Source organism: Labeo rohita, chromosome 9 (genome assembly GCF_022985175.1).
Source record: "Labeo rohita strain BAU-BD-2019 chromosome 9, IGBB_LRoh.1.0, whole genome shotgun sequence".
Classification (NCBI taxonomy): Eukaryota; Metazoa; Chordata; class Actinopteri; order Cypriniformes; family Cyprinidae; genus Labeo; species Labeo rohita.
The window spans coordinates 6794923-6867011 of NC_066877.1; the positions used below are offsets into that span (position 1 = coordinate 6794923).

A 72089-nucleotide genomic window follows, 5' to 3' on the forward strand; every position below is an offset into this window, starting at 1 on the left:
CAGGGATGTAAGTTAGACAAGAATTGAGCGATTGAGGTGTTGTGTTGCTGGATGTAATAATGAACATAGTGGTCGTCATTTACTCCCGACATCTGAGCAGCTGAAGATGCAGCGGATTACGTTTGTTTGTGAAGGGAATGCGCCTCCCGATCTACATATATCCGTATATTGTCACGGGGGCGGAGCAAAGCGACAGACACAGTGGGTGTGACGTCAGGCCTCGGAGAGGCTTTTATTAAACAATAAAACAGAAAGTGTCCAAAAAGGGGGAAAAAGTGTCCAAAAGAAAAAGGGGGATCTGGTGTCCTCGATGTGACGGGGTTCCGTGAAGGAGGGGTAGTGTTCCGAAGGGAAGGGTCCAGGTAAGGGGCGGAGTCCGGCGGCCGCACGCGCTCCCCACTCAGGTCCGGGGTGCGAGGGGCGGCGGCTTCTCTAGCGGCATCGTCCTTCTCCACCTACGTGGCGCTTCTGGGGGATATCACGGCCCGGCATCTTGGCCCGTCAGCCGTCACGGGTGCGGTCCTCATCCGAACCCACGGGGTCCGGCAACTCGTCCTGCGGCGCTGGTTCCCTCTTCACCCCTTCCTGGACCCACGAGGACACCAGCGTGCATGCACGGGGAAGAGACCGGTCTCCTGAGGAGAGGCGCGCTCGGCATTTTAACAGCGGCGGTGATGAGGCTTCATTCACATCAGGTGTGCCCCATCACACGCCGCCAGACCTGGATGTTTCAGCGCCCCTCCTCCTCCCACACGCCCACTCCCGTCGGGAGCCTGGTGAAGGGCGGCGATTACCGACGGGGTGCAGCTGACAATAAGGGGGGGAGGCAGCCGACTCGTCACATTATGTTCGCGCGAATCATTCATGATCCAGCTTCACTTACAGCAGAAGTGAGTATAAGGGTTTTTTATGAATCTTTGCGATCACCTTTCCTAATAATGTGCTAGTTAGCAAGTTTAGTGGCTAAATGCGGCTAAAGTAAACAGGCTCGTCACTCCACAGAGAGAAGAGAGGGGCGGGGCGAGCAGAGCTCATTAACATTTAAAGCAGCCTCGACCAGAATGAGATGATTTTTGCAGAGCTGATTTTGACAAGGTAAAAAGGGTGTTGTTTTACACTACCATTGAGAATTTTTAACCAAAGTATATTATAGACTTTTCATTAAGACCCTAAAGAATCATATCAACTTGTGGAAAATGAGCATCCGATGAACCCTTTAAAATGCATATCAATGATTTGGAGAAAAAACAACAGGAAACAGTTATTTTTTGCACCTGACCTTATTGAATATGCATTTGTAGGAGTTTCCCTTTAAAATAAATAATTTAAAATAAATCAAGCAATGCAAATTACTCACATTTGTGCTCGTCAAATGACTGGTATTTGCACTATTATTCACCGGCCAAAAAAAAGCATGTCTTAAAGCAGGTGGTAATTTGCGCTGGTCTTGGCAGATTGCACTGGTCATTATGGAAATGTGCAAACAAATAGTATTTCCTACTGAATTTTTGATTTTAATAGGTGATTTGTAGATAGAAGTCAGCTCTCCTCAAGTTCAGGTGATCTTTAAGATCATCATAATTGTTTGACAACCACAAAGTGTTACAATACTATTCGTCCTCATTTTAAACAGTATTGTTTTAATTCAAATTTTTAGATTTCTGTTTAATTAGATTTTTGTTTAAGTTAGGTTAGACCCTGTCCTGTATCTGTGGACTGGTTTGTAAGTGGCTGTAACATCTCGGAGGGGTGCCGTGGAGAGCTGACAGGAATTAGCATAGAAGTGTATCCCATGCTAATGTGAGGGCTCTGTCTGATGCTCCTGCAGGCAGGGGCTCCGTCTCTCCAATGGACGGTTTCCTGAAGGAGGGGCAGAGCCTGTGGAGCAGCCCATGAACAAACTCTGCTTCCCCAAACACTGCTGAGACAGCAAGAGCCAGCTTCACCTCTCAGTACCGAGCACAGAAACCCATCTGAGAAGGTGCTGATTACTTTCCAAGTTTTAGCTGACATAGATTATGTTGTTGATCACTCATGACATATGGTTAAATGAATAAAGATCAGTCAGTAAATGGTGTTTTTAACAGTGTTTATTTTCCAATTTAATGTAAATTTTGTTAATGTATCTTTTAACCATGTCAAACCTGCACATCATTAGTATATTAAAAGTCAAAAGTAACTAATAAAACAGAGAGATAAAAATATTTTAGAAATGGCTCAACAATAAGAATGAGCAGATACAATAACAGACATGTGACATTGTGTTCTCACTATATTTAACCTTTGCTGGGCTTGTACTTATTTTTATGAAAATAAAATAAAATAAAATAAAATAGCATATTACAAACAAATATATTTCATATGACACATAAAATATTTTGCTATTTTTATATTTTATTAAATCTTTTTTTTCAGTGGTGGGACAGTGAAAATTCTGCACAGTTAAAATGTATTTTTCAGAGTTATAAACAAAACTGATTATTGGAGTACGTTTTATAAGAAAATAAATAAAAATAATAATAAAAAAAATATATATTATAATATACTATTTTTATATTTTATTAATTAATATTTAGTTTTTATATTTTTTGTTCAGAGGATAAACAAACGTCTGCACTGTAAAAACATTTTTCAAAGTTGTAAATAAAACAGATTATTGGAGTATGTTTATAAGAAAATAAATAGATAAATAAATAGCACAAAAATGGAAATATATTTCATATGACATAATATTTTACAATTTTTGCATTTTATTCATATTTTGTTTATTATTTTTTTAGTGATGGGGACAGTGCAAATATATTTTATATATATATATATATATATATATATATATATATTTTAGTTTTGTTTGTTATTAGTTTTGTTTGTTATTACATACACACACATATATAACAGGTTATTGGAGTATGCTGTATAGCACAGTAAATAAATAAATACATAACTTGCGCATTAAAAATAAAAATTAATTATATTCATTAATATTTAGTTTTTATTATTTTATTTAGAAGCTAAGCAAAAGTCTGGACTGCAAAAACTTATTTCGTAAATAAAACAAGTCGTAAAACTTAAAACTTAAGTCGTAAATAAAACAGATTATTGGAGTATGTTTTATAAATAAATAAATAGTACATTAAAAATAGAAATGTATTTCATATGTCTGAATATTTTGAGGTTTAGATTTTATTAATCCATTTTTTGTTTTTATTATTTTTTTCAGATGTTAGAAGATAAGCAAAAAGTTGTGAACAAAACTTTGAACAAAATGTACAAGCAATTTCAGTGTGAAAATCATTTCAAAGTAAAAAAAAAAATCAATGTGAGCTACAGGTTTATTAGCAGAAAAAACGGTTGTTAAATTCTGACATTTTAAAGGTACTGATATAATTTTAAAAAGTGTAAACTACTGTAACATGCAAAGATAAATAGATTTTAGACATCATAAACACATTTACTGTATGTTTAGTCATTCAGCAGACGCTTTTATCCAAAGCGACTTACAAAGAAGGACAATAGAAGCAATCAAAACCAACCAACACAGTAAACGTAGCAAAACAAGTCAAAAGAATAGAAAAAGAATATAGAACGGGTCATTTTGTTATAATAAATAAAAAGAAATTAAGAAGATAGAACAGAAAAAATAAATAAAAAGAAAACGAGTAGGTGAAGTAGAAACAAAACACCACTGGTTTATTGTATGAGTTACCCTGTTGTCTTTCCATATTTTGAATGGTGTTTGTGGTTTAGTTCTGCAGTAAACACTCCCATATGGTGCAGTGCCACACACTGACCTGTCTTTGCCAGCTTCCGGCTCATAAGAGCGGCCGTGTGTTTTGTGCTGTTTATGTCACTCTTGTGAAGAGTGGCTGAATGTAGCTGGCAGGTCTCTTCCCCCCTCATTTATCTGCTGCTTGCGGTCTGTTAGGGCCACTTGAGGAGCTCTCCTACTGCTTATGATCACAGGGCCAGAGCAAAACTTATATAATCAAGTACAGCAATTAGCAAAGCAGAGCGATGGTGTACCCGTCTCATATGAACAAGCTTATTCATCCACTAGAGCAAGATAACAGCCATCATTCAAGTCCCATCATTTTATTTTAATGGTCATGGGCAAAAACATTGAAGAGTATGGATGAATCAAGGTATAATAATGACTGTTAGACAAAGGAGTGCAGAAGAAACTCTTGTTTTGAAGGATAAAATCAACGTCATTCATTATTTTCATATTAGTTGTTCTGTTACAACATTCTAATACTTATTATATATGTGGATTAGAACAGGTGTTCACATACTCTTGTACATAAAGAACAATTTACAGTTTAGCATTTAGCTTTTAAAAAGAGTATTAATGGGGATGTCTGTTACTCTATCAGACCATTTGGGAGAATCTAATGATATATTATTATTCACTTTGCTTTGAAAAATTATCTGGTATATAAAGCAATACTGTTTTTTTCTTTTATGTGTTTTTTTTGTATTTTCAGTAATTTCTCTATATGCAGTTCAGTATATACAGTTTTTTATATACATATACATTTTATACACTTTTTAAAATGTGTTTAGCAAAACTATAAAACCATAAATAAAATAATTTTAAAAAGTATACTTATTACAGAAATAATACACTTTAAGGAATAAGTGCAAACTGGATCTGTCAGACACTTAATTGCATGTAAATAAAATGTAATATAGTTTAAATTTATATCAAATTTATGTTAAATACCGTTAAAAATTAGAGTGCTTTTTAAACATATTTAAAGTAGATTAAAATATGGAAACAATTTTCACTCAGAAATTGCTAGAATTTTTTTTACAGTTTTACAATTTTATTGAAACTTGTACGTGTGTTAGGTCTGTGTTCAACAGAACCTTAAAACCATGAAATTGAAATTGTATTTTATTGTAACAAACTCCAATAATCAGTTTTATTTACTTTAAAAGTGTCATTTCATAATTTAGAATTGTAAATATCGTTAAAGTGAACCGCAAGGTTTATGTACACTAAAATATGTAATTTCACTGAAACTTGTATGCAGTTTAAATGCGGCTTCAAACGATCTCAAATGCGGTTATAAACAATCCCAGCTGAGTAAGAAAGGTCTTACCTAGCGAAACACTCGGTATTTTCATAAAAATAATACAATTTATATACTTTTTAATCTCAAATGCTCATCTTGTCTTACTTTGCCTGGACTGTTTTTGTTTCCGGTTCATGACAGTTAGGGTATGTCGAAAAACTCCCATCTCATGTTCTCCCTCAACTTCAAAATCGTCCTATATCGCGGTTTTACATTTTTTGTTAAGGGTGTTTGATCTTCTTTGCATGTTCACTTTGCAAAGACTGGGTCGGTACTTCTGTAGCGATGTAGGATGATTTTGAAATGATTTTTGAAGATGAGCGAAAATACTATTGGAGTTTTTTTACATAAACTAACTGTCTTGAGTCATAATACACAGGGTTCAGGGAGAGCAAGACAAGACGAGCGTTTGAGATTAAAAAGTATTTGAATTGTGCTTTTTTAAAATGAAAATAACTGATCTTTTCGCTGGATAAGACTCTTCTTACTCGACTGGGATCGTTTACAACCGCATTTGGGATGGTTTGAACCCGCATTTAAACTGCATTTTGTAAGTTCAAAATCGGAGCACCATATCAGTCCATTATATGGAGAAAAACGCAGAAATGTTTTCCTCAAAAAACAGAATTTCTTTATGACTGAAGAAAGAAAGACATGAACATCTTGGATGACAAGGGGGTGAGTACATTATCTGTAAATTTTGAAATGTAATAAAATATTAATGCAATATATTTTTAAATGTATATGAAATTTATGTTAAATACAGCTGAAATTTAGAGTGTTCTTTTGACATGTTTAAGGTAGATTTTAAAAAATGGAAACAATTTTTACTCAGAAACTGCTAGTAGATTTTTACAATATTTAGAAACAACATGTAACGTACTGAATTAAGAAAGACTAATTAAACTTTTTCAGTTTAACAAAACTTTAAAACCATAAATAAAATAAGTAAAAAAGTATTTTACAGAACTAAAAGTACTATTACAGAAATAATATGCTTTCTAAATTCAATGTAATGTAAAGTCCAAATTCGATGTAATGTTTACAGACATGTAAATGAAATTTAATCATTTAAATTTAGAAACAATTTATATTAAATACAATTGAAATATAAACTGCTTTTTGACATATTTAAAGTAGATTTTAAAAAAATAGTAAATTTTAGAAACGTAAAGTAACACACTGAATTAAAAAGTGGCCACTTAAATTGTATTTTATTGTAACATACTACAATAATCTGTTTTATTTACTTCATAAATGTACATTTAAAACATCTTAACTTTAAATATACACTAGCAACCAAAAGTTTTGGAACAGTAAGTAAACAGTATGTTTTTTTAAAGAAATATCTTCTGCTTACCATGCCTGCATTTATTTGGTCTAAAGTACAGCAGAAACAGTAAAATTGTGGAATATTTTTACTATTTAAAACAACTTTTTTATTTAAATATATATTAAAATGTAATTTATTTCTGTGATTTTAAAGCTAAATTTTTAGCATCATTACTCCAGTCACATGATCCTGATTTGCTGTTCAAAAAAAACATTTACTATTATTATTATTATTATGTTGAAAACACCTGAGTAGAGTTTTTTTTTTCAGGTTTCTTTGATGAATATAAAATTCAACACATCAGCATTTATCTGAAATAGAAATATTCTATTTATATTCAAATAGAAAACAGCTATTTTAAATAGCAAAAGTATTTCAAAGTTTTTGCTGTACTTTAAATCAAATAAATGAAAAAAAAAACATTAAAATCTTATGGTTCAAAAACTTTTGACTGGTAGTGTAATATCAAATAAGTAATCAAGTACTTCACGTGTGCTTTAGTATGTCAGTCAGTACACTAAAACAAGTGTACTTCTTTTTTACAAGTCAATGTAAAACAATATTAAATATGTGTTCTGAGTTTGTCACACCACAGAAAAAAATGTGTTTTTAACGACCCAGCCAAATTTAAATAATAAAAAACCCACCAAGTAAATAAGTTATCAATATCTTTAAAAAGAAATAAACAGTATTTTATGCTTTTAGACGCTGGGGGCGTGTCCGCTGTCGGCGCTGAAACCACGCCCACTCGCGGGAAAGCTGCCGCCAGTGTTGCCAAGTAAATTGGGCTACTTTAAGACTGTTGCCACAGGTTGTTTTTCATGTCCACGGGTTGAAGCGACCCCAATAACGTGATATTTAGCCTCCAGAGAATCCCGCCAAAAAACGTGTATTTTACCCCTCGGAACGCGTTTTTTACTGGGTGACCCCCCCTCGAAACGCCTTTGGGCTAGTTTTGAGTAGCAATTGGGTGGGTTTTGTTGTGAAAGCCTACATTCAAGTGCATTTCTCTTTTTAAAAGGGTATGTTTCAACATAATAGTCTTACTAGTGTAGAGTTTGAGAAATATGGTGTAGTTTCTAAATCTGCTTCAGTATGAGCAGCTGCTGATGTTCTGAGCACAGTGGCAGGAATGTGAGGGTCAGTGCCGCCACCTGGTCAGAGATCTCACTCTCGAATCCTACATTCACACTGCCTGAGCTTCTGCACTCACAGGACAAGCAGCCCAACAGCTGTCTTTTACAACAAATCTAATGCAATATCTGGCACTCCGCTTGTATGAAAATATTTAAAGCTGCAGCTCTCCAAAATAATGTTCGATTTCACACCAGAGTGCATACTCCACGATCTTCGCATTCTTCGTGTGGATTTGGGTCGAAGTTACACGGAGAGGGCGATCACCACATTCTTTTGCTTCATCGGGATCTCTATTAGGACGTATCTGAAGTAGATGAGAGGAGTCTGTTTTAACTGCAATTGTTCAAATCGTCTCAGATCGCCAGACAGGAAGCGCATACCGACTTTTGACTTTTAAGAGCGTTCACATAAACATTTTTGCAATATAACTCCATTTATGACACGTCCCAGATTTTGCAGCTTTGCGAGAGATGAAGTTAAATGTGAATGGAATGACACTATCCCTTCTGGGACTTTGCCTTCTCCGTATTTCCTTCCCAAAATTGGTCAAGAGCAGCATAAGTGGTGTGTTTTGGTGCCACTGACCTCTCAAATGCCTTACGTCTTATTGACGAAGAAAAGCAAACAGATTTAAAACAGATTTAAAATTATAAAGCACTTCCACTGACAACATTTAAAGAGACATTAATGATTTAATAAATCCATTCAAACAAAACAGAGTGTTTGCCAATAAAACTTAGCAGTTCATGTATAGCAATGACGTATTCCTCTAAGGCAAGACGATTTGACATCCAAAATGATCTAATAACACGTATTACAAACAGAAAACACCAATCAGTAAACTCACAAGACAAATATATTAAAGATTTTCTCAGACATTCAAACATTTCCGCCTGCCGTACTACTACGATCAGTTCTTTCAACAGAACCCGTGGTACGTACACGAACGCAGGTCTAAAGCATCAACCGTGTCGAGAAAACCTCCTTTGTGTGAAGAAAGACGCCTCATTTGGCGTCCTTTACGGCAGAGCTCTTTACAGAAGCGTCCTGAACTGGATCTCTGTTCATGAGCGGGCACAAACTGAGACAGGATGGTATGCTTTACAAAAACACTCGTTTTCCCTAAAGCTGTTTTTGTGCTTGTCTCACAGATAGAGACTGATGTTCCCCTGAATAGTTCCCAAGAAAGTCTCGTGAGGAAAGAATCCACACGCAGTGCTGTGGGCCTCAGCTGCAGAAGTGGTCCAGTCTCAGGCATGTAGTCCAGTGAATCTTTTCTGTCTCAGAACCAAACACTGGCCTTTGCTTTGTCTTGCTCCAGCGCTGTGGGTAAGCAAAGGAATTGTTAAAACACGTCTGCTTTACTCAGCAATGTAACATTAGAATGGGTTGTTTATAATAGCAGAAGATGTGTGACCTTGGACCACAAAATCAGTCATAATGGTCAATTTTTGGAAATTGAGATTTATTCATCATCTGAACACTAATAAATAAGCTTTCCACTGATGTATGGTTTGTTAGGATAGGACAATATTTGGCCGAGATACAACTATTTGAAAATCTGGAATCTGAGGGTGCAAAAAAAACAAAATATTGAGAATATCGCCTATAAAGTTGTCCAAATTCGCAATGCATAGTACTAATGAGAAATTAAGCTTTGATACATTTTTGGTTGCAAATTTACAAAATATCTTCATGGAACATGATCTTTACTTAACATTCTAATGTTTTTTGGCAAAAAAAAAAAAATTGATCATTTTGACCCATACAATGTATTTTTGGCTACTGCCATAAATATACCCGTGCTACTTATGGTATTACTTAAACCGACTGGTTTTGTGGTCCAGGGTCGCATATGAATATGAGTAGGAATACAACGGTATTCAAATTCTGGCTGGATAAGTTAAAAATAAACCAATAAAATCTTATGAAAAAACATCATACCATTATAAAATCTTGAGAATAAGCATCATACCATTATAAATGTATAGAATACTACAAATAATGTTTATTAAATTCTGACGATTACATTTAAAAGTGTTATTACATTCTATTTAAAAACATTTTATAAAATATTTTTATTAATTTTATTGTTGAGTATTAGAGGATGCCAAAAGTAATCTAAATTAGAAGGAAAAGGATTTACAATGAAGTATCCAACACTGAATCCAACACAGACTAAATTAAATTAATATATAAATAAATTATATATATATAATGTGGATATCAGTGGCAGGACTTGTTTACATTATTTGAAATATATGAAAGCAACAGCACATTATAGAATAAAAATAAGTGGCATGTGTTTCAAACTAGTCAAGAAACTAGTTATTAAAGAACATTATTATTGTGCAATATGAGTTACAACTATCCATTTTTTAGTGTTTTGAGTTTTTAAACCCATAATATGAATCAATTTGTGCAATAATAAATAAAAATGTATTTGTTAGACAGAAAATAATACTTTTATGCAGTGAAAATGTATTAAATTGATCAAAACTGACAGTAAAAAGATTTATAATGTTCCAAAAGATTTATATTTTTGAGCTTTCTATGTATCACAGAAACTTGAAAAAAGTATCCACAAAAATATTAAGCAGCACAACAGTTTTTAAACATTGATATTATAAATGTTTCTTGATCAAATCAGCATATTACATGTGACACTGAAGACTGGAGTAATGATACTGAAAATTCAGCTTTGCATCACAGAAATAAATCTCATTTTAACAGAAAACTGTTATTTTAAACTATAATAATATTTCACACTATTAAAATTTTACTAAAATGTATTTAAAATACATTTATTTTATGCTAAGTATACTACGAATACATTTACATTTTATGTACTTGATAAACATACCCTGCAATTGTACTTTCGCTATACTAAACTGGTATATTTAAAGTTAACCACTTAACGTACTTTAATTGTGCGGAAGTAGTGCTGAAGTCCAACTAAAGATATGCATAAATATATTTGATTGTGTTAAAAGTGGAACTATTGCTAGTTTACTTTAGGTACACTTTAAATATTTTGCATTTAAAGATCAATATTATTTAAAGATCATACAATCAACAATCCTTACCAATAGTGACATTAAAACACATTTTAGGCTTCATATTAAGAAATATGCATTGCACACAAGAAGTACTCCAAATAAAGTTTAATTACAATTTTGATATCAGTAAGTCGTATATCAGTAAATATGTTAATAGACTTAAACTATGAATGCATTTGAACTCTATTACTTTTTTACTAGGGAGTGTATGAGATTCAGTAGCTTTTGACTGTAAACTATATAATTCACTGAATCGTCCAATAACTCCATGGTTATTTCCAACTAAAATGACTATATCATGATCATTTACACAATCCACAACACTGTAAATAGTGTTTGGATTCATAAACTATTCCCTCCTCTTGTCTCACCTGTGTCATGATAGATGTCCACTGACCCATGGAAAGAAGCGGGCCAGCTCGGGGCTGGGATGTTACTCGCTTCCAGCTCTGTTTTGATTCCGTCTGTACATGACGTCGGGCTGCAAGATGCTCTTACACCAGGTAGCAGAAGGGGGCTGAAGCGTGGGTCCAGAGCGGGGCTGTGGGCGTGATGGAGCACGTGGTGTGCGTGGGAATGCGGATGTGGGTGACGGGGGTGCATATGAGGGTACATTTCATGTACATGAGGGTATCCCGCTCCACCCTGGGCTCCAAGGCCGTAGTGCCAAGAGTCAGTAAGAGCAGAAGGAGGGGGCAGGCCGGTCTGAGCGAGGCTGTGGCTGCTCCAAATGCCAGTGTCTGCAGGGTGGAAGGCAGCGGCGTGGGGGAAGTCAGGGTGAGAGGAGGGGACACACGGGCTGGTTTGGGATGGGTAGCCGCTACCCCACAGGGATGACGGTAAAGAGCCACACTGACCCTCGGAGTGGGAGTTTCCTTCTGAAACACAAGAAACAATTTGTTACTCAGTGCCACAATATCTGGATGTCTGATTTTAATGGTTTTGTAGTATCATGTCATATCACTTAAAATTAAAGTAAGTTCACACACACACACACACAAAAAATTAAATCATTAATTACACACCCTTATGTTTTTCCAAAACTGTAAGACCTTCGTTCATCATCGGAACACAAGATATTTTTGATGAAATCCAAGAGCTTTCTGACCCTGCATAGACAGCAACTGACACGTTCAAGGCCCAGAAAGGTAGTAAAGAAATCATTAAAATAGTCCATGTGACATTAATCAATGATTTTAAGAAGCATGTCAAGTGCAGTGGTACTCTAGTGAATGCGTGTCAAAGACTGACATGGAAGAGAAGAAACTGTGGAATAAAGCCATTAATTTTGTTTTCTTTGCACACCTTTCTGGGCCTGGGAACGTTTCAGTTGCATTGCTGTCTATGCAGGGTCAGAAAGCTCTCGGATTTCATCAAAAATATCTTAATTTGTGTTCTGAAGATGAACAAAGGTCTTATGGGTTTGGAACGACATGAGGGTGAGAAATAAATCACAGAATCTTCATTTTGGGGTGAACTATTACTTTAGAGTAACGGCTTCTAATTTTTTTACACTTTTTAATGAAGATTTATATAAATTTGGTGTTGACAAAAAAAGTTCACAAATTAACTAAGTTAGCTTAGCAGCAAAGCTGTATTGACCGATCAGAAGCCAGGACTTGAACTACCATGTCTATTTTTGAGTTGTCGAAAATACTGTTTAACATAATCTTTTTTTTTTTCTTGATATTTTTTCACTTTTAGATTTATGAACATGCATGCAAAGTTTCGACAACCTGATTTGTGGTGGAATGTGCATACAAAATTTTATTCTGATTATGATGTTCGTTTTCAGGTCAATTTGACCTGCAAATTTCATGGTTAAAAGCAGAAAGAAATTTATGTATTTTGTTATGTTAGTTTCCCAAACACACTCTATAGGTAATTACATTCACGCATTTGAAAGATGCTTTTATCTGAAAAAAATTGCACTGCGTTGATGTTTTTGGTGTACAATTTTAATGGGAATCAAACCCATAATCTTAGCTTTGCTATTGTCAAGATCTTTCTTTTTCTGAGCTTCAGAAAAGCACATAAAAACAAGTGCTTTTCTACACTTCTTTTAAAAAGATTTAGTGCTGGGCAATGATTAATCACATCCAAAATAAAAGTTTTTGTTTATATATGCGTGTGTACTGTGTATATTTATTATGTATATTTAAAAACACACACATACAGAATATATTTTTAAAATATTCACATATATATATATATTCATATAACTTATATATAAATATATTTAACATATAAACAACATAATTTCTTAAATATATACATGCATGTGTGTATTTATATATACTTAATAAATATACACAGTACACACACATATATTATGTACTCAAAAACTTATTTTGGATGCGATTAATCGCAATTAATCGTTGCACAAAAAGGTTTTAAAAATGTGAAAAAGATACTGTTTATAAAAAAAAAAATGTTTTAAAAATTAATCTTACATACCGTTTTGGTAATATGTGTGAACTATTCATGTTAATAGAATGATTTTCTGTGAATTAAATTGGGGTCAATTTGACCCGCACATTTATAATGTAATAAGGGTTATTAATAAACTGTACGAAGTGATTCCTTTTTAGCTTAAATGAGCTACATTTGTTTATTAGCACTATTACTGTATTTTAGGATTACAAATAAAGTATATTCCCATGTAACACTGTCTTGTACCTTTCCACGGTCCTCCAGATTGAAGTCTGCCGGCCTTGGCGTCATTGCTGAAGGCGCTGGGCTGGCTCAACGCACGTGAGAAATGTTCATCAACCACATCCCCGATGTCTCCACGGAAATAGGTGAACACCACACACCTGGCACTCAAGTACTCGGCCTCGGCAGGCTGCGTCTCCTTGCAGCGCTCCTCTTCCCCAACGTTCTGCTCCTCCTCTCGTGAAAGCTCAGGCTCAGGACGGGGCTTGAGCGCTCTAGGTTGCTTACTCTGACCACAGTGAGAGGGAAACTCCTCAGAATCCTGCATCCTGCTGTAGGCACTGAACTTCTTCTGCTTGAAGACATAGACCGTGTTAAATATGAAGAATAAAACTGGTCAGGGGTTAAACGCTGGAGCACACACATTCACCACCTGGTCTTCGACCAAAATAGATTGTTGAGGATTGTGTCTGAATTGATGGCCCTGTGCCCACACTTGGCACATTAGTGGTACGCTGATTTACGCCCATGAAGATTTCCGTACGAGAGACTGTATAAACACATTCAGCTGCAATTCACTCCATGGAATTTGAAGAATTCTATATCAAATGTCACGCAGTTTTATTTGATAACAGTAGCATTTAGATAATAAATCACTTTGGAGACATCTCAAATCAGTATTATAATTTTAATCTTTTTAGAGTAAAAATAAAATCAGCAAATCTTTAAAAATAAGTATGGGAATAACTAAAATGTTTTTAAAAATGCTTCAAGAACTGCATCCTGACTCTGAGATGTTTTTTAACACTTGTTGAACTCCAACTCCATTCAAAAGTATATTTTTTTATTATTATTTGCAGTTTAAAATATTGTCTGTGTGTAACAAAGCTACAAATAATATGTAGAGTTAACAAATAATGACCGCGGATGTAACATGTTTTACAGCTGATGCTGTAAGAGCGCTTCTCAGCAAAATATCGGAAGCAGAAGTTTCTTTTTTTAACTCTTCATGAGTTGTCTGTGTCAGCCCGAATTTATGACCTACCTGCTGCTGCTGCTGCTGCTGCTGCTGATGATGATGGTAGTATGCCGCTTTGTAAGCCGCTGCTGCCGCTGCTGCTGATGTCGCGGGCAAGTAGTGATGAGCTCCATAACTCTGATGATACATAACATCCAAACAACTCATGGCAGAGGCTTAGACGATCTCAAGAGGCTCTTCAGAAACACGGCAGCTTCCTCAACCGCAGATAAATGCTGTCATCATTCCCCCCAATATAAACCTGAGCGTTGACAAAAGCGCCGCAGTTTGTGAAAGAAAATATTAGCATAAAAACAAAAGTGTCCCCATCGAGGCTTCACCACCTACAGACAGACAGCGGATCAAAACACAGCGACAGACGCGAACTGCGAGTGAAAGTTACAGCGGCTTCTCTGATTGGTGGGAAGTTTGGAGCGCTGCGATCTGATTGGTGGAATCAGGGCTGCGCTGAATAAACCGAAACAAATGTTCATAACGCACTACTTTACTAGTAAGCGGATAATAGAAGAAAACTGCTTGGTAATGAGTCTTCCTCAAAACTAACATTTGAACTATACTTAACAGCTGCATAGCTGAGGTTGTCAAGAGCATTATGCCTTTATTTGCATTCTTGCTATGCATTTCTAATTTTCACTTATGTGTCTGTGGCGTATGGCCTAATATACATTTTGACGCTGGTAATGTGTTAAGCGCTTGAGGGGAATTTGTAATAACTGAGGTTTTGTTTTGATGTCCTGTCTTCATAATTAGCAGTGTTTTAGGTAGGTTTGCATTAGGCATGTGCTGCCACCTGCTGTAGACCAACTGAGTGTCCAAACCTGATGTTGCTGTTGTGATGAAAGGTGATTTAACAGCAGACATTTAAACATTCTTTCAGACAAAGAAATGCATCTTTTAGCTTTAATGCATTGGTTTTGTTTAGAATATTGTAATTTTAAAGCAAAATTAATACTGTTTTTTATAACAATTAATGTTAAATATTAAATTGTGATAGCTACAGCTAAAACAGGTTGACAGATTTTATATTTCTAGAAATATCCACTTATCAATAATTATTTGTTTACAGTGCAAAATAATGACAACAGGGTTGACTAAACAGATAAAGTGATGAAAAAGATGTTATGAATAAATGATGAGAATAAATTGTAATTTAGTAACAAAGTTTGGAACCAGATTAACACAAAACATGGGGACACAAACTGAGGTCTTTAAAATAAACCTGAATATTATTCAGGTTATTATATTATATATATATATATATATATATATATATATATATATATATATATATGTGTGTGTGTATATATATATATACACACACACACACACACACACACACACACATATTGGCCTACATTGCCATTCTCTTATGCGTATCAAAGTTACATTTATTACAGAAAAAATGTGGTATTATGAAATATTATTGCAATTTAAAATTTCTGTTTTAATATACCTTATTTCTGCCATGCAAAGCTGAATTTTCAGCATCATTACTACAGTCTTCAGTGTCACATGATCCTTCAGAAATCATTCCAATATGCTGATTTATTATCAGTGTTGGAAACAGTTTTACTGTTTTTTTTTTTTTTTTTTTTTTTTTTGGGATTCTTTGATAAACAAGAAGTTAAAAGAACAGCATTTATTCAAAATATTTTTTTTTAACAATATAAGCCTTTACTGTCACTTTTTATCAATTTAAAGAAAGAAGAACAAAGAGAAAGAAATAAGAAAGAAGAAAGGAAGAAATTTACTGACCCCAAACTACGAACAGTAGTGTATATTGCAACAAAAGATTTCTATTTTAAATAAATGCTACTCTTTTTTTAATGTTTTATTTATCAAAGAATCCTGGAAAAAGTATTACAGGTTCCAATAAATAAATAAAAAATTAAGCAGCACAACTCTTTCCAACACTGATAAAAAAATAAACATATCAGAATAATTTCTGAAGGATCATGTGCTACTGAAGACTGGATTAGTGACTGAAGAAAATTCAGCTTTGCATCACAGAAATAAATAATATTTTTAAGTATATTAAAGTAGAAAACCATTATTTTAAATTGCAATAATATTTCACAATATTACTGTTTTTTCTGTATTTTTAATCAAATAAATGCAGCATTGATGAGCAGAAGACTTCTTTAAAAACATTAAAAATTACATTATTGATCCCAAACTTTTGATAACAGTATATATATATATGAAGAGTTCCGATGCAAAACCAGCTAAATCCATCTGACGTATTTCTTTAAAATGAACATTTCTTTCTGGCTACTTTGTGTAGGTTTCTATGTAAGTACTGGTACTTCTGATTGGGCTGAGGCTGGAATTTAGCGAGTAAAAGTAAAAGTATTTGATGGACGTGTACTATGTGTCAGGTGCATTCACTCAGTATCATTATCTCATTTTTGACCGAGATGGCTTTTAGCTGGTTTTGCATCTGAACTCTTCATATATATATATATATATATATATATGGAAAAATGTGTGCTTATACAATGAAGAATGACTAAAATAACACAAAAGGCCCATAACCCATTTTCCATTTGCAGCAATGATCCATTATAAAGTGATGATCAACAGTTTGATCATTTTATGAAGAGTTTATTATCATATCAATGCACCAATATCACTTTTTAAAAATACCTTTCATAAATTTGTAGTCAGCATCAGAACAGAAAACCAGTGTCAGAGTACTTATCCACTGTAACACAGCCAAACTAATGCGATTGGGAGCTGTTTAGAAAAGACAAGATGGTTCATTATATTATTAATTTGCTCTGCCCAGCTCTGTTCCCAGTTGTTGTTTGATCTCATCTGCTCATGTAGACAGGGCTGAACTTGTCATGGCAAATGGTTTGTTCTCTCTGATGGTTAGACACAACGCAGAAAGAGATGTGAATAATTCAGTGGTGTTGTGATACTAAGTTTATCTAGGGCACAGTCTGAGTAGGGACTTACATCTACAACAGGACACACATACATGCTTTCAGTACAGTGCAGTACAGTCTTCTCTTGTCAATCCTAACTAAACCTAACTGAATGAATCCCACCACAGTGTTCCATTTTCTTCTAATATAACTCTTATGATAATTCTTATCATGTATATCAATTTTTTAATAAGCGTTCGAGCAGGAAACACAAAGGAGCTATAGTAGTGAATTAGTTCTTTCTCTGCCTCACAGCTCACAAAGGATGTTTCAAAGGCGAAAATTCCACTGGCACACATTTTGTCAAATCCCCCATGTGGTGGAGTGATTTTACTTGAGAACAAAGGAAATTAAAGTACACTAAAATAAAGTGTGATCATTATATTGTTTCCTTCTTTTTAAAATCTTTAGAGTAGAAATCCATTATGTTACACTTTTTAAATGTATAAATAGTCAGCCGCTTTCATATCACTTCCAGTGGTTTTTCAGTAGCCAGTACATGTAACTATAGAGTAAGGGAAAAAGTGATCTAAATAAAACCGAAAGTCTGGTGTGGATGAATGATATATTTTTTATTTTTAAAAAACAACATAGTTCAAGTGAATTGTAAATGCTGCTGTTTTTCTGTTGTAATCATCATTGCTCCCATAACCAAGTGGTTTTTACATTCCTTACAGGTTGAAGTTGTCACAGGTGTGGCACAAAAGACAAAGGTTGATGTATTGTACAATTTAAATACAATCACTCCAGACAAGATCTTTGCATTTGAGAATTTGCCTGCAGACAAGACTTCTGTCCAGAGGAACAGTGGCATTAACCCTCAATTAAATGCAAATTAGAGTAACACAGCAACTTTGTTAATGCTGCGATAGTGTACTGAAAATAGAGAATGGAGATCAACTGAGCGTGTTTGACATTTAAGATAAGATCTACACTCATTCATCTCAAATCCACCTGACAGTCTCACAATCTGCTTGTCTAGACATTTGTTATATGATATAATGTAAAGAGATATAAAAATAGAATATGCGTACAAATGTGTAACAAGTATTCATAGCTGTTTCCTTTGTGACACTAAAATAACATTTTGAGTACTGCATTAATAACATTTGTGACCCTGGATCACAAAATCAGTCATAAGGGTCAATGTTTTGAAATTGAGATTTATACATCATCTAAAAGCTGAATAAATGAGCTTTGATGTATGGTTCATTAGGATATGACAATATTTGGCCGAGATACAACTGTTTGAAAATCTGTAATCTTAAGGATGCAAAAATAAATAAATAAATAAATAAATAAAAAAATTGAGAAAGTCTGCCTTAAAGTTGTCTAAATGAAATCCTTAGCAATGCATATTACTGATCAAAAATTGAGTTTTGATATATTTATGGTAGGAAATTTACAAAATATCTTCATGGAACATGATCTTTACTTAATTTCCTAATGATTTTTAACAGAAAAGAAAAATCAATAATTTTGACCCATACAATGTTGGGTATTGTTGGTTATTGCTACAAATATACCTATGCTACTTATGACTGGGTTTGTGGTCCAGGGTCACATTTATGTAAAATCGTCTCTGCCTGATTCCATCTTGTGTTGTTTATGTTGATTTTGACCACCGAACATTGCTTCTTTGCATGGAGTTGGCTAGAACATGTCTGTCCTGTTGAACAAACAGACATAATCGTGTTAGGTTGAGCAAGTTAAATGAAGTGCTTCTTGGCGAGGGGTAAATGATTTAAAAAAAGATATAGTACGTATTATAAAATGGTTCCAGTCCTCAATTCTGATTGGTCAGCAGCTGTTTTATTCACTATAAAGCACAGCTATAACAGCTTCACCCAAAGGTTCTGTGTATCACCGAGCAACACCCTTAGCAACATAACCCTGATAGCGCACATACATCACGGAGATGTCTATTTGACGTCTACATTTACATCTGGAAGACATATTTTTTAGAGTGTTTGCTCATCTGCAATACGTCTATAGGACGTTTTCTATTAGATGTTAAATATTATGTCTTTAAGATGTTTATGATTTAGAATGTATGCAAAACTGACATCTTGCAGACGTCTGTCAGATGTTCATACACAGGAGATGCTTTCCAGATCAAGTGATCCTTAATGACATCTTGCAGATGTGCGTGTGCTATCTGGAAAACAATCAATAATATAGCGTCAAAACTGTTCCATGTATTACGCATTTCGGCCGAATTGACTGCTTGTTATTTATTTAATGAAGTGTGAGTGAACCCTACTGGCGTTATGTTGCGTCTTTTATCTTTAATTTTGAGACCACGCCCTCCCCAGTCAAATAAACTCTTCTCATGCGGAGATATGTTGATGTGTGTGCGTTCGTGATGGCATTTAACGAACTTGCATCAAAAAACTAACACAACAGTACATACATTTTTTATTTTAATATTTTGATTGTGTGGTAACGTGCCTATCAATGCCCTTTAGCCGTGACTTATTCACAATACAACATGGCCTCTAGTACCTTATTGTTAACTCATAGTATTGATAGCCTATAATCATGTGTATCCATGGCTGGATGTATCTGCATGAGGCTATGGTCCATTTTCAGCACAAGTTCTTCTTGAACATCCTCTCTTCCTCTCCAGATCGCTGTGCAGAAGTGTACCTTAGGAACGGATAAATCCCAAGATTCTCAGATAGGAAGGAGATTTGAAATGTTTATTCTTTGCTTTGCTTCTCTGCTTTGCTTTAATACTTACTGAAGCCCTCAATGGTGGAGAACTTGCTTGTCTCTTCAGCAATCTGTCAGATACAAAAACCAATTGTATTAGTAAGGGCATTTCAGTTCAGTTCACAAGGCCTAAGGGATAGTTCACCCAAAAATAAAAATTCTGTCATTAATTACTCACCCTCATGTCATTCCAGCCCCGTAAGACCTTTGTTCAACTTCAGAACACAAATTAAGATATTTTTAATGAAGTCCAAGAGCTTTCTGACCCTTGCATAGACAACAACACAACTAAGGTCGTCATGTGTCATGATACTCTTGTGAACGCATGTTGAAGACTGACACGAAAGAGAAGAAGTCCACTTCCAAAACAAAGATTCACATATAATGTACTCACCCCTTGTCATCTAAGATGTTTCTTTCTTTCCTCAGTCGTAAAGAAGTTTTTTAAGGAAAACATTACTGCATTTTTCTCCTTATAATGGACTGATATGGTGCCCTTATATCAGTCCATTATAAGGAGAAACTTCCAAATTGAACCTTTTCCAACAATGACTGTATGATTTCAAGATCCTTTTTTTTTTAAAAAAAATGCGAAAAACTTCCAAAATGCAGTTTAAATGCAGCTTCAAACGATCCCAAATGCGGTTGTAAACGATCCCAGCCGAGGAAGAAGGGTCTTATCTAGCATAACAATCGGTTATTTTTTTAGAAAAATAATACAATTTGAATACTTTTTAATCTCAAACGCTCGTCTTGCCTTTCTCTCCCTGAACTGTGTATTCTGACTCGAGACAGGGTATATCGAAAAACTTGCATTTTCTCCCTCAACTTCAAAAATCATTTCAACATCATACTACATCGCTGCAGAAGTACCGACACAGTCTTCACAAAGTGAACATGCAAAGAAGATCAAACACCCTTAACAAAAAAGGTAAAACAGCAATATAGGATGATTTTAAAGTTGAGGGAGAACATGAGATGGGAGTTTTTCGACATACCCTAACTGTCATGAACCGGAAACAAAAACAGTCCAGGCAGAGTAAGATGAGCATTTGGCATTAAAAAGTATATAAATTGTATTATTTTTATTAAAATAACCGATCGTTATGCAGGATAAGACCCTTCTTCTTTGGCTGGGATCTTTTACAACCGCATTTGGGATTGTTTGAAGCCATATTTAAGCTGCATCTTGGAAGTTCAAAATTGGGGCACCATATCAGTCCATTATATGGAGAACAATGCTGAAATGTTTTCCTCAAAAAACATAATTTCTTTACGACTGAAGAAAGAAAGACATGAACAACTTGGATGACAAGGGGGTGAGTACATTATATGTGAATCTTTGTTTTGGAAGTGGACTTCTCCTTTAAGTCGTTATTTTTGTTTTCTTTGCACACAAAAAGTATCTCGTAGCTTCATAAAATGAACCACTGATGTCACACGGACTACCTTTTAGGACCTTAAACATGGTAAGACTCTTGCTGTCTGTCGAGGGTCAGAGAACTCTTGGATTTGATCAGAAATATCTTAATTAGTGTTCTGAAGATGAACAAAGGTCTTAGGGGTTTGGAACGACATGAGGGTGAATAATTAATGACAGAATTTTCATTCAACTACCCCTTTAAACAGCAAAATTTTAATCACAGTCTCATAGACAATTCCACTTAAATCATTTTCATTATTTCTCTTTTTACTGTTTGAAACAGGTTCCTTGCTGTCCTGGATGGTGTTAGTGTAACAGCCTAGTTAAACAGTGATGTTATGGTCAATTGACGTGTTATAACAAGCTGACATGATTGTTAAATGAACGTTGAATGGATGTAGTTATGTTAGTTATGTTTTCTATCCACCTTGTGTTTATTTGTCTTCTTTAAACATAATGAGCCACAAATTGTATTAAATTAGAGGTTCATGTGAAATGTTGTATTCTCCAGAGTGCTATAATTCATAAGCTTCACTAGACACCGAGAACACAGCAATATCTCCAGCAGAACGAGGTAATCATGTGCATAACTATCCCATCGTGCCTTAAGGCAGTGTTAGCAGTTATCTCTCTGACATCAGCGAGGCGTAAGGTTTAATGGGGTTCAATTTGTGTCACGGGCAAAATCAAAGAACATCATTTCTTGGTGAAATTTACAATTCTACCCCAAGACAAATGGTGAAATATGTCACAGAGAGGTCTTAATGGGAACAGCAACAAGCATGTCCTAGAACACAAAGATCGTCTTCACATTTTTAATTGTTCAGAAACAATCCAGCTGGTTTAGAAATTACAGGGTCACACTTGTCCTGCATTGCAAATTTGAATGTTAATTGCATATGCGACTGTTGAAAGGCGCCTCATTCCTGCTGTGTGACCACCATGGAGCAGGTTCAGACGGAGGCTTTTCATGTTAATTGGTCACCTTCATTACTGTTCATTTAAATAAATGTACCACTCTATCAGAACCATCTTCAGCATTGATTGGCCTACGAGCGCCAGATAATTGGACGGTTTGTTTTTGTATTAAAATATTGTCTTATTGGCAAATTTGCTTTTTGAAAAAAAAAGAAGCAATTATTGTCGTGTTAAAATTTCAAGGACCTCATAGATTGAGACAATCACACTTATCTTTCCTTTCTGAATGCCACTGAATATATCAGATAATATACTTTTGCTATTAACTATTTCTGCTATTGCTATTACACAATGAATACCTCCCTCCATACCTCCCCAAAAACTAGAATATAAAAATAATTTTTAATGTACCTTCTGATCAAACTGCAAAAAAAGCTCAGAAAAAAATACATATTTGTTTGTTTGTTAATTGTTTTGCAATACATGCAACTTTTAATGCCTGAAGACACAGAAAAAAAACCCTGTTAAAACACTTTATGTCTTAAGTTTTCTGTCTGATCAAGTCTTTCCATTATGTTAATTGGATTTCATTGAAAATGGGCTTATTAGACACATTAAACGTTCCATTTAAGGAAAATTGTTCAGAACACAATGGCTTATCAAGCAAGCTATTGTTAGTAATAAACCTCAGATTCAGTCACAGGTCCTTCATTCTGCTGTGCCAGCGCTTTTAGTAATTAACAGAGAATGCGGTTAATTCCCATGCATCTCTGCCTGAATTGCTATAGTTACACAGCTTGTACTGAGACCTCAGTTAGACCACGAGCAATGCCGGCACACAAAGTCTGTCTAGACTTTCTATTTCTGAAGGACTGCGTTTCCCTCTATGAAGGACTCGTCCTCCTGATGCCCTTCTGCTTTTAATGATTCTAATTCCCCATGCAAATACCATTCATTTGCCTCAGTTGAATAATTCTGGCCTTGGTTTAACCCTAAGGCTGTAGTTACTACAGTGCAGAAGAAGACCTGCCACTGGGACCCCATTTTGTAGGTGCGCAGCACCTCACTTGATCATTTCAAAGGTTGAGTCTGTCATTGTGTGCCACTATCCATGCATCGGACTGATTAATTATGTGGTCATTAACGGTGGAGTATGTGACAAGCGCTCATGCGGAATATGTCACTGCACTTCTGCGTGTGTGTGTGTGTGTGTAAGGCAAACTCAACAGGGGTGATAATCTCTCATTACATGTAATCCCTGGTTGGTCCAGTGCAGTATGGCATGGGACACTCGGATGCTCCATTCTTCCCGGGGCAGATGGAGTGGAGTCAGTCACTCGATATATTAGCGCCCTGCCACCAGTCCAGAGCAGTCGTGCAAAACGCATTCATCAACATGAAGATGTGGCTACTAAATCAGCATGATGAGACCCAGATTCAACGCTCCTTGTTTGCATACATCTATAAGTCTGTCTTGTTAACAGTCATATCATTATATAGTGTCATAAAGATGATTTTGACAGTCTAAGGTGATTCATTTTACACTGAATAATTTATTACATGATGGTAACGTTATGTATTTATCGATATAGCCTTTTGTGCAATTTTAGGGTACGCAGTCCAATATTGCAGCCATCTTGGTGGTACGCTTTTTATTAGCGATGGTTTACCTTGGTAGTAAATACTATTCTAATGGTCATGCAATTTATTGTTAACAACATGAAAATTAGAGAAAATAACTGCAATTGTGTATCCACTTATTTTGTACATCTTTAAAAAAAAAAAAAAAAACACAGACAAAGGCCGTTTTGTGTGCAAGACTTCCGGTTCATTAGCCTTTGTAGCGAGAAGAATAACAAAGTGCAGTAAACGGTAAAACTGCTTGCACTACAAACCACTGTGTTCATAATTAACATAATATGTTAAAATAATATGGTAAGACACACAATTTTGCAATATTAAGCAGCAAAATAAGCTGTTTTGTACAGCTAAAAACAGCTGAAAAGGATTAGACCGCACATTTACAATTGGCCGCGCCCGTTCATACGGAAAAATAAGGTGTACAGATCATAGACTGTAAAAAATATGGACGTGGTGTCCGTGACGTCACCCGTAGGTTTCTGAAGAGCATTTTTGAAGCTCTTAGTGGGCGGGAGTCGGTCGTCGCCATCTTGGAATTGCGTCACTGCACGTCACTCCCGGATAATCGAAAATGGGCAAAGAGGCGGGACGTGGGTGGAGCTGGTTGATGAAACCACGCCCGCCTAGCGCGACGGTGGTGACAGCAGCGGCAAATCCACCTGTCACTCAAGTGACCACGCCCTAAATTATGCAGAACTTTAAGGCTTAATATAATTTAAAACGGAAGAGTTAAAAAAAATAGCTATACAGACCAAAACCACTTTTTGTACCAGGCTGTAAACATATTTTTTTTCTGCTGTAAAGTTGGCCATTTTAACATGGGGAGTCTATGGGATTGACTCCCTTTTGAAGCCAGTCTCTAGCGGCCAGTCGATGAATTGTAGTTTAAGTCACTTCCGTGTTGGTTTCAATAGAGAGTATAAACACGTTATAGATACGGACTTTACCCAAAAAATCCTGCCTAACAAAGACAATAAGCAAAACTGAGCAGCGACAACCATCTAAATAAAGTGTCAAAATCAACCTCCTACATTATTGTCCATGTACTTGTTATTTTTGTTGCTGCTTCGATAAGAAATAAATATAAGTATCTGTGCAGTTTACCTTTGTGATATGTAACGTATTCAACATAACTTCGTCCAATGAGGTAGCTGAATCACGTCACGTGATTTACTTGAGTCAAAATATAATGCTTATATTATTTGTTTATTGTTTTATTCATTCTTTTCAGATAACATAAATGAATTCTCATTCATTTTCTTTGTTTTTTTTATTGTTTTAATATATTTTATATTTTTTTGCTTGAGGGATTGCATTGCCAAAAGGGGGTGCTGCAGCACCGCTATCCCCTGCGATAAAATGGCAAAAATTTTCAAAGAGAAAATGTTACTGTTGTATCTCCTTATCTCTAAAAAGTGATGTTTTATATTAGAAATTTTTAAACTGATTTTTATGTTTTTATTTTAAAATGACCACCCTGATAGCACACATATATCACAGAGACGTCTATTTGACGTCTGCATTTACATCTGGAAGATGTATTTTTCACGTAGTTTGCTCATCTGCAATATATCTATTAGACGTTTCCTATCAGATGTCAAATAGACGTCTATTAGATGTCTTTAAGATGTTTATGATTTAGAAACTTATATCTTACAGACGTCTGTCAGATGTTTGTACATAGCAGATGCTTTTCAGATCAAGGGAGCTTTAATAGATATCTTGCAGACGTATGTGTGCTCTCTGGCTAACATTTGTTCTACATTTATAGTTGTTTCTCTCTTTTTTCTGTTTTATTTTTGTATGCATAATTGTATAATGTCCAATATTTGCATTTGAATGAAAATGCATGTATAGTGCCAATGTTTATTCAATTAAAAAATAGTAAAAATGCCAAATTTCCTCTTTTGTCCATTTTTATTAATGTAAATTTCAGTCAGTTCCTTGCACAAAGACTTGCCAAACATCTCCTTTTGTGAAATAGCTAAACATCTCCATTCCACTGAAAAAGTCATACAAATTTGGAATGACAGAAATATCATTTTTGAGTGAACTACTGTAGTCTACTGTATCTCTTAAAAAATGATAGCACATGAACATCAAAGTGGAAAGATTAGCAATAAATTCTGGATCAGTACACCTCCTCTAAACATCAATACTATAGTGAAAGTATCTAATTTCACAGATGAGATATCTTACTTTATATTACTGTCTGGAAACATAGTTAGCACATTAGCATTAAACGTCTGCCAGCCTCAGGCAAATCCACGAGCGGAGCAGATAGATAAATGTTTCAGAGGACTCTCTGTGGGACTTCTCCAAAAGCACAGAGAAAGACTCCCTCTAATATGAAATGGAGATTTTAATATACTTTAAAGACACCCTCAATAGCAAATAAAATTGTAGTTTTGTCTCATTATTGCAGGGTAGAATTGGTCTGTGTGCTTGGGGCAAGATGGATCACCAGTGGGCTTATTACCATTATTAGCACATTCAGTGCTAGTCCCTGTTGCCAACCTTGCTGATTGTAGGAAAACATCTCCTAATAACCTTAACGAGAATAATGCCCCAGGATGCGCCATGTCCTCCTTAGAGAGAGGGCATAATGTGCTGGGGGCCACACATCCGCTATCCCTCCCAAAGTCACCCGCACTGCTCCTCCTGTCTCATTGGCTCCGGTTTCTTTGCTGTGGGGCAGTAATCTCCTGTCTGCTCCACTTTACCACACCATGAGAGTTACACCCACAAGGAACCAAGCCACAAATTGTTCAGCTGGATGGAGCGTAAAATTGATAAGAATATTAAATTTGCCATAGACAATGCTGTGGCATCTATAACCTGCAGTGGAGTCCATTGGAGTGATGGATACTCCAGAAGAATTGGCTTTGTTTATATTGCGTGATTGTATCACATAAATGTCTTGGTATAGACTAAATTGCAGGAGAAAGGATTGTTTTGATAGTGGAACTACACTGTAAAAAAATGAAATAATTCAGGAATTACATATTTAGATTTGAGCCAGCATTTTAATCACATTTTGTCCTGACTACTTCATTTTAAAATTGTCCTGCGGTCGGTGTGACGAATTAATTTTTTAGCCTACAAAAACTCAATTACTGGGAGTTCATAAAAACTGCATGTATAATAATATAAAAGAAATTGTTTTAGATGAATTACAGCAAGTTACACTCCAGGACACTGCTGGAAACGTCAATCACCCACACTTGCGGTTTGCTAAATTGCTGAAAGTGACAAAAAAACTCATTTCCATCGTCTTAAGAGTGAAGAGCGTTTTGTGGAGTGACATAACGCCCCCTGCAGGACGCGAGAAGAACTGCACCGCAAACCCCTGGCCCGTGACGTCACGCTCTGCATGACTCAATGGGATCATGTGCTGGAAAGTCAGTTGCGCTTCCCAAACAAGGAAATCGGGACCTTTGAGTGGATCGATAGTCAGTTAGGCTCAGGCAGTTAGTCAGAGAAACTAGTTTTATACAGCATTAAAGAGAAAAACAAACTCTAAATTAAGTCATAATGGCATCTTTGTTTAAAAAGAAGACAGTTGACGGTAAGTCATTTTGTTCATTGTTTTATTATAGTTTTTCATAGTCAGTATCCCTGTTATAATCCACACCTGTCTGTCTGCTGCATCTTTTGAAACTTTATCAGCTTGTTTCCCTTGTTTTGCTATTTTTAAGTACGGAGGTCACAGTCATAAAAGCTGATTATTTGCTACATTAAGTGTTTATATGTTTTTGTTAATAATAACTGAATAAACAATACTTTATAATAACAGGTGTTTCATATACATTTATGTTATTATGACTCATGTGTCTGTACCAAATTCATGCACTGTCATCTAATTCATTAAAATCATGCTAATTCATAAAATCATTTACATAAGTTTTTTATTTAAAACATAGATTATTTTATCAACTGTACCAAAAGTAAAAAGTAACAGCCTGCCATCAAGATTGTTGCAAGCACTTTTAAAAAAATTATTTACATAATGTTTATTATATTGAGAGCTCAAAGCAATCATTCCCTCAATGACAGAATTGTGTAGATCAAATTAAGATGTGAATATCTGGCATTGTTTGCTGCTTAGATTAATAGGTTATGTCTCAATACTCAACTGACCTTTGTATCTTTCAAACACTTCCATTTAAACCTCTTTCAAATGATCTACAATAGAAACACTCATTCAAAACTCAATCATACAGCTTTGTTTTAGGCTGTTATTTTTATTTATTTATTTATTTGTATCCTCACCATCCTAATTTGAGAGAATTGAGAGATTTTCTTGCTTTTATCAGCTATAGAAGTAGCTATAGACAGACACATGCACATGGTATAGTCTGTAATAGATGACTGATGTTTATCAGTAAAGCAGAAGAGTTGGAGGTAAGCTGATATAAGATCATTTGAATCAATCGTTGTCTTTACTCACGTTCTGATGCTGTTCTCATGGTCAAGTTGAATTCCCATCATTCCTGAGCCTTTGTCCTCTTGACCTTTGTGCCAAGGTGAACCAAGCATCATCGTGCCAAAGTATCTTCTCAGATGGCAGAGTTGGTTTAGCTCAGCGAGTTTTGTGGACGATATCCCTCCCTCAATACTACGTTTTCGATACGTCACCTTTTGCGTAGACTTGTACGTGTACACAAACTCTCTCATTAAGGTTTAGGGATGGGCAAGTAACAAAATTATAATGATAATTATGTAACTTTTGGTGACTTTTTTTGTACTTGACCTATTTTTGTACAATACTAATGAAGTTTTTGGTTCACTTTTTATTGACATATATGAAGAATTCTATCTAAATTGTTTACTTTTTATACATTTAATACGTATTTCATTTTTTTCTTTTTGCTTATATTAGTTATTTGTACATTTATTTTCTTTTTCTTTTTGCTTGCTAATAACTGTTTAATCAATTTGCGTGTTTTTTCTTATTTTTAACATTTTGAATTAATTATTCAAAAAACTTTTTATCCTGTAATTTATTAATTCATTTACTTGTTGACTGCTACATCTTTTTCTGTCTTTTTTAATATAGTTACAACTATGAATTAGAACTACTTAGTAGTTTAGAACTTAGTCTAGAACTAATTATTTTTCTTTTTTTTTCTTTAACCCATTGTAATACACCCTCTGTTGCTTCTCATATTGACTGTTTAACCTCACGGGATGTTGTGTTATGATTGGCATTCATGAGGGCACATGTTTGGCTGATTGCTTGTGTAGGAGAGCGTATCTTCCCTATAGGCGTTGTGGCTGCACTCTCTGCCATCCTTTTAATGGGGTATTATGAAGAGGAACCTTATGTTCAGTGCATGTGTTTAGCTTGTCCCTCAAATGCATAAAAACATGAAGGGCATGATCTTGCTGGCCTTGGTCCCAAACAATGTTTTTTGTTCTCCCCAGGCTCATGAAAGCACATTCAGATCCAAAAGAGACTGTGAATCCCCCCCACTTAAGTGCTCTTGTGTTTGCATATACCAGATACCAGCAAATATCATAGCATTTTAGTTTTTTTGACCACAAATACTGGCTATATTCATTATTATTTATTTTATTTTATTTTATTTTATTTTATTTTAATTTAATTTTATTTTGCTTTTTTAAAAAGCATAAAACAAAATCACACAAAACACATTTGTGAAATGTTTTATCTGCAAACCAGTTATATCTTCTTTGTTAGTTTTCATATTTCAAAGTTAGAGTTATGACAACAAATGCTCACAAAGCATCTTTTTTCATTTCTTTGATTACAGAAAATTACAGTGCAAACAGTAATAATGAGAAATTTTATTGCAATTTAAAACAAATGATTTAATATTTTAATATATTGTACAATTTTATTTATTCCTGTAATGCAAAGCGGAATTTTCTGTTACACCAGTCTTCAGTGTCACATAATCCTTCAGAAATCATTCTAATGTGATGATTTGATGCTCAAGAAACATTCATTATTTTTATAAATGTTGAAACAGTTGTGTTGCTTAATATTTTTGAAGAAAATATACTTAAAAATTTATTTAAGGATTTTTTGTAACATGTAAAAGTCTTTATTGTCACTTTTGATCAATTTAATGCATCCCTACTGAATAAAAGTATTATTATTATTATTATTATTATTAAAAAAACAGTAAAGTATATACACTACCAGTCAAAAAAAAAATGTACTGAACTGTTTTAAATATTGATAATATTATTAATACAAATTGTTTCTTGAGCAGCAAATCAGAATATTAGAATGATTTCTGAAGGATCATGTGATGCTGAAAATTTAGCTTTGATCACAGAAATAAATTACATTTTAAAATATATTTAAATAGAAAGCAGTTATTTTAAATAGTAAAAATATTTCAAAATTGCACTGTTTTTCTGTACTTTGGATCAAATAAATGCAGACTTGGTGAGCAGAAGAGACTTCTTTAAAAACATAAAAAGAAAAAAACATCCTTCTGTTCAAAAACTTTCGACTGGTAGTGTATAAATATATAATATATGTATATATAAAATTTAGCAGAACCTTTGCATTGTTACTTTGTTAACATTTAGTAAATCAGCCAAACGCCTTTATGTTTTTTTTTATGTGGCTGAATAAGAGAGAGACTAAGGAGGAGGGGAAAACAGGAGGAGAAAAAACTCTCAGTTTCAGATCAGTGAGCTGTATGAGGATTTTCCAGACGGTTTTATTGCATGTTTTTCTGTGCCCCATCCTGTCACAGATATCATTAAAGAGCAGTCCAAAGAGCTGAGAGGCACCCAGAGACAAATCACCAGAGACAGAGCTGCCCTGGAGAGACAGGAGAGGCAAATGGTAAGTGGAACAAAGCACTTTCATATCTGTTGACTTCAACTCCCAACGTTCACCTCTTCCCTCCCAGCACCATTCATTGCCAGAAAGTCCCTTTTTGATCTCTTTTTATTGCATCAAAGAATAGAGTAAGCTAATTTTTTGATCGTCCTGTTAATTGCACTTAGAAACAGGTAGATTATGTAGCCTTCATGGCTTTTTAAGTTAAAAACTGTTCATTGCTCAGTACATGTGAGGATGACTTGAGCGTTCATGTCGGCCCACCACACTTTTAAAGCTCAGAAGAATCCAACACTCCCTCCATTTAAGTTAATTGTTTCTATGTAAACATAAAAATGTGCATAATTGCTTCCCAAGAGGGGTGCTTTTTTTCTTCATCTTTATCGTAATTAGACATGGTTATGCTTTGTTGTCTATTTCATTTTTTTAAATGACCTATATTGAAAGATAGCTGCAGGGCGGTCATGTGCCGCTGCTTTAATATCCCACACATGTTGAAGATCTGGGGTACAAAATCTCATTTAAATCTGGAAATTTTTGGATGGTGAGGAAATTATAAAACGGTTTCAGTTTTGGCGGAGCCATTTCTATTTCAGATGGCATCATATCTATCAACTGCTGGATAATTATTAGTCATCTGAAGTAGGTCATGCTTTTTATTATCAGTTTTCTGAAAGGGTTTTGTTAAGCACATCAGTCTGTCACTTTTATTCTAGTTTTCCAATAGTGCTGCCTAGTGGCTGACGTGGCAATAAAACATCTCTAATAGGCCTGATGCTACAGCTTCATCTCACTCAGCTCTCTATACATGAATATTTATAATGATGGCACATCATTTTTATCATGGTGAAACCATAAAAAATGCCCTGTTCCAGTCATATTTTGTTAGTGACAGGCAAACATTGGCGATATTCTCTGAAGCTGTCATGCAACGCCGTTGTGTGTTAAAGTAGGACAGTGCTCTGTGCGTGTCTGAGTGTGAGTGCAGTTAATGTGACTGCTTGTATTTTGCTTAGCAGGCATCATGTGAGGTGAGTGCAGCACCTGCTCTAATGTGTGTGTCATTAGAGTTTATTCTGTCTAATGTGCCTGTTTAGCTGATCAGCATGAGTTTACCTGAGAGACATTAAACATTAAAAGCACACAGGAGAGAAGAGGATCTGCTGAGGTAAATGTTCAATAGAATATGCCTGGGATTTACATTGTGGAATTAATAATGACTGTCTTAAAGGTGAAGTGTATCATTTCTATTAGAACCAACCAGAACTTATATATTATTAGTATTTTGGTATTAGTATTTTATATTTTATTTACCTTTTTTATATTATTATTTGTATTATGTATTGTCTATTTTAATATATCTTAAAATGTAATTTATTCCTGTGAAGTAAAGCTGAATTTTCAGCATCAGTACTCCAGTCTTCAGTGATTATTATCAATGCTGAAAACAGTTGTGCTGCTTCATATTTTAACATTAGAAATGTCTTGACTTTCTATCAGTTTAATTGGGACAGAACTGCGAAATCCACTCAATTTCACTAAAATGGAATTTACTGTATAACGTGGAATGTGATGAAATTTGCTGAATTTTGGATAAATAAATAAAGACTAGCTCAGTACACTTCACAGTCTGTAAGTATTTAGCCACAAAATGAAGATTTTATTTGCAAAATAGATAACTCAAAAATCATGTTTTTATTGTGTTTTATTCATTTGTGTTAGTTAGCTGTATTATTTGGTTATTTTTACTTTATATCAAAATAACCCAACTGCAGTTTGATTGAGATTAATTGAAATGCACAATGAAAAAACATGATTTTTGAAAATTCTTAAAAACGAAGTTATCTGTTTTTGCAAATGAACTCTTCAAATACTATTTAAATATAAATCCTGGATGTTCTGCTTGTCTCTGTGTGAATTAATGGTGCAGATGCAAGGTTTCATTTACTACACACATACTGAAGCGTGTGTGAAGCTCAGTGTTTTTAGCCAATATATGAGTACATGAAAACATAAACAATCTCTAGAACTGATCTGAGAGTCACTTCATGAGCGTTTTATGTTTCTCGTGAGAAAAAACTTTTGCCAAATCATATACAAACAGAAACTTAAAGGACTTTACAGCTACCCGTCAAAATAAAAGTTTGGTTTAACTTAAAGAAACTGTGACAGAAATATATGACTTAATGTAATGATAGTTACATAGTTACATATAGTTCTAATAATAAAATATTTTTTTTTACCAGAATTTATTAACTAGAAAAGTGTAAATAAGCAACACAGTATTTCTTAAAAAAATTAAAATAAAAATATAAAAAAATGTTATAGAATTAATAAATAGAGATGCTTTTATTATTCAAATTTAATAAAACCACTATAATGGAATACAAAAATGAATGGAAAACACAGAATTTGGTAAAACTGAATTAAAAATAAAATGTATTTTATAAAGCCTTAAAAATGTAATAATTTTTGTTAAACTTTTAATAAATTGACAATTAAAATGGAGTCTAGGAAAATTAAAATGAAAAAGTGAATTTGGAAAAAAATCTAATGTATTTCATAAGGCCTTAACAATGTCATTTTTGTTAAACTTTTAATAAATTGCTGTTAAATTGTGTACGTTTCATGACTACAGTTAATTAGACATGCTTTTTGATTAATATTTCTTAATTTAACCATTAAAACAGAGTCTAACGGAAAAAGTGAATTTGGAAAAAAATTTGAATTTAGGAAACAAATAAAATGGATTTCACTGGGCCCAAAACGCATCCTTGATAAATAAATTATACTTATAAATTATAAAATATAACTTCCCAAAACACTTCTTTTACATCACCTGCCATTAATTGAAACTGAATTTGACATGTTTGACCTCTCAAAAAGCAGTGTTTCGGATGATTACTCTCTTTGCAATGTCAGCCTGATGGCTTAATTATAGCCAATTTTGCCAGATTTTGCTAGAAAATGCAGCAGCTGGGTCAAAACAATCTCAAAATAAGCCCAAATGATCCCAGATACCCACTATATTATTGACTTTATGAAAGAACAATAAGTGGAAAAGGCCATATTGCCTATAGTCTCTAAACATTACAGAAATAGTTAATTGTTGTGTCGTTCCTGTCCTCGATGTTATTTTTCACATGCAAAAAGGAGACATTTTGAGGAATTGCTACAGTTCCATACAAAAACAATGAAGAGTGACCATGTTAAAGGGATAGTTCAGCCAAAGCTGAAAATTCTGTCATTAATTAGTCACCCTGTGTTGTGTTTGACTCTCATGAACATGCAGAAGAAATTGTTAAAGTTATTATTTTTGTTTTCTTTGCACACAAAAAGTATTCTCGTAGCTTCATAACATTACGGTTAAACCACTGATGTCACATGGACTATTTTAACAATCTCCTTACTACCTTTCTGGGCATTGAACATGGTAGTTGCATTGCTGTCTATTCAGGGTCAGAAAGCTGTTGGATCTTATCAAAAATATCTAAATTTGTGTTCTGAAGATGAACAAGGATCTTACAGGTTTGGAACGACCTTTAATTCTGATGGGCCGCCCTCACTAACACACATCTCGTCTCATGGGACGTCTCTGCAGACACAAACACACACTCAGTTGAAAAAAATACCTAATTGCTTCAATTTCCTCAGGGCACAGAGCTGTTTTCAGACTTTTAGTAATGTAAAGAAACACAGACCTCGGTGTCTCATGAACATGTTTGGTTATTTGTTGGTCTGTCCTAAAAGTCCAAACTCGATTTTGTTCCAGTTACATGTAGAAACACCCATTGTTCATTGGATGTGTGTATTCTTAACAGGAAATGGAAATCAAAAAAATGGCCAAGACTGGAAACCGAGAAGCCTGCAAGATACTAGCCAAACAACTCGTACAGCTCAGAAAACAGAAGAACCGAACCTACGCCGTAAGCTCTAAAGTCACGTCCATGTCAACGCAGACCAAAGTCATGAACTCTCAGATGAAGATGGCTGGAGCCATGTCTACCACAGCGAAGGTAAGACGCTCAAACCTCCGAATGGATCTGCATGACTGCTCATTCAGTTATTTCATTGCTGTCCACAGAGGACTTCAGTGGGACCCCCTCATCACAGGGCTCAGTCTCAGTCCCAGTTCCCCCACACACCCCCTGATGGCGGCTCTGTATTATTCACATGTAGCCTGATGAGTTCCCGGGAAGTGCTGGAAAAACAGAATCCCTTATGTGGCGAAGAAGTTCAAAAGAATCCTTAAACAGGGTTTAATTATCATGTCGTTGAGGGGCTCCTTACTTCACTGCTATTATTGTGACCCAGTTTATATAGTTCCCACTCTACAGTTAGAAAGATCTCATATCAGGGCCTTCTCTCTGTGTTGATTCACACTGTCCTCATTAGTGTTCATTTAGGGTTTTTCTATGATGCTTGAACAGAACTTTAAATATATAAAACATGTTTTTCTATGGCACTTGCAGCTGAATAAATTGGCTTATCTATTTTTTTCAATAAATGTGATGCCAATCAACCAGAAGGACATTATAAAATCAGTGTATATGGTGGTTTTCTTTGTTTTTTCTTTGTTTGTTATTGCCAACTGCCTTACCAAAAAATATTATTAATATGTATAATATGTGACCCTGGACCACAAAACCAGTCTTAAGTAGCACAAGTATATATGTAGCAATAGCCAAAAATACAAAATTCAAAATTATCGATTTTTCTTTAAGATATGACGTAGATATCATGTTCCATGAAGATATTTTGTACGTACCGTAAATATATCAAAACATTTTTGATTAGTAATTTGCGTTACTAAGAACTTCATTTGGACAACTTTAAAGGCAATTTTTTTCAATATTTTGCTTTTTTGCACCCTCTGATTTTTAAATAGTTGTATTTTGGCCAAATATTGTCCTATCCCAACAAACCATACATCTATGGAGAGCTTATTTATGAAGCTTACAGATGATATATAAATCTCAATTTTAAAAAAATTGCCCCCATGACTGTTTTTGTGGTCCAGGGTCACATATAAGGTTTTTATTTTATTTAAAACACCCTGTGTAATTATTTTATTTTATTTTATTTTATTTTATTTTATTTTATTTTATATGAAATGAATTATAAGAGAATTTATGCAACCTCCTCAGTGGAATTCAGCTGAGCTGTTAAAACACATTATAGCATTTAAAATTTATTTTTATAAAACTGTTTTTGTCTCAGCTGGATATAATTTTTTGTTTTGTTTTGTTTTTATTTAAATTGTAGTTTTTTTTTTTTTTTTTTTTTAGTTTATATCTATATAGTTTTTTATTTATTTTAACTTCAGTTTTCATTATTTTAGTAAATTTAATTAAACTAAAATGAAAATATGAATGCAACATCCTATTTAACTGAAAAAAAATGTAAAAAAAAAATAATTCTTGTTTTAATTGTTTTATTTTATTTTATTTTAAGTAATAAAATTGGAGCAATTTATTGGTTTTAGTTTTAGTTTTAGTTAATTACAATAACCCTGCTGGACACTTTTTAAAAATGTAGTTAAGGTAATTTTCTGATCATTAACATATTGTAAAACATTTCAATTTTATTTTTTATATATAACTCTATATGTAACTGGCATAAAAATAAAGTCTGTATAACACAGCTTTTGCCATGAGAATAGTCTCAGCTGCTCACATGGCATTAAAATCTTCTTTTGTCTTAAGCCTAATTGTTACACTTTAAATTTTGCATGAAATTGGTAAGTTTATTCACACATTTTGTTGAATCAGGAGAAAAAATTCCACTTCTACTGCACACACTTCACAAAGCATGTCTTATCTTTACCAATCACTAGAGGCATGTAGTGGAATCACATAAAATGCAATTTCAGCCAATTAAATTCAGTCTCTGACTGCACATTGATGGGGTGTTGTTTTTTTCACTCGTACTCCCACAAAAGATTCAGCGTCTGTATCCTATCCATATTGTATGAGGAAGGAAGCCATTAATATTTCCTCACCTGATTGTGAATGCATCATGGGATTTGTAGTCAATCATAAGGAGGTAGCTGGTGTAATAGATATGAGATGGGTGATAATGAGGCTGTGTGTAAATAATTCTGTCTAATCAGATAGGACTCTTCCTGTGTGAGAAGTGTGTCTTGAGAGAAGCCCAGAGGACAGTAAAACACACTTCTCTCCACGCGACCTATTTTTATGTTCTGTGTCATCTACTTACTGTACTCCCCCTTCTCACCAAATGGTGTGAAGTTGAAATTTATGTTGAGCTGCATTCAAAATGTATCAGTCCGTGGTGGATTTTTGTCAGTGCTTGTGTTATTTTTATTACCGTTTTGTGCACCGTAAGGATGCTCTATTTATTCTCTGGGAGTGTGATGGATGGCCTGAACTCTTTCTGTCTTTCAGACTATGCAGACTGTCAATAAAAGACTGGACCCCAAGAAGACGCTACAGACAATGCAGGACTTCCAGAAGGAGAACTTAAAAATAGGAATGACTGAGGACATGAGTAAGTTGTTCAAAGCGCCTGACATACATACATTAGAGTCTGGATCTGGGCTTCTTAACTGATGGGTCAGGTTGGTTTTCAGCAGAGAAAAGAAATGATGCTATTCTGACTATGCATTATATATTGAGGTGCATTGTATTTTTTAATTTCATCTTATCATATAATTATGCATAATAAAATATGGGGCTTCTCATATTTTACTTCACATCATGAGCTATTCATCCAGTGGACCTGGCACATTTTATCTATCGCCTGGCTGAAGCAGCCAAATTAGGTAGATGCCAACCTGGACAGATTGTGTGACATGCTCTCATCCTCAAAAACCATGTATAAAACTGCATAAATTAGAAGAAAATATGAATCGGACCGCATTAAAACTGTCTCGCTTGTAACAAGGGCATAGTTTGTGCACAAAATTAGTTCTGTGCAGTGAATTATTGGCTACAGACAGCATGAAACAGTCCAAATTCGTTATGGTGCAATTAACAGTTTTGGCACTGTGTCGTGTTACCACTAGTTTTCAGTAGCTAGTCTTTACGGCAAAAGTCATAGCCCACATTGTAGCCCATTTTGACAGGACTCTTTGAGTGTCATGTAAGTGACCAACAACAGTTTTTGTTTTTTATGTGCAGTATATTGCAACATAGACTTGTTGGAAATAGGTACCTCTATATACATTCGACAACTTTTATTCCTTTTCACACAAAGTATGATTTACAGGTACTAAGTTTTGATTAATAAAGCCTAATTTTCACAATTACTTGCAGAATATTATGGCTTCAAAACAATTTTAACATCCTTCACAATTTAAAAATTGATGCTTTTGAAGGTTGTCGTCACATATACAGCTTCATGTGCATGAGTTTTCTAATTCAGTAGGTTTACTCAATAACTCATGCTATATGATGTTGCACTTGATTGATGAAGAGCTCCAGTATGAACCCCGTGAAACAAAGGTTTGACAAAACAGCTCAAATCTGCATAAGGAAGGTAAAATAGCAAGGCTGCATCAACAAATCTGTTTTTATATCACTTTGCATTTGTTAACACTATCGGGTAGGTTTAGGGTTGGGTTTGGTGTAGGAGATATTTCCAACACGAAACTGTGTTAACCTTTAGCAACACTCCCCGGATATTTCAGTTCTGAACAGCCGCAATACATACCTCAAGCAGCGTAATAAAAATTCAATATGTGCCTGTACCAACAAAATAAAAAAAAAGGGCCACTGTCACATATATGCTTGTTGAGTGATGACGTATTGCGTCCAATGAATGCTGTTTCTGGGTCCAAGCCTCAACTTATTTCACTAAATACTATCTCAACAGCTGTTTTTGAGCACTGTTTATTCATATTAAACATTTAGGCTAAACATTTTCAAACTTACGGTGTACACTACAGTCTCCGTGCTCACAGCATCCCAAACACAAATAATTTTTATTATTTTACATGTGAGTGTATATTAGCGGCATTTGTTGTTTTCTTGTGGCATCTGATAGAGCGTTTGGACACGGAAGCGGTGACGTGTGATGTCAGAATACTGAATACTGTGTTCGGAAAGGAAATAACGTGTACTATGGAACCCCTAAAGGGAATAAATAATGTTACGAGATGGGAGGAAAACATATTTCATTGCTGTCTCTTGCAATTATGCTGTTTAATAATTATACTGAATATAAATTACGGGCATCAGGGAGCCGCTATTAATATTCAGGGCACTGAAATCCATTTTTGAAAGCGTGCTCGCTTTTTACTTTCACTTTCAAGATTTGCAAGCACACGTACTCTATTTATACTATGGAGCACAGTACTTATCACACATTTTACAAGCTTGTCAGTGTTGCTCAGGATCTGCAAATCATTTGCCATCATCCTATCAGTCATCTTTTCTTACTCTGTTAATGTGGTAAGTGTCATTTTATGTACTGTAATTTAACAGGCTAATCATGCCCCTTTAGTGGCTCCGTAGAACACGTTATTCGTTTTCTGTGCCTTTCTGAATACGTATTCACTATACGGGTACATCCCTAAGCTATCGTTCGATCTCATACCTTGCAAACAAACAGTTGAATTAATAAACCTCAAATTAATAAACAATAAATGCATCTGGATCCCAAAACAAAACCAGTTTAGACTCACTGATCTAGAGATTAGGTTATTCTTTCAAATTTCACCAACTTGTACAACTTTCTGTCCTCAGTCAACGATACGCTGGATGAGATTTTTGATGAATCGGGCGATGAGGAAGAAAGCCAGGACATCGTGAACCAGGTGCTAGATGAGATCGGGATAGAAATCGCAGGAAAGGTAAAATGCTTTCTTTCTCTCTATGCTGTTCTAGCGATGGCCCCAGCAGCGGCTTTCAGCAGATGGCTGGACTCTGGCTGTGCCTGTGATTACTGTAGGCCTTTCTTTAGATTCATGAGATGCAGAATCATTGTATCCGATTGCAGCAGATGTGTATTCCCTTGGGCCAAAATGCAATTCTCATATTACCATATTCCACAGATTCTTTGTCCTGTTTTTTCTCAAATAAAGTGCTTGGGCTCTGTTTTTGTAGAACATTTGGGATAAACAATGATCATATTTGATTGGTGCCACATCTATTGCCCAAAACAACAATTAAACGGAGGCTTATGGTGGTAGAGTTGTAACGCCAGGTGATCTGTGAAATCTGAAGTTTTACAGCTCTAATGAAGAGCTCCAACTGTTATTGTTTCCACAGATGGTAAGAGCCCCCTCAGCAGGAAAGATCCTCCCTGGCGCCTCCCCAGCAAAGTCTAAAGCGGCGACCATCTCAGACGCTGAGATCGAGAGACAGCTGAAGGCTCTGGGAATGGACTAAAACTGTGCACCCACTGCTACCAAAGGACTGAATTCATAGTGGGAACAGGGAGTGTTTAAGTAATAAATGAAGGGAAAATGTCAGCAAATATTCTCTTATTGGAGTATCGCAGTGAGTCACTGGAGGATATTCAATGGACGGATATAAACAGCAGATTTAGATGTTCTGACAAAATATTCTCCAAATCTGCTGCACATATTATGAGATTTAAAGGTGAAGGATGTAATCTTTGCATCACTAGTGGCTCCAAATGGAACAGCAATCAGTTTGTTTGAGGAGCATGATTGGGTGGGGCACAACAGCGGCTCAACCAATGGTGTGTGCTTGGGCGACCAATGGCAAATTTGGGGGTGGGATTAAAAATCAATGGCTGCATTCAAAATTGCATACTTTTCTGCTATATAGTAGATGGAAAAACAGTATGTAAACAGAGTAGTATTCATAAAAAAGTAGGGAAACAGTCCCCAGGTGACTTAATACTTTCAGGACAAGATCCCATAAAGCCACAGGGGAAAAACTGAATTTGCGACCTACGCTGATAGGTCACATGGCAATGACAACATGGCGAATGTAGTACTTGCGGATTAAATTCATATTAGCAATACTTTTGTACAGTCGCTAAGTAATTACATATTAAAAAGAAGTACATATTCTGAGAGTATGCGATTTTGGGCACAGCCATTATTTTGAAAGTTTCATGCTGTTAGTGTGCAAAAATTACACACTTTACATTTAATTTTAAAGGGTGCTATTACTGTGACAACTAATTGTCTTTTAAATCCTTTAAAATGTACAGAAACATTGGAAGATTTTGGTACCCCATGGGATTCCCATTTGTTATAGGGCTAAACATCTCATGTAAGTTAAAGGATGCTCATTATGTGTTTTTTTATGTCTTTTTAGGTTATGTATGACTTAAGGGAGTAAAACAGCTTTCCTTTTTTACAATGAGGTTTGGTTTAAACTCTTGAATACATACAAATAATATCTTGCATGAGAATCTTTGTTGATATGATAATGATAATGTGATGAAGTCTTTACTTATCAACCTTGAAACAATGCAACCACTGAGACTCTTCAACTGCTTGATGAGTGTTGATCTTGGTAGGTAAAACAAAACTAAACAAACCAGTAGCTTCATCTCGAACTCAATGTTTGGAGGCGATTTTGGTATTGTAGTGAACAATACTGTGTGAATGAAATGTGTTACTGACAGATCTCCTGCTCATTTGTTGTACTGCAACAGCTTTTATTTGTCTTGTTAACTGTATTGCCATCTCAGCTGGGATTGTAGAAAGAGACAACCATGTCAATCTCTGATATAACTGTAATTCATTTAGGTACTGCAAGACCTTTTTGTTTTAAAGACATTTGCCCCAATTTCCAGTAGTTGCTGAAAGTCAGTCTGCGAATTTCAGGCAGTCACTTTCACAGAAAATCACATAGTGTATAATGGGCACAGATCACAATGAGTCCATAAGGATATGAGGATATCAAACAGTGTTTTAAAATCTCTTTAGATTGTATTCCAGCTTTCAGAAGAACTACAGCATCAGTTTTTCATTTTAACTCCATCTGTATGTAGTTGTCAGCAATATTTAAACAGGTTTTTCCATTCTAACCAATACAATGTGTATATAAATGTACAGTTTATGCTTTGATTTGATTTTCTAATTAATAAAGTACCTTCATATTTGTGAATAAATGATGTAACTGGTGTGAATAACTGGTGAATAAATGCTGTTTCGGCATTTAACAGTGTGTATGATCAGCAAATTTGTACGACCATTAAAGGGATAGTTCACCCAAAAATGAAAATTCTGTCATAATTGCTTACTCTCATGTTGTTCTAAACCTGTTAGATTGTTCATCTTCAGAACAAAAATGTAGATATTTCTGATGAAATCCAAGAACTTTCAGACCCTCCACAGAAAGCAAGGGAACTACCACGGTCAAGGCACAGAAACATCAGGACATCATTAAAATAGTCCTTCAGTGGGTCAACCATAATGTTATGAAGCTATGAGAAGACTTTTTGTGTGCAAAGAAAACAAAAATAGCAACTTTATTTAACAATTCATCTCTTTAGCATCACTATTCACGAGAGTACCATGACCCATGCACGTGGTGCTGCTGATGTGGCGCCTTGTTTACAAGGAGAGGAATGTACTCACACGTATGGCGGCCGACAGTAAAAGTCGTTATTAGAGCTGTCACTAATCAATGTTTTAGTAATCAAGTAATCAGATAATTATAATTAATATTGGTTGTAATAAAAATAGACGCAAGTGAACAATAAAGTCTTTAATATTTCTTAAAATACAGCATTAAAATACATCTTAAAATAGCAATGAGGCAATAATAAATAGTTCAAATAAAGTATTGAAAGCAAGTAATCATGGTTTTATTAAACAAAACAGTTAAAATACTGTATTATAAATAGAGTTAATGTACATTACGTATTATAACAGGGCGCCAACGGCCTGATGATTGTTTTTATACTTTACTATGCAATCTAATCCTTGTTTAATATTGAGGAAACAACATTTTATTCTAATATCCACTTAATCTTTAATATTTGGCCATTTCTTTACGACAGAAATGCTACAGCCACTTTAATTTCTTAAATATGTGGACATCAAAACGTGTAATCTCAGAGCTATGGTTTAAACTTTTATTTTGAAATCGCAATGAACTGTTAGCATATTGAGAAATATATTGGTGTATTCTCCCCTGGTGAAAAAAACAGCATATGCTGGTAGCTATTTTTTGCTGGGATCCTGGTTAGGTATGTTTTGATGCTGGTTTAAGCTGGTCTTTAGCTGGTTTAAGCTGGTCCTTTGCTGGTTTATGCTGGTCATGTTGCTGGTCAAGGACCAGCATAAACCAGCAAAGGACCAGCTTAAACCAGCATCAAAACATACCTACCAGCATATGCTGTTTTTTTCACCAGGGCCTGTGTTTGCGTAGGTTTATAAATTATTTACCTTACAAATCTGATGAAATGGCGCACGTTGCGTTCGAAGATGAACCTTTTAATAAACCCAAACTCGCAGCAACATGCAGATACGGAGTTTGAGACGCTCCACCACCCATGTAAATAAACAGTTTATGTAGCAGCATTTACTGTGCCACTCTGAGACGCACGTAACATACGTAGCCTATGCGCATGTAAATACCTGCATCCCATATAAATGAATCGACGCGTTTGTGAATTCACAATAGCTTTATTATAATTTTTAAATGGGTTAAATTTTAAATATATCATGCAGGCTGGGAAAACAAATAATGCGTTTTTATATGGATTCTGGTGTGGAATGCGCCACTTCCGGTGTTTTACCGGTTACTAGACACGGGCAAAATTAATCGAGGAATCTTGACAACATTAGTCGTTATTTTTGTTATCTTCATAACATTACTGTTGAACCACTGATGTCACATGGACACATTTTATCAGTGTACTTACTTGAAGGTGGTAGGTTTCTTGCAGTCAGAATTTGCCTTCCGAAGATGAATGAAGGTCTTGCGAGTTTGGAATGACGTGAGGGTGAGTAATTAATGACAGAATTTTTGGGTGAACTATCCCTTTAAGAGGCTTACTGACAATAAGAGGGTGGCCTGTACTGATCTGTTAAACTTTTAAGCTGTAGTCCAAATGTTATGAACCTCTACAATTGTTCTAATGGCCTTTCAGAGCATTTCATTAAATTAGACATCATTAGTCATAATCATAATGAAACATGATTTTTAAATACGGCCTTAATGAGTTTGTAAAGTGACCTTTCTCAAATGAACCATGGTGCAGTCCATTAATTTTAAAGTAATTTAATGTGGTCTGGATGTGTAACTGCTGCAAGCATTTGTGTATGACTCAAAAACCCCATCAAATACAGAATCTGCTGGAATACATATGAACAAATTCATCATTTTATTGTTTTTATGTATGTTTTTTATTGTATGTTTGTTATGTATGATATATATTGAAAATGTCAAATCCCACCAACATTATCCCAGAGTATACTGTATTTATTGCATTATTAGATCACATTGGGCGGTGAGGGGTGTTTTGCTGACACAGTCAATGGCAGGAGATGATGATCATATAGATCATCGCTCATATCTCTCTGCTGAGAGCGCTTGTGTGCAGGTGAGAGGCTGTACGGCCTCATTATAACTCTGTCAGGAACAATGTAATACTGTAAATAATCCCTCAGTAAAACCCAGCAGAGCTCTGATGATAACACTATACGTACTAGACAACAAATGAATCCAACACATGCCACATACACACATGATAGATGCTTATTTCTCTAGTAAATAAGCGTGGCTAATGACTTGTAGAATAACATGACAAATCAAGCGTGACCACAATATTAGTCATTTATTTGGACAAATTCATCATTTCTGTACATCACAAAAAGGTTTGGTTGCTTCATACAAAACTCTACAGTGCAATGACACATTTCCTTGATATGTTTTCAGACATTTGTAGAATATTTGCATATTTCGCTAATATATTAAACTTAGATTGCAATGCATTTAAATATATTAATGATTAATAAATTATTTTAACTATCTAGATTTTATTTAGCCCTTATAAGCACTTTTAAATCTCTTCAGCCACAAAATCATAATTGTCCCTTTTGAGAGCAAAGAAATTTTATAAATGATTTATAAATTTAATAGCTCAAGTTTAAATTCCAATGAAAGGTTTGCTTAAATTGTCTTATTCATTAAAGCAATAAAAAAAAAAAAAAAAAAAGATAAAATAAAATTGGTCACTAAAGGCACACCTAACAACCTATGTTTTTCTTTAAGCTTCATTGGATTTTGGTTACATTCGGACAGGCGCCTTTTCTAAATGACCCCGATATAGCTTCTCAAAGGGTAAATTTCAACATTTTTTTTAAAAAATGATTGGCCTAGAGAGTCCAGAGAATTGTACTGCAGTGTTTTTTTCCAGATTTACTGAAAAAGTTCAGTTTTCCCCCCTTTGGCCAAGTTCTGTGATTTTTTTTCCTGTGATCTGAGATTGAGCTCTTACATAAGTGTTCAGAGGTTGGCGGAGACATCTCGTTCCATTCAATTTTTTTGATAATTATTGATGTTCACTCCAGAGAATCTTTCTGCACTGGTTTGGTTCCAATCGGGCAAAAAACCTAGGACTAGTTTGTAAAAGTAGATTTTAAAAAAAAATGCGAAATAGCTGAACATTTCGCTGGGCTCATGATCAAATCTGCTGTGCTTTCTGTCCACCGTGAGCCAAGGATTCCAAAGACATAAGACACTTAAGCCTGCGTCTGACAGTTTAGGAGTGTTGAGTGTTTTCGGATTTTTGTCCACTGTAGTGCCCCCTCAGGCCGAGAACGTTGTTGCCAGTGTGAGTACTACCATTCCTCCAAGTTTCAAGTCTCTACGAGGTTTTCACGGTTAGTTTTATATGGAGATTGCTGATCTGTGACCATTCTAACAATTATTTTAGGGTTTCAGCGTTAAGCGCTTGAACCTCTAAAAATAAAATAAAATAAAATGTAAATTTGGGCACTAAAGGCACACCTAACAACCTATGAATGTCTGCATTTGCAATATCAAGCCAAGTGGCATTTATTTTAACCTTTTTAAACAAAACATTTACCAAAATTTGTCAGTTTAATATAAAATAAAATAAAATAAAATACAATTTTGGCACTAAAAACACACCTAACAACCAATGTATGTCATTGCATTTGCCATATCAAGCCAACAAAATAAAATAAAATAAAATAAAATAAAATAAAATAAAATAAAATAAAATAAAATAAAATAAAATAAAATAAAATAAAATAAAATAAAATAAAATGGCATTTATTTTAACAAAACAAAATTTTTTACAAAATTTGTCACCCCTAAAAATCCATGAATGGCATTGATTGACACAAAGTCAAACCTACTCGCATTTATTTTAAAGCATTAATAAAATTTATCAGAATTTTTTTGGGATTGAAATGATAAAAGAGTAGGTGTAAATTATTAAGAGAAAGTATTGTGACACTAAGTATTTGTAAAACATTAGATCATATATTCTTAAATTAGTTCATGTAATTTTCCACACGTGTGAATTTGAGGAGAAATGACTTCATACATCTACTAAAAACACTTTATCAAATGTGAAAATGTTTCATAATGTCATAGCTTGTTGGCACATGTTTGATGTTTGATATTTTGATATGCATGATATAACATGATTCAGACATTTTTAAATGTGTTCAATAGTTTTTAGGGTCACTGCATATCCTCACTCTCTCCTGCTGGTGAATCAGTACAACAAACCCACTCACTGCCAAAGGTCGGTGTTGGTTTTTTGCCTGTAGACAATCACACATCAGGATCTTCAAGGTCTACAGGCCGCAGTCTCTTTGGCCATGAAGGAGCTGTGGTGTAGGCTGGTTTTGACCCTCTTCTCCCTCTGCCGGCGGTTACAGAACCAAACGCGCACCACCTCCTTCTCCAGATGGAGACCCTCCGCCATTCGCACAATCTCCTGAGATGATGGCTTACTCTTCTCCACAAAATTCCTTTCTAAGGCTTCCTTAGCCCCGAGACTGAGGGAGGAAATTAAGAACTAATTAGGTATTAATTAGAGGGAGATGCTGATATAATGGCTTTTGTTTGCTATGTAGGTTTAGTTCAGATTCCCCATTTACCTGATGGTTGTTCTCCGTTTGCGCTTACGCTCATGCATGCCCATCTTCTCATTAAAAAGAGCTGATGGGAGTCACAAATTAGAGCTAGGCTTATGTTTTCATTAAAAACTCAGGGATAATGGTTCGATAGTGATAAATAAATAAATAAATAAATAAATCAGGAGTGTGTTGACTCACCACCGGCTTGCTCAGCCTCCTCCAGCCACTTTGCCAGGATGGATTTGAGCTTGCAGGCGTTTTTGAAGCTGAGCTGCAAGTTCTCGAAGCGGCAGATGGTGGTTTGGCTGAATTCGGAGCCGTGCACCGCCGCCAGGGCTTCACCCACATTGGTCTGTGTGTAACCTGTCAATCAAAGCTAAAAGTTAGGAGAAGTTTTAACCCTTGTGAAAAAAAAAGTGTGGTTAATTGTATTGAATGTGCAATTTTAATGTACTTCAGATCTTAAAAGTATATTTTTAAAAACTATACTTGCAGTCACTAACAGGGAATGTTCTCTATGGCAAGGTTCTTTCAGAAACATTAAATAAGGGATAATGTACATCCAGTTTGTTGTTATGGCAGAGTAAAGCCCGACAGACATATCAGCAGTTGTATAAGACTGAAGAGCTTCATTTTGCAATAACAACCGGCTGCATGTACATTATCCCGCTTATTACATGGCTGCTTGCCACAAAACAAATATACTAAATATATAAACAAAAATAATTAGACATGAAATATTGATTTGAGTTGAAATATGTGAACACCAAGCTTCCGTGAAGAAAGCAGTTGCTAGCAAGTGGCAACAGTGAATGGCGCTGACTGCAGTTACTCGGATGAGCCAGAGCTGTTGCCCGTGAATTGAATCCCATCTCTCCAAAGGTGTTTCAGAGAATTTGGCAGTACATCCAAACAGCCTTACAACTGCAGACCACGTGTAACCACACCAGCCCAGGACCTCCACATCCAGCATCTTCACCTCCAAGATCGTCTGAGACCAGCCACCCGGACAACTGCTGCAACAATCGGTTTGCATAACCAAAGAATTTCTGTACAAACTGTCAGAAACCGTCTCAGGGAGGCTCATCTGCATGCTCGTCGACCTCATCGGGGTCTCGACCTGACTGCAGTTTGTCATCGTAACCGACTTGAGTGGGCAAATGCTCACATTCGATGGTGTCTGGCACTTTGGAGAGTGTTCTCTTCATGGATGAATCCCGGTTTTCACTGTACGGGGCAGATGGCAGACAGCGTGTATGGCGTTGTGTGGGTGAGCGGTTTGCTGATGTCAATGTTGTGGATCACGTGGCCCATGGTGGCTGTGGGGTTATGGTATGGGCAGGCATATGTTATGGACAACGAACACAGGTGCATTTTATTGATGGCATTTTGAATGCACAGAGATACCGTGACAAGATCCTGAGGCCCATTGTTGTGCCATTCATCCACCACCATCACCTCATATTGCAGCATGATAATGCACGGCCCCATGTTGCAAGGATCTGTACACAATTCCTGGAAGCTGAAAACATCCCAGTTCTTGCATGGCCAACATACTCAGCGGACATGGGGGGTGAATAAAGGCCTCCTGTAGCGAATCATTGCATTTTTGTAAGAAAAATATCCATATTTAAAACTAAGAATCGCTTTAGTCTAGCTTGTGCCAAAGGGTCGTACACTGAAGCAGCTCCAGGCGGATAACATATGACATTGGTGTTGCGCATGCACCGCTCAGATGGGATGAATGTGAACGTGCCATGGAGAAAGCACCGGTCACAAATTAGAAATTCAAAATGTGTATTTGTAAAGAATGATGTCTGAAGATTTTGATATAAACCAAGAGGAGACTGGTTTTCCTTTGCTAAAGTAAGGAAACCTTGCTTCCTTTGCTCCTGTAAACAAATTTGTTTTCGCGAGACTCACAGATGCATGCTAAACTAAACAAACTAAGTGATATACTAAGTATTATATATAAAACAGAGATGAACATGGTCCAACTCAGAAGACAAACCTAGTTTGATCCTCCTCAATTTGAAGTCATTGGCAAACTTCTCCAGTTCACGAATCTGAGGTGAGTCCATGTCGGGGGGCTCTTCGAGGGGCCGGCTTTTTCTGCGTAGTTCCTGCTTGATGTCACCTAGGGTGTGTTCGTCCGTGAGCAGGGCCTGGGGCAGCGGCGGTAAGCTGTGGGTCAAAGCACAGGAGCCCCCACCCAAACTGTGCTCTGGGAACTTATAGAGGCGTGGAGCCAGAGCTCCTGCAGGATGACAGCACAGAAATGAAAGCTGCTTGTTAGAAGGAATGATGACTGTTTAAGGATCTGTTAATATCTAACCATTATTTATTTCAAAGACTACAAGGGTGACTAGGACATATTTCAGTACCCTGCTATATATAACTATATTGTGTGTAATTCCAAACACCAACAGATCCAAACAGCCAAAAATAGGATATTTAGTATTAAATAGGCTGTGAAGCAACATTAAGAAAAATTAAATACCTGGAATATTTATTTTTTAAAAATGGCCAGTTTTCCATTTCAGAAGGCAAACGTAAAAAAAAAAAAAAAAAAAAAAAAAAAAAGTCAGTTGAGGCTTTAGTTTTGATAATAAATAGATCTGCATCTCCCTCTAGTGGTTGGATATTTTCAGAGCACTGTTCTCTCTACCTCATAAGACTCCTAAGTATTTTGGTTATGTTTGAAAGGTAGTTGTAATTCAGTATCGACAATTGTACAATCAAAGAAGCATTTGTAATTAAACATAATTGTAATTAATCATTCATAATGATTCTGATACATGGTAAAGACAAAGGTGGTTTACATTTCAGATGTAAATTTAGAGATTAATCATAGAAGTTTTATTTTATTCATTTTTTTTTCATTCATTTTTACATTATGGATCTCTTGTGTACGCATCAGTAAAAAAACTAAAACACACTCACTTTTTATTTCTTGCTACAAACACTAGGTGGAAGCACAAACACACTGAAATTACCTGGTCAACACTCACATTTCTGGTAGTACAAGTCAGAATCACACTAGACACCATACGCGCTGCAGTCATTGTCATGGATAACCATTATTCTCTGATTATATATTATTTATTCTGATTGACTTTGAACTTCTGAAATATGTACATTTGGCTGTTCTGTTTGCCAGCTCTCAACGGGAGTGAAAAAACACTGGATACACGTGAATGTCATGGGGTTGAAAGTTTGGATTTAAGCACAGGTTGTACCTTGCAGTGAGTTGGCTCCGTTGACCATGTTGGCATGAGGCACGCTGCAGGTCTGCAGGATGCGGGTCTGGGAGATGCTGGCAGAGAGCATTTCCTGTGCTGGAGATACGGATCATACATCATTACCGCACTCTCACACACACAAAGTGAATCCTGCATTTCTGTGTGTGTTTATGATGTACAGTAAAACATATGCACAGAAGAGCACTATTTAAATCACCTGCATAACTTGACGTACCTGCCATCATACCGTAGGTGGTCTGCTGGTTGCTATAGTGACATGGGGGCATTGGGTAGTGGAGGCTGGCTGACGCATTGCCCAGCGCAGAAGTGGAGAGGTGCATGTGAGAGCGTTTGGATGACTGGACCAGAGGGAGACCTGAGGGGACTAAACCGGACACTAATATCAGTGATACATCCATGACTGACTGACAGATATAGATAGATAGATCAACAGATAGACAGATGATTGATGGGCAGATAGATTGATAGACAGATGATTGATAGGCAGATGAATAGATAGATAGATAGATAGATAGATAGATAGATAGATAAATAGATAGATAGATGATAGATGACAGACAGATGATAGATAGATAGATAGATAGATAGATAGATAGATAGATAGATAGATAGATGATGGGCAGATGATAGATGACAGACAGATGATATATAGATAGATAGATAGACAGACAGACAGATGATAGATGACAGACAGATGATAGATAGATAGATAGATAGATAGATAGATAGATAGATAGATAGATAGATAGACAGACAGATGATAGATAGATAGATAGATAGATAGATAGATAGATAGATAGATAGATAGATAGATAGATAGATAGATAGATAGACAGGACAGATGATTGATAGACATGATTGATGGGCTGATAGACAGATGATAGATAGATAGATAGATAGATAGATAGATAGATAGATAGATAGATAGATAGATAGATAGATAGATAGATAGATAGATAGATAGATAGATAGATAGATAGATAGATGACAGATAGATGACAGACAGATGATGAATAGATAGATCGATTGATAGATGACAGACAGACAGATGATGGATAGACAGATAGATAGATAGATAGATAGACAGGACAGATGATTGATAGGCAGATAGATGACAGATAGACAGATAGCTAGCTAGATAGAGATAAAGAGATAGACAGACAGACGATAGATAAATAGAAAGACGACAGACAGAAGGATAGATGGTGTCTGTTTTTTTTTTTCCAAAATATTCACTAAAACAAATGATTATTTTGCAATTGAGTCTGTGAATGAAGCACTGCTGCATTTCCTCATCCTCAGAGTCGCATCTCTGCCTAAGGTGACATTTACACAAATAATTCATTATTGCCGTAATAATGAATACCAGATTGCATAATTCCTTCCTTCATCAAATGCATCAGAAAATAAAATTAAACTCATTTAATGAAGGAAAGCAAGTATGTAAATACAGATAATAGTTCTTAATATGCACAGTGACCTCCGGCTGTCAGAGCTGCACAGAACATTCAATTGAATTTGGTTCAGATCAGAGTAAACCCGTGGGTGGTAATCAAACTCAACAAGCTCCAGCTACATCATTTCGAGACCGGCCTCCACTAACACTCATCTCAAGATGAGCTCCTTATATAGGCCGGCCTTGTTCAGCATGCGCAAGTTTGGCATTGAAATGATGCGATCAACCTTTGATCCCTTATTAAAAACACCCATTGCTTTATCCAGAGCGCCAACAGTTAAGTGCTCAGATATACTAACAGCCACATTATGATAAATAACTCTTCAAACTTCGGATAGACGTGAACTCTGACATTGCCAGCTACTTTCCGCAGGTGTAAGCGGGACTGAGTTAACAGAGGGCATATTTGCATGAATAGAAATGCCAAAACATTTCATTTGAGAGTTTTGCATCTTCTGGCTCGGAACCCGAGCTAAATTGCACAGTTCAGTAATTATGCATAAGAACTATGATTTACTATAGCAAACAATGAGCAGAGATTTGACTCAACTCACAGAGTTTCTGACAAGACTTTCGCTAATGCTCTCTCGCGTGTGAGACAAAACTGGGACAAAATAAGTACACGATAATTTAGCCATCAACATGTCAAAGTAATAATATGCCTACTTTGATAATTATCTGCGGAGAAGTAACAGATGTGCAAATTGAGCTGATTAGCCACGTCTACATAATTTTGACTTGCTTCAACAAATTACTGTTTGTCTTGTCTTGCTCTTTTTTAGTATTTCTGAGAAGTGTCACTAAAAACCATTTGACAAAACGTCTTTCAAAAGTTTGGGGTCAGTAAGAAAGAAATTAATAGTTTTACTCAGCAAAGGTGCATTAAATTGATCAACAATTACAGGAGAAGATTTCCATTTCAAATAAATGTTGTTCTTCTAATCAAAGAAACCTGAAATGTATCAGTTTTCAGAAATTATTAATCAGCGCAACTGTTTTCAAACAGCATATAAAAATGAATTCTGAAGAATCGTGACACTGAAGACTGGAGTGATCTATTTTAATAAAACACATTAAAATAGAAAACAGTTGAAATTTTAATATTTTACAATAAACAATACTCTTTCAAAAACATTATTCAATTTTACCTGTCTCTCTGATTGGAATTGCGGCACAGTAAGTGTTTCTAATATAAAAAGACATTGTTCAATGCATTATACTTTTGATTTGGTGATATTTCTCCAAAAACATTTCCCCTGGGATAAAGAGATGTGATCTCTGGAAAGGTCACTTCCTCAGAGTGAGAGTCAGACAGATTGTGAGTGATGACAGCCATGAGGACTGGAGATAATACCAAATAATATGTGAACTTTAGGGTCATATAGACTAGGTCGAAAGGACATCCGCTTATAGTCCGGTGTCTCTCTCTTTCATCACCTTCAGCTTGTTCTGTGTTTTTCATAAAAACCTCCAAGGAAAATATTCCCAATGGACAAATACTGTCAACGCAGAGTTGAGATTGATCTATGAAAGTACAACTTTACAACTTATTTCATATGTAATGTTTGCAACAACTTTCATTTTTGTTTGAGTTTGAGTTGAGTTGAGTTTTTCCATTTGGAAATTTCTCATAAGATAGTGTGTATAGATTTACTTAGTGATATAAGATTTTTGCTTTTAAAGAAATTATTACATTTATTCAGCAAGGATGAATTACACTGTTCAAAAGCGACGAAAAAAGTCATTTATAATGTCAGAAAGAAACTTTCAATAAATACTGTTCTTTGAACTTTCTATTCATCAAAGGCTAAAGAAATCTGTCACAGTTTCAACAGACCTATTAAATAAATGAATTTATTCAGCAAGGATACATCAAATGGTCAAAAGTGACAGACAAGTCATTTATGATGTCAAAAAAAAAGTATTATTTTGAACTTTCTATTCGTGAATGAAAAAAAAAAAACAACAACAGTTTCCACAAAAATATTAGGCAGAACAACTGTTTTGAGCATTAAAAATAATTAGAAATGTTTCTTAAGCAGCAAATCATCATATGTGACCTGGGACTACAAAATCAATCTTAAGCAGCACGTTTTTTTTTTTTTGTTTGCTTGTTTGTTTGTTTTAGCAACAGCCAAAAATGCATTGTATGCGTCAAAATTATTTGATTAATGATTTTTCTTTTATGCCAAAAATCATTAGGTTATTAAGTTAAGATCATGTTCCATGAAGATATTTTGTAAATTTCCTACCAAAACTTAATTTGTGATAAGTAATAGGCGATTTTCTCAATACTTAGATTTTTTTGCACCGATTCCAGATTTTCAAATAGTTCTATCTCGGCCAAATATTGTCCTATCCTAACCAACTAAACACTAAAACCATATGTGAATGGAAAGCTTATTTATTCAGCTTTCAGATGATGTATAAATCTCAATTTCAAAAAATTGACCCTTATGACTGGTTTTGTGGGTTAAGGTCACATATTAGAATGATTTCTAAAGGATCATGTAACACTAAAGACTGGAGTAACGATGCTGAAAATTCAGCTTTGATCACAGGAAAAAATTACTTTTTCAGATATATTACAATTGAAAATTGCAATAATATTTCACTGCTTTTACTGTATTTTTGGTCAAATAAATGCAGTGCTGGTAAGCATAAAAATATAGACCACAAACTTTTGAGTGCTTTTGTCTGCATTTAATTAATTTACAATTTTAACTCCATAATTATAGTGTTCTCAACTGGTTTTGTTTCAAATCGAATATAAACGTAAAAATAAACAAATAAATAAATAAATGAATTTTTGAAACATAGAACAAATACAAGACCAAATATTGCATTAGTATCATTGCCAAATGCCAGATGGATTTGCACCAAAACAGTATACAGCTTTGACACCAACAACAAAAGATAAGCATTTTCTCATCCCTTTAAACAGTTACGAAGAATATTTGATAAGCTATCCTAACTCTGCACAATTATATAGTTAGGCGAGTACCACTTTATATTAGGTGGCCTTAACTACTATGTACTTACATACATGTTTTTATATTGTAGTTATATTTTAAAAAATACTGCCATGTAATTACATTTGTAATTAATTTCTGCAATTACATTTATTGTTACACCCTTAAACCTACTTATACCACTAAATCTGTCCCTAACCTTACCCGTATCCCACCTCAATAGCAGCAAAAGTGTTTTGCAATACAATATGAACGCTTATTTTTTAATGTAAGTAAAAATACCTAATATAAAGTGGGACCCAGCCGAATCATTGTATGATAGTCCAAGAGCATGAGATTTACCTGAAGGCACCATGTTGGCGGTGTGGCTTGTGACGGGCAGGCAGTCTGCAGCTCCGGCGTGATGCATTAGCAGCGGCAGAGCAGCCGAGTCTCCGCTGAGAGTAGTGAAGGAGTCGGTGGTGCTGAAGGCCTGGCAGGTCATGACTCTAGATGTTCACTTACTCGGGGTCTGAGTCCTGCTCGCACGGCATCGGCCCACCTGTGTGACACGAGCTGGGCGTGTGCAGGTATTTATACTGAGCCCCCTCAGACCCCCTCATCCATGTTAATAAGCTCTTGCTGTTAACAAACCATGACGGCCCACTGAGGCAAAGCTCTGGTAATTAGGGCAAAGAGGTGCAATCTGATACTGTCCATTTCCACTGTGTGTGGCTTCCAACAAACACCAGCCACAGCTCTGACAAACCACGGCTTATGTGACTTAAGATTAATTAGCCGTTTCAGGATGCGTTTACATTTACATTTTAGATGCAATGAGGGAATTAGTCTGATTACATAAAAATGGAGTTATCGTTGAATTCATTACACTACCTGTCAAAAGTCTCTTCATAGTCTCTTCTGCTCACCAAGCCTGTATTTATTTGATTAATAATACAGCAAATGCAGCAATATTGTGAAATACTTTTGCTATTTAAAATACCTGCTTTCTATCTGAATATATTTATAAATGTAATTTATTCCTGTGATCAAAGCTAAATTTTCAGCATCATTACTCCAGTCTTCAGTGTCACATTATCCTTCAGAAATCATTCTGATTTGCTGTTCAAGAAACATTTTTATTATTATCATTATCAATATTTAAAACAGTTGAGTATTTTTTTTTAGATAGATAGATAGATAGATAGACAGTGAATCTTCTTTGGTAAATAGAAAGATCCAAAGATCAGCATTTATCCAAAATTTATCTAAAAGCTTGGAGTCAGTATATATATATATATATATAATTTTATTTTAGTTTACTTTTTTAATAGAAATTAATACTTTTATTTAGCAAGGATGCTTTAATTTGATCAAAAGTGATGACAAAGACATTTATGTTACAAAAGATTTCTATTTCTGATAAATCCTGTTCTTCTGAATTTTCAAAGAAACCTGAAAAAGCTGTTTTCAACATAATAATAATAAATGTTTTTTGAGCAGCAAACCAGAATAATAGAATGATTTGTGACTGGACTGGAGTAATGATGCTAAAATTCAGCTTTGAAATCATAGGAATAAATTACATTTTATAAATATATTCAAATATAAAGCAGTTATTTTAAATAGTAAAAATATTTCAGAATTGTACGGTTTTTGCTGTACTTTGGATTAAATAAATGCAAGATTGGTGAGCAGATGAGACTTTTAAAAAACATTAAAAATCTTACTGTTCAAAAACTTTTGACTGGTAGTGTATTTCATGTAGTTTCTCAATTAACGTGAGGTCATAAAAAGTGTATGAAGAATAATTATAGAGAAGCTAAAACATTTAAAATTTTAGATTATTTAACACATATCAGAATGGTGGTGAATTACATAATGCCAAACTGCTTGAAATGTCATCTTAAGCATTCAACCACAATCTTCTTTAAAACAAATATGACAAACATGAGTGAGGTGATGTTTATCTTAAACATCGCAAAACACTGCTGTCAATGTGATATATTTGTGATTTATTCTCACGTCTGTTGTAATATCTGCAGAACAATGTCTCATTTAGTTTAGTGAAACATGCTTTGGCTTGATTCCACACGAGCGTGAGTGTTTACTTGACCGGTGTGTCGCTGGCCATCTGGTCACTGGACAATTAGTTTGTGTCGTGTGTGTTCTGGCACATTCATTTGTTTGTTAAAATAAGCTCCAAAAGCCCTAGTCTTGAGACAGAGATGTTGTGACTTGCTTTATTTGTGATCATCTAAATCACTCTGCTTAGCTGAGCAGGTGCCCATCTGGAGGCTCAGGTACGGCACAATAGTTGACTTCAACACAATATTGGGAGTCTTCATGTTTGTGGCTGAATGACAAATTAATCGCCTGAAGACTATTCTCCCTTTGCATACTGAGGAGGATGTGGTGAATATTTCTCATCTCATCTCAGTTGGCATGGCAGTCGTATGGCAGCCTGGAATTTTTTCCTTTACTTTCTTCAGGCTTCTCACACATAATGGCTGATTAAAAAATACTGCAGAATTGTAAATTATTAAGGTCTTAATCATGGATTTGAGTGATGAAAATGTACCATTATACACATATGTCCACATTTACATGTCATGAGGTCATTTGTGTATTTAAGGTTTAACAAACTTCAGTGCAAAAACTGAGATTGATGATTTGCCTCACACACCCCTGACACAAACTCCAGATTCACTGAATCCAGTGTGGATTCCTATTGAAATGACTTTGTTTTGCCTGCAGGATTTAATTGTACAAAGGCAAACGTGACTGCAACATTAGAGGCCATGTGTGACAGATGTTCTGAAACCGCTGTAAATTTATACAATGGCAGCAAAAGAAATATAATTAAAAATATAGCTGCAAGCAGCGATTACCAAGGTTCAAGTGCTTTAAGACACTTAAAGTCCACTTCCAGAACAACAATTTACAAATAATTTACTCACCCCCTTGTCATTCACAATGTTCATGTCTTTCTGTCTTCAGTCGTAAAGAAATTATGTTTTTTGAGGAAAACATTTCAGCATTTTTCTCCATATAATGGACGGATATGGTGACCTGATTTTGAACTTCCAAAATGCAGTTTAAATGTGGCTTCAAATGATCCCAAATGCAGTTGTAAACAATCCCAGCTGAGAAAAAAGGGTCTTAACTCCCATCTCATGTTCACTCTCAACTTTGAAATCATCCTATGTCACTGTTTTACCTTTTTTGTTAGGGGTGTTTGATCTTCTTTGCATGTTCACTTTGCAAAGACTGGGTCGGTACTTCTGCAGCAATGCAGGATGATTTTGAAATGATTTGAAGTTGAAGTTGAGGGAGAAAATTCGAATGGAGTTTTTCAACATAACCTAACTGTCTTGAGTCTGAATACATAGAGTTCAGGGAGAGAAAGGCAAGACGAGCGTTTGAGATTAAAATGAATATTTTTTTAAATGAAAATAACTGATCGTTTTAAGACCCTTCTTCCTCAGCTGCGATCGTTTTCAACCGCATTTGGGATCGTTTGAAGCTGCATTTAAACTGCATTTTGGAAGTTCAAATTCGTGGACATATAATGGACACCATATCAGTCCATTATATGGAGAAAAATGCTGAAATGTTTTCCTCAAAAAACAATCTCTTTATGACTGAAGAAAGAAAGACATGAATATCTGACAAGGGGGTGAGTACATTATATGTGAATCTTTGTTTTGGAATTGGACTTCTCCTTTAAGCAAATACAGAAAAAGACTTATGTTTAGCAAGTCTGTAACCACCTAAATCAATGATTGAAAAAAAGCATCAAATACAGGTAATTTGCCATAGAAATGTTATGTTTTTTTAACTTTTATGACTGTTATAGTGGCATCTGTGGTCCGATCCCTTTAAAACTTTGCATGCTTGTTTAGAATCACCTGTTGCATGTGCTCACCAGGTCTTGTGAAGTTTTGAGTTTTCCTTTAGGCTTTATAGGATTTTGGGTAAGTTCGGACAGGTCCCTTTTCTAAACAACCCAGTTATAGTTCCCAAAGGGTAAATTTCAACTTTTTTTTTGATAATTATTGACCTAGAGAGTCCAGAGAATTGTACTGCAGTGTTTTATTTTTCAGATTCAGCAAAAAACCTTGGACTAGTTCATAAAAGTAAGTTTTTGACATCTTCTCAATCATTTAAAGAACGATTTGATTGACACAGTGGCTCTAGAGGCAAAGTTGTCCAGAATGAGGAGTTTGATTGTATGATATGAATATCGCGTGACGTACAATAGTTTATACCCTCAAAAAATGCGGTAAACATTTTTGAAATTGGCTCCAGTGGCCAATTTCTTTCAAATTTCTCACAAACCTTTGGAGTCCTGAGTCAAACAGGCCCACCGAGTTTCATTCCAATTGACCTCCATTAACCTTCTCTAACAGGTGCTCAAAATTTGGTCCAAACTTGTGGCACTTTGGACCAAGACTGTGAACACTGATTTTCATGCACTGATTGTGCAATTATAGCCATTTTTATTTTTTCCCCCCTCTTATAGTGCCACCAAGTGACCTCAGACTGAGCTTTTACATAAGTGTTCTGAATTTGGCAGACATATATCTTTCCGTTCAGGAGTTTTATTGAAAGTGGCCCTGCCCCTTTTGAACATTTTGGTGCCCCTTTGTGACAGTGAGTCTAAAGTTCTTTTGTCTCCAGAGAATCTTTCGGCACTGTTTTGGTTCTGAAAAACCTAGGACTAGTTCGCAAAAGTATGTTTTTCAAAAAATGCTAAATACCCAAAAATCGCCAAGGATTCCAACAACATAAGACACTTGAGCCAGCGACTGATGGTTTGAGAGTTATGAGTGTTTTCGTACCATTGATCGCTGTAGCGCCTCCGTCAGGCTGATTGGGGCGAGCCTTGAACACCTTGTAGGCGGTGTGAGTATTACCATTTCTTCAAGTTTCAAGTCTCTACGACTTACGGTTTGGTCTACACGATCAGTTTTACATAGAGATGGCTGATCCGTGACCATTCTAACAATTACAATAGGGTTTCAGTGGTACACGCTTGAACCCCTAAAAATGACAAATAAATAAGGTCAGTTATTAAAGGGGCTATATGTAAGAATGTTCATGTATTAATCACTTTTTATTGCCAATGTGTGAACTGCTTGTAATGAAACTTAAAAAAATAAGATCTTCCCTAACTTCTTAGGCGGTCTGACCAATCATAACGCAGAATCTACTTTCTTGTCAAACAACTCAGACAAGAAAGTAGATCAACTTCAGTGGACTTAACCTTGAAAAATGGTGTGTATTGACGCCTTTCTGCAGTTTAAAAAAATACCTTCTGATGTTCATTCATGTTTATTTCGGGTTTTATATTAATATGAAAAGATTATCAGTTCCCATGGCACCTGAGCTGAAAAGAGCCACAAAAATTTTATTCAGGAATTTATTTTAAAAAATGATGGAAATTGAAAGCTAAGACATTGTTTCATACCAGAAGTAACCTACTCTGTCTTGTCTGTCGGCACATTGTCAGTTTCCTCTTTGTTCCGTGATGTATTTTTCACTGTGTGAGAACATGATGTGTGGTGTGAGAGTGGATGGCATGTCGGACATAGCACCATTAAAGAAAGGGGGTGGATCTTTGAGAAGGGTCAATTGCAACTAGTTCCAATCCATACACAGTATAGACTCAGAACTATGATGCTTTTTTGATGCAAATTATGAACTATAAAAACTATACTGTTATAGTTCAGTATTTTAAACTGTTGTTTTTTAAAATTAAAATTCTGAATTATTTTTTATTTGTATATTTTCTATTTTAAATTCAATGTTTTAGTAATTTTGTTGTGTGGCCAGTTTGATTAGTTTTCGCTTTTGAAATATGCTACGTTTTAAAATTTTATTTCAGTATTTAGTTTAGCTTAGTAATTTTAATACAAAAATATCAAATTAAACTAAAGCACAATGAGAAATGCCTTGGGAAATAGCTAAAATAAATAAAATATTTTTTTAAAGCTTTTTATATTATATTAATTTTAGGCAGTCTAGCGGTATTTTCTTAGTGATACATGCTATTTACAATAAGTCCAAATAGCGATAGATGCTATTTACACTAAGTGAAAATAGCTGCCTTTTCTTAGTGATATGCTATTTGTTTAAGTAAAAATAGTGAGATATAATATTTACACTATGTAAAAATAGCAGTATTTTCTTTGCAATAATAGTAGTTAGATGTTATTTATACTACTTAGTACTTATAGATATTTGCACCTTAGTTTTTCAGCCTGGTTCTTATAAGAGCACCAATTGTATTATTTGGTTTGGGCCTCACACTGTACATAGTGTGACCCATTAAATATAACTATACAAAATAAATTAATAATAGTAATAATAAAATTATTGCATTTTTTAAAAATAAAATAATAAGCAAAATACTAAAGTGTGATATACTATTTTTATTTTTTTTAAAAAGGGAGTATTAAATAAAAATACAATTATTTTCTAGTGAACTAGAACTAAAAAGCTAATGTTTCCTTTTTAAAAATAAATAAATATATGTATGTATGTATGTATATATGAATTTAAAATCAGCAAGCTTTTATTTTGGTGGGCTGCCAGCAAGTAAGTACTGTATATGCGCTGCTGGGTTTAATGCTGGCAATTGAAGGGCGTCACTGAATAAATTGTCACAGTTTAGCACTGTGCTTTGAAAACACCATTGGTTAGCTTAGTTTTATGCTTTCAGTTTGAACTGAAATCTTATAGAGTAGGTTGTGGATCTAAAATGGTAATTGTGCATCACTCTTAAGGGTTTAGGTTATTATATACGGCAGAGGTTATTTAATTTTATTCCAATAATTTTATGTTTAAGTAATTATAATTAAATTAGTATTTTAATAGTCTAATTTCATGTCATTTGTTGTTTACAGCTCAGATGATTGGTTAAAAAACCAGCTGTGGTCCCACATCACTGCCATTGAGTGGAACACTAACACAAGCTTTCTCTAGGTACTGGAGAAAACCTCAACACAGTATTTTTCTATAAGAGCCACAAAGGTCATATTTTTTGGAGAAATCAGTCTATGAATGGCTTAAACTCTATGCATATGCTGAAAAAATATTTTAACACCACACTAATGGCATATTAATGGCTGAAATTCTAAATGAATGCAAAAAATAATTAAGCAACTAAGAAATTAAGCATTGCAATTAAAAGTAAAGTATTATTAACAACTCAACAGTCTGGTTTGTAACTGCAGCAAGTCCTGCAGTATGTAACATGGCGGCACCTTCAGATCCTCCGGCCTGTCAGAGGAAGTGACCAATGGTGGTGAGTGCAGCACATGTCCCAAGTGAGTTAGAGTCTGCTCTTAAAATAACCCCTATTGTAGCTACAAGCTTCTGTTGTAATGGAGGTTGTAGCAGAGAGATAGATGGAGAGAGAGAGAGGATGAGGGAAGAAAAGCAGACAAGGGAAGACCAGTACAAACAGGCTTCAAGCACAGGATTAGGGGAGCGTGAAGAAGACCCTTTCCCATGAGAATGAACAAAGGACATGTGATTTGAAGAAGTAAGACCATGTTCATTACGTCTCTCAGGTAAATCCCTGCACATTGAGTCCTCGTAGCCTGCCAGAGTAACCAAGCACGGCCGCACAAAGCCCCTAAACGTAATTAGTGCAGAGAGCATGAGCTGAGGACCAGGCGCTCGGCCCCTGCACCTGTCCTGACCGGGTCCTCACCCCAGCCTGACATACACACACCTCAGCCATTGATCCAGCCCTACAGTGGGAACATGACCATCACACACCTTCTCACAGGTATCACATCCTTCTAACCCAAGACACACATGTACTGTACACCCTCCTAATTCGGGAAATGTGTGTGTGTGTGTGTGTGTGTGTGTGTGTGTGTGTGTGTTTGTGTAGAAAACACCCTATCGATTATACTCTGGCTGGTGGGTCGCGACCCCAAAATGGGTCACAGGTCTGTTCTAGTAAGGCCACAGACATCAGAAAAATCATTGCAAATAATAAGAATATCAATATCAATAAGAATATAAAATGTATTATATTATATTATATGTGACCCTTGACCACAAAACCATGGTATATTTGTAGTAATAGCGAACAATACACTGTATGGGTCAAAATTATTTTTCTTTTATGGCAAAAATCATTAGGGTATGAAGTAAAGATCATGTTCCATTAAGATATTTTGTAAATTTCCTACCATAAATATATCAAAACTTAATTTTTGATTAGTAATATGCACTGCTAAGAACTTCATTTGGACAACTTTAAAGAGGTCATCGGATGCCCATTTTCCACAAGTTGATATGATTCTTTAGGGTCTTAATGAAAAGTCTCTATACTTTGGTTAAAAATTCTCAATGGTTGTGTAAAACAACACCCTTTTTACCTTGTCAAAATGAGCTCTGCAAAAATCATCCTGTTCTGGTCCAGGTTGCTTTAAATGTTGATGAGCTCTGCTCGCCCCGCCCCTCTCTTCTGTCTGTGCAGTGACAAGCCTGTTTACTTTAGCCGCATTTAGCTGAGTTTAGCTGCTAAACTTGCTAACTAGCACGTTATTAGGAAAGGCGATCGCAAAGATTCATAAAAATCCCTTATACTCACTTCTGCTGTAAGTGAAACTGGATCACGAATGATTTGTCTGAACTTAGACAGATATATGTAGATTGGGAGGTGCATTCCATAGACAAACAAACGTAATCCACTGCATCTTTAGCTGCTCAGATATCAGTAGTAAATGACGACCACTATGTTCATTATTACATCCAGCAACACAACGCCTCAATCGCTCAATCAGAGATATTCTTGTCTAACTTACATCCCTGCTTCGGCATCCAAATAATGGAGGTCGGGCTGTTACAGCAGATCTGAGGTAAAACGCTCATGTCAATCAACATCGTGGGAGCGGCCTCAACGCCACACTGACAGGCATCTGAGAATGTTCGAATTTTTTTTTACAGATTTAATTAAAAACTGCATGGATTTTTATCATTATAGGGTAGATTTGTACATACACTGCCAACACACATTCATGTTCAAACAACATGTAAAAGTGAACTTTGCATCCGATGACCCCTTTAAAAGGCGATTTTCTTAATATTTTGATTTTTTTTGCACCTTCAGATTCCAGATTTTCAAATAGTTGTATCTCGGCCAAATATTGTCATATCCTAACAAACCACACATCAGTGGAAAGATTTCAGATGATGTATAAATCTCAATTTCAAACAGTTGACCCAAATATATATGTATGAACATTATAACAGAAAATATATTTTGATATATTTAAAAAAAAAAAAAAAAAAAAAAAAGTTCCTGTGATGCCAGAGTTTTCAGTCAAGTCAAGTCAAGTCAAGTTGAGCTGTATTGTCATTCCGCTACATGTGTGGACATCTCGCAGGACCACGGTGCTACATAAATATAAATAACATAAATATGAACATGCATACATTAGATGTAGAGACTATTTTTTAAACCTATACATCTAACTATACATATACTATAAATAATTGACTATACATACACATAACCTAAGACAGACTATACAAGTACTTTACATAATAACTGTGCATGATAATGTGCAGAAGAGGTATTTAAAGGTTAAGAAGCAAATAGAGCAATATGATTTGTGGTGCATTGACAAGTAAACATTTGTTAAGTCCTTATTAGGTCCTTGTAACATGGAGTGTTAATAAGAAAGTGTCTGGTGCATAGAGAGAAAAGAGTGTTTCTGCAGGTGGTTTGTCTAGCCCACTCACCTGTATGTAGCACACTCAGAGGTACACAATGTTTTCTGTGTAACATGTAGTGTTTATAGAAAAGTGTCTGGTGCATATAGAGATGAATGCATTACTACAGGTGGTTTGTCCAGCCCACTCACCTGTGTGTAGCATACTCAGAATTGCACCGTGTTTTGAGACTTTCAGCATCATTACTTCAGTCTTCAGTGTCATTATTGATGGTTTTTTTTTTATGTTTTTTTTAAGTTAATTACATAAAATCCAACATCCAGTATATTTGAAATAAATAATATCTATTTAAAAAATTATTTATTTATGTAACTGCAACTAGTTCCAATCCAATTAGAATTCAGATTTAGAACTATAAAGATTTTTTGACGCAATTAAATTATTAAATTCAGATTTTTAAAATTTTATATTTTATATTTTAAATGTAAAATGTTGTGTGGTTGTGTCATTTTTATTAATTTTGGCTGTTAAAAATGTTTATATAGTTTTTATATTATTAAGTTTAGGTAAGTTTTAGTACATCAAATTAAACTAAAAGACACTGAGAATAATATTTAACAATTTTTACAATATCGTTTTATTTATTTATTCATTTATTTAAAGTTTATTTATTTATTTATTTATTTATTTATTTATTTACTTTGTGTGTATGTATTTTTAGGGATATTTATATTTTACCCTTTGTATTCACAGTTTTGGTAAAATCTGTCTCACAAAGCAAACCACTTGTCGAAATCCTTTTATTTTCCATTTCAAATGTATAGTAAGCTAATTTCAAATGTTCAAATGCAAACTATTCGCTGCTGGAACCATTTTTATGCATTAGGAAACATCTATAAATTCAAATCCAAAGTCAGAGAGATCAAGCGCGGATCCTGCGGTCAATAGGAAATGGAGGAAGAGATGGGCCGTTGTTAATTACATTGCTCAACCGTCATTACCCCTGGTTTTCACTCTCACAGTGTGTGATGAGAAATGTTAAAATTGTAATTCCAAAGTCCTTGCAGAACGGCGCTTCGGACCAAGTTTCTCTTTCACTCTTCAGACAGAAGCTTGCAGCTTGTGTTCGTTTCATGCACATTAAGCATCTGACTTTGGCTGTGATGAATGTCATCTGCAAGTAAACAGGCCAGAGCTCTGGAGCAAAGCAAGCGGCAGCTCCCAGCCTTAATTCCTTAATTCATTATGCAAACATGATCTATTGCCGAACCCCATGTACTGATGAATATCAAGAGAACCTTATGTTTAAGTCCTGAAACATCTGCCGAGAGGGATCAGCCGTTCAGACTTCAATGCATAAACACGCAAAACCGAGGCAATAAAGGTAATTTCATCAGTATATTCAACATCAGCCCTTATTGGGAAAGGTTAAAGCAGAAAGCCAGCTTGCTAGTGGCCACATCCGTCCACATGATTTTATCAGTTACATAGCCAATGTGATTTCCTTGTTTGCTCTCATTTAGTTCATTAATTACATATTTGAAGATAGTGTATGGATTATATAAATGCATTTTTAGTTTACATACGGCTTGCTCTACAGCAAACAATTTTAATATGTATGTTCTGAAATATAAACTACACACAAAAAAGTGTACAAAGGTTCAGAACGGTTCAAATTCAGGTCCAAAAGCTGTCACTGGGATGGTACCCTTTCAAAAGGTACACATTTGTGCCTTATTTACCCCTGAAGAGTGCATGTAAGTACCTTAAAGGTACATTTTAGTACCTGAAGTGTACATATTAGTACCTTAATAGTACTTATTTGTACCTTTGGAAAAAATACCACCCCAGTGACAGCTTCTGTACCATTTTTCTGAAAGTGTACGAGCCTTTTCACTTCAAGACACTGAAAACTGGGCAGGTTAAATTTGTTTTTATTTCATTTTAAGTTTTTAGAAATAATCTCTCAGCTTTGCATAATATGATTTGGTATACTATTACAGTTCATACAAATGTATAAACTGAAACACAGTACCTGTTTTTTCACTATTATGGCCTTTTACTAAATAGTGAAAACATTCAAGATGTAAAACAAACAGCACAAAAGATAAACAGATACTGATTCACTGAATGAAATTTTATTATTTTATAACACAATGAAAAAAAGTACCTACCTTTCTAGCAGAATCTGACTTTTTGTTCTCTCTGCATATTTTTCCAGATGGACTAAAAAGCATCCAAAAGCATCCATCGGTACGACAGTCTGCAAATTGAACTGTGCTGAACTCGCCCCAGGCATTGCATTTATCATTTCTCTGAAAAACAAAACAATTACTGAAATAAATGTGATGCTTAAAGAGTTTTAGCAGAGCTCCACCTGTACGAAACTCTCTCGCTCTCTCAGTGTCACATCTTTCAACAGTGAACATCAGGTTGTGAAGTTTTAAATGTTTACTTATGCAGCTTCCAAATGCTTCATTCATACCTTCTTCTCCATTTTCATCATGTGTCCAGTCTGTGCAGTTTACAGCGTTCGGCTCTAAATATTGATATTTGTGAGTCAATAGCAAGTCAGCCTTGAAATAATTATGAATTTTTTTCAGTTTTCTTGACAGTTTCCTGTAAATATTTCCCTTGCTGTTGCACTTTCATAGTGTGTGCTGAAGAAATACATAGCTTATAGTTTTATGATAATGAGCAAAATCAGTGCATATGTAATGCGATGAATGGTGACAGGGATGAAATTCACAGCAAAATCGATTACATCCACATCGTCCGCCGACGTAAGATGGAAACATTTAGAAATTGTTGGTAACTAAGCAACAGGCTGAGCGAGGAATGCTTGCTGCTGTGGACGGAAGATACGCTCTGCATATCATGCTGCTGTCCAGCGAAGCACACTAGATAGTAACCTATCTGCATTTTTATTATTCTCAGAATTTCTCTTTAGGTAGTGGATAAAAATAACTGTACAATTTATGATAGGTATTTATAATGCACCATTTTTTTTTCCAGAGGTAAAATTGAAAAAATCTGTCATCTACCCAGAAAATGACTAGTTAGGGTAGATGACCTTCAAAGACAGACAGCAGGTAAGTGGTTCAGTCACAGTAATGAAGGCTTTGGCAGACAATATCTACTTGTGAACCTCAAAAGTATACTTCGGCACAGAACAATGGCCTTTCATGTCTGACAGAAGATTCAGAGCACTCAACAACAGCCACAGAAAGGCCCTTTGCGCGACCTCAATTCACTGACACACGTGTCTGGTGTTGATAGATGCTGTCATTTCTACCTGTATCCTGACTTTTTTTGGAGCCATTTAGAAGGAAAACTCACAAATTAGGATACAATATAGTTTATCTTTGCAAATATTTGTTTACCTGCATGTACAAGACCACTGTGTATTGTGTTATGAATCATTTTACTCATAGTAAGTGGTTTGTGTGTGGTTTACCTAAAAGTTTACACTCATTTTAAGGCATCATCCACCTGTTTTTATAAGGGGCACCGCAGCAGTCCAGTATGACTTCGAGCTGCAGACGAGAAAAGAACACTTTTTAATAACTTAATATTTCTGCATACACTGCAGGTGTAAACACGTGTTAGTCTACTGGAGTTAGTCATACAAATGTTTGTGTCGCTTTTAAGGAGAGCAAGGTTCAAAGTCCAAACCATACAGGTATAGAGAATTTATACGTTTGTAAGCAGTGTTGCCAGATCGGGTTGACGATTTCCAGCCCAAAAGCTCACTAAAACCCGCCCACTTTAACAAAAACCAGCCCAAAATATTAACTGCCAAAATAATGTGGCAAAAAAAGTTAAATAAAAGCAAAGAAAAAACAGCTGATTGGGCGGCTTTTAATTTTTTAAAAGCAGCCCAAATTTTGTATAAATTTTTGTCCAAGCCGATCAAATAAAGCCCAATTGGGCGGCAACCCGCCCAATCTGGCAACACTGTTTATAATTTATAACCAGTGTTCGAATTGAGGGGGGGGCTGGGGGGTCCCGGACTTCCTATAAGCATTACGGGACCCCCATAACACCCAAAAATATATACTTGGGGGGTCCCCTGGTTTTTCAATAAAAATATAATACTTCAAACATAAAACTAGTAAAAATGAAAATGAAATGAAAAGATTCGATTGCTGTAGAGATTTATTTATCATACAGTGTATGGACAGCTTCATTGATTATAAGAGTTATTTTTTTGCAAAAATGACAAATGTGATATTGATTTTATACAACAGTTCAATAAACCAGAAGGGGGTGTGGGGGAGGGACCATATAAATTACTCATATTTCTAAACAAACATTGTCCAGCAGCAACACCTGCAGGTAAAATTAGTTACAGTGGGAGTTCGCGTCTCTTCCCTGGGGCTATTGAGTTTTAACAGAACCCTTATCGCGATATGATTGGATATGACTGGTTACGATCGGCTGTGATTGGTTCATGCGATAAGTCCCGCCCTCGTGAATCAGTCTGAATGAACAATATAATGGCGTTAATGAGAAAAGTAATTTAAAAAAGTAAGTAAACAACTCACACACTTAGATATAACCAATTTGTTACATCAAAATAAGACTTAAAATGACATTAAAACATGATCTGTGGGAGTTTTTAGTGAGTAATCAGGGGTGCGTTTCCCAAAAGCATCCTTAGCTAACTATGATTGCTCCATTGAACTCTATTGGTAACAACGGAACTAGCGACCATGGCTGCTTTTGGGAAACGCACCCCAGCTTGGTGAAATTTAAAGGAAATGTCTGTGTCTGTGATCAATATTTAAGAAGCTTTGATGACTGATGATCTAAATTTAAAATTAAATCTAATGGAAATTACATACATTTTTAAATGATATATTTCGGATCAGTGAAATTGATAATAAGAGAAGTTTAAATAATATGAAATTGTTTAATATTTAATCAAGTATTTATTGAATAAATTGAATAAAAATAGAATAAATGCAAACATGCATCTATACATAGACAAGAGTGATCAGCATGCATGTTGCTGTATGCAAAACAGCAGGTTTGACATTTTGATAAGAACTCCTTTTGTGTGCATGAGAACGGTATAATGACAACATTTGCAACTTAAATGAACAACTCAATGATTTCAGCTGTTAATTGGTTAACAAAAGTTCCCTTTGCAGTACAAAATGATAAACTATAATACATCTAAAGGGACATTTCTTTTAATTTTACCATAAAATACAGTTTTTAGAAGTAATTTACAGTGGAAAACGGTGAACTGGAATTGTCACAATTTGATGTGTTTCTTACTTTTTTTGTGTGTTTAATTTATAAAAAAAATGGTATAGAAATAATGTTCATTTTGGAAAGTGCTAGTAAATTTCACAATTAATTGAACATATTGAATTCAGCATGAAATTTAAAGTAGAAAAACTCCATTAGTATTTTCTCTTAAAATTTACTAACATTTTTCTTTTCTTTTCTTTTCTTTTCTTTTCTTTTCTTTTCTTTCCTTTCCTTTCCTTTCCTTTCCTTTTCTTTTCTTTTCTTTTCTTTTCTTTTCTTTTCTTTTGTGTACAGCACTTTATACAATTGCTTTTTACCTACAATAACCATGCAACATATATATATATTTATTTATTTATTTATTCATTTATTTATGGACAAATATCTGGTGGGCATGAGTCATGATGGGGCCATTTGAATGGATTTGACGCTCTTGGTAAATATTGACAGTCCCCCTTAGGGCTCAGTCAGAGGCTGTCATAATGTTGTGAGTCTGACACATCCTCATCTCCTATTCACTGTGCAACACCCTCATTTACCTAGCATCTGTGTTTCCAGCTCAGATCATGATTAGCTTTATTTTTTCATTTTAGCTGACAAATGCTAATCAGCCAAGGCAAGAGGTTAAAGATCAGAAAGCAAGGCTTTTATTTTGCCATTTAAAATCAAAATAATGAAATAAAGTTTGCCCCCAAAAAGACGCTAATAAACATTCAGACTTTCAATGTTCTTGCACAGTTAAAATGGTAACCAGATGGCATTTCCATCACCATTTATGGACAGTATTGTCTGATCAGTGGCTTTGATGCAGATAAAAGTGCCACAGCTAATGATAGGCTACTGCTGGTCCTTTAATATGAGGCTGGAGGTTGAGATCAAACAGACCGCGATGAAAGTGGCTTGCCGCTATCTTACCGGACAAAGATTCAACATTAACTATAGCAGGCTCATGGCAGTTCACCTTAATCTTTTGGATTCTGGGCCGCTTTATTGATATAACACCATACAGAGTGTTATCAAAGGATAATGTGAAGTGTCCTTGTACAAGGGCCGTAATTGTCTGCTTAGGAGCTGATGTCGTTTTGACTGTTTAAGCTTTGTTGAGACTAACACAACTGTCTCACTCCTCATCCCCATTCAAAGCAGACACACTGGGGTTTATTTAATATGAGCGTCTAGAAAGTCACTTTAAGTTATGAGTTTCATTGTAGGGTGTGACCAAAGGGAATGGCAGACACATTATGGTAATAGATCCACAAGAGCCCAAGCGGCAGCTCTATTTGAAAGCCAGCATGCGCGAGGTGTCTGTTGACGTCAGTTTCCTTAGAGTGGTTTCAAAAGACCTCTAAAAAAGCTCTAGCAACAAGTGCAGCTGACTCCGCTAACAGGGAACATTCTTAAAACTTTGGCTAATATTATGAAGTTTCTTTAAAGTAACTTTAATAGAATGTTTGTTTGAAGTTATCTGCACTGTGTCTTAAAGGATTAGTTCACTTCCAGAATGAAAATTACCTGATAATTTACTCACCCCCATGTCATCCATTCTTTCTTCAGTCAGAAAGAAATGAAGGTTTTTGAGGAAAACATTCCAGGATTTTTCTGCATATAGTGAACTTCAATGATGGCCAATGGGTCAGTGCAGCTTTAAAGGGTTCTACGCAATCCCAGCTGAGGAATAAGGGTCTTATCTAGCGTAATGATTGGTCATTTTCTAAAGAAAAATTACAGTTTATATACTTTTTAACCACAAATGCTCATCTTGCACTACTAACTCAACCTCATGCATTATGTAATCACATACATGTGATGTAGGCAGAAGTATCGGCCCAGTGTTTACAAAGTGAACATGCAAAAAAAGTCAAAAACCCTTTCCAAAAAAGGTAAAATAATGATGTTGGACAGTTTTGACGTTGGAGGAGAAAATGAGATGGAGTTTTTCACCATGCCCAACCCTTTTGAATTGAAGTTCACGGACGCTTAATTAATTTTGACAGCAAATTTTGATTTAGTCTTAGTCTTCTGACTAAAATGCCATTTATTTTTAAGTCGAATAAATATCATAAGACTTTAAAGTGTAATAGGTTTAGTTACAGTGTAATGAATTTATCAAGCATTTCTCTAAAATGACCAAACTCATTACACAGGTTTGATATTAAAGCGGTCATCGGATGCCCAAGTTGATATGATTCTTTAGGGTCTTAATGAAAAGTCTATAATATACTTTGGTTAAAAATTCTCAATGGTTGTGTAAAACAACACCCTTTTTACCTTGTCAAAATCAGCTTTGCAAAAAACATCTCATTCTGGTCGAGGCTCCTTTAAATGCAAATGAGCTCTGCTCACCCCGCCCCTCTCTTCTCTGTGTGGAGAGACGAGCCTGTTTACTTTAGCCACATTTAGCCGCTAAACTTGCTAACTAGCACATTATTAGGAAAGGCGATCACAAAGATTCATAAAAAACCCTTATACTCACTTCTGCTGTAAGTGAAGCTGGATCATGAATGATTAATGCGAACATAGACAGATATATGTAGATCGGGAGGCGCATTCCCTTCACAAACAAACGTAATCTACTGCATCTTCAGCGGCTCAGATGTCGGGAATAAATGACGACCACTATGTTCATTATTACATCCAGCAACACAACACCTCAATCGCTCAATCTGAGATATTCTTGTCTAACTTA

The 72089-nt window shown here is 35.2% G+C and overlaps 3 protein-coding genes and 1 long non-coding RNA gene across 8 annotated transcripts; 1 reads left to right on the forward strand and 3 right to left on the reverse strand.

The window, feature by feature from the left end:
- Positions 1-8220: 8220 nt before the first annotated feature.
- Positions 8221-14658, reverse strand: vgll3 (vestigial-like family member 3). Of its 4 annotated transcripts, none has more exons than XM_051118565.1 (4): positions 14308-14658; positions 13287-13611; positions 10979-11485; positions 8221-8871 (listed from the first exon to the last, which is right to left on the reverse strand). In XM_051118565.1, exons 1-4 carry the CDS (start codon positions 14446-14448, stop codon positions 8831-8833), a joined length of 1014 nt encoding a protein of 337 aa, XP_050974522.1. In that variant the 5' UTR covers positions 14449-14658; the 3' UTR covers positions 8221-8830. The 4 variants fall into 4 exon arrangements, with proteins under 4 accessions (XP_050974522.1, XP_050974520.1, XP_050974521.1 ...); XM_051118563.1 differs by having other exon boundaries at positions 13287-13614; XM_051118564.1 differs by having other exon boundaries at positions 10979-11482; positions 13287-13617.
- A 3172-nt stretch (positions 14659-17830) lies between these two features.
- LOC127171362 (uncharacterized) lies at positions 17831-28519 on the reverse strand. Of its 2 annotated transcripts, XR_007828503.1 has the most exons (4): positions 28379-28519; positions 19975-20017; positions 19737-19880; positions 17831-18900 (listed from the first exon to the last, which is right to left on the reverse strand). It is a non-coding gene; the product is annotated as an uncharacterized LOC127171362 (long non-coding RNA). The 2 variants fall into 2 exon arrangements; XR_007828502.1 differs by having other exon boundaries at positions 17831-19880.
- On the forward strand, positions 27330-41226 carry chmp2ba (charged multivesicular body protein 2Ba). Its single transcript, XM_051119943.1, has 6 exons — positions 27330-27496; positions 30666-30757; positions 34576-34770; positions 37162-37264; positions 39463-39569; positions 39988-41226. The coding sequence occupies exons 1-6, from the start codon at positions 27463-27465 to the stop codon at positions 40105-40107; spliced, it is 651 nt and encodes a 216-aa protein (XP_050975900.1). The 5' UTR covers positions 27330-27462; the 3' UTR covers positions 40108-41226.
- A 3247-nt stretch (positions 41227-44473) lies between these two features.
- Positions 44474-55373, reverse strand: pou1f1 (POU class 1 homeobox 1). The gene is made up of 7 exons (XM_051120153.1): positions 54803-55373; positions 50247-50396; positions 50009-50107; positions 48781-49026; positions 46968-47132; positions 46791-46851; positions 44474-46688 (listed from the first exon to the last, which is right to left on the reverse strand). Exons 1-7 carry the CDS (start codon positions 54942-54944, stop codon positions 46478-46480), a joined length of 1074 nt encoding a protein of 357 aa, XP_050976110.1. The 5' UTR covers positions 54945-55373; the 3' UTR covers positions 44474-46477.
- Positions 55374-72089: the final 16716 nt, after the last annotated feature.

What these genes read in the sequence shown, in the direction of transcription:
- chmp2ba (XM_051119943.1), top strand. Translation starts at nt 27,463, where the DNA reads ATGGCATCTTTGTTTAAAAAGAAGACAGTTGACG. An exon ending in AGAGACAGGAGAGGCAAATG is followed by an intron (nt 30,758 to 34,575) that starts GTAAGTGGAACA and finishes TATTCTTAACAG; the next exon opens with GAAATGGAAATCAAAAAAAT. An exon ending in CCATGTCTACCACAGCGAAG is followed by an intron (nt 34,771 to 37,161) that starts GTAAGACGCTCA and finishes TCTGTCTTTCAG; the next exon opens with ACTATGCAGACTGTCAATAA.
- vgll3 (XM_051118562.1), bottom strand. Translation starts at nt 14,448, where the DNA reads ATGAGTTGTTTGGATGTTATGTATCATCAGAGTTATGGAGCTCATCAC. An exon ending in ATCTGGAGGACCGTGGAAAG is followed by an intron (nt 11,486 to 13,286) that starts GTACAAGACAGT and finishes CTTGTGTTTCAG; the next exon opens with AAGGAAACTCCCACTCCGAG. An exon ending in GGACATCTATCATGACACAG is followed by an intron (nt 8,872 to 10,978) that starts GTGAGACAAGAG and finishes GCTTACCCACAG; the next exon opens with CGCTGGAGCAAGACAAAGCA.
- pou1f1 (XM_051120153.1), bottom strand. Translation starts at nt 54,944, where the DNA reads ATGACCTGCCAGGCCTTCAGCACCACCGACTCCTTCACTACTCTCAGC. An exon ending in CGCCAACATGGTGCCTTCAG is followed by an intron (nt 50,397 to 54,802) that starts GTAAATCTCATG and finishes TGTCCGGTTTAG; the next exon opens with TCCCCTCAGGTCTCCCTCTG. An exon ending in GGAGGCTGAGCAAGCCGGTG is followed by an intron (nt 46,852 to 46,967) that starts GTGAGTCAACAC and finishes GACTCCCATCAG; the next exon opens with CTCTTTTTAATGAGAAGATG.